The sequence below is a fragment of the Pelophylax lessonae genome (assembly GCF_965119305.1).
Source record: "Pelophylax lessonae genome assembly, chromosome: 9".
NCBI lineage: Eukaryota > Metazoa > Chordata > Amphibia > Anura > Ranidae > Pelophylax > Pelophylax lessonae.
In genome coordinates, this window is record NC_138776.1 from 135,437,039 (window position 1) to 135,509,127 (window position 72,089).

The 72,089-nt window shown below is 44.6% G+C and overlaps 2 protein-coding genes across 2 annotated transcripts in view; both read left to right on the plus strand.

The window, feature by feature from the left end:
• The first annotated feature begins 4,169 nt into the window (after positions 1–4,169).
• Positions 4,170–37,599, plus strand: BLOC1S2 (biogenesis of lysosomal organelles complex 1 subunit 2). Its single transcript, XM_082269277.1, has 5 exons — positions 4,170–4,329; positions 12,158–12,274; positions 27,002–27,121; positions 29,374–29,478; positions 37,419–37,599. The coding sequence occupies exons 1-5, from the start codon at positions 4,245–4,247 to the stop codon at positions 37,448–37,450; spliced, it is 459 nt and encodes a 152-aa protein (XP_082125403.1). The 5' UTR covers positions 4,170–4,244; the 3' UTR covers positions 37,451–37,599.
• A 27,034-nt stretch (positions 37,600–64,633) lies between these two features.
• The window catches only part of HNRNPH3 (heterogeneous nuclear ribonucleoprotein H3), an 18,265-nt gene continuing 10,809 nt past the window's right edge, over positions 64,634–72,089 (plus strand). The window contains exons 1-4 of the mRNA XM_082267459.1: positions 64,634–64,787; positions 69,456–69,539; positions 71,463–71,621; positions 71,747–71,890. Coding sequence (XP_082123585.1) covers positions 69,461–69,539; positions 71,463–71,621; positions 71,747–71,890 — 382 coding nt within the window. The 5' untranslated portion in view covers positions 64,634–64,787; positions 69,456–69,460. The remainder of the gene's footprint in view (positions 64,788–69,455; positions 69,540–71,462; positions 71,622–71,746; positions 71,891–72,089) is intronic.

Consider the following 72,089-nt stretch of genomic DNA (forward strand, 5'->3'; position numbering starts at 1 on the left):
TGCTATTGCGGTTTTGAACAAAGCCACTGCGATCCCGGCAGAGGGATCCCCTATTTTCCGTGATGCCACGGATAGGAGACTGGAGTCTCTTGCCCGTCATACTTATTCTGTTACGGGTTCTATGCTTAAGGCTCTGTTTGCTTCTCTCATGGCGGCCCAGGCGATCGCAAGTTGGACGCAGATGCTTAGGCGCGTCCTAGTGGCCGATTCGGCCTCAGCGGCGACCCTGGATATGGTGGATCAGATCCACCAGGGTGTCATGTATCTGTGTGATGCGGACCTGGACCTGATTCCGTTGGCCGCGCGTGTGCACAGCGTGGCGGTGTTGTCTCGCCGCCTGGTTTGGTTGAAATGTTGGTCGGTGGACCAATCTTCACGTAAAACCTTAGCCAATCTGCCTTATGATGGGTCTCGCCTTTTTGGGGAGTCCCTGGATGTGTTGATTAAGGGGATTACTGGGGGTAAGAGCACTCTCTTGCCCCATTTCCCCAAGGCTAAGGGGGCTTCTGGGAAGAAGCATGCTAATTTTCGGCCCCCTCAGGGGTCCTTTCGTGCCTTTCGGCCGCACTACAAGGGCAAACCGTTCAAGGGCCAGGGCTCTCAGAAGAAGCCCTGGTCTGGAAAACAGAAGTCCGGCCAATCCGGACCTGCGGCCCATAACAGTTCGGCCTGAAGGGGCGCCCTCACCCAGTTTTGGGGTGGGGGGACGCTTGCTCGGTTTTCTTCAGCCCTGGTTGGCCCGTGTGCGGGACAGATGGGTTCTGGAAATCGTTCGATCTGGTTACAAGATCGAGTTTCTCTCTCGGCCAGAGAGCAGATTTTTTCCCTCAAATCTACAACTGTCTCCAGAGCGCCTGCGGGATCTGCGCCTGGCGGTGCGGGACCTGAGGGCTCAGGGAGTGGTGGTTCCGGTGCCTCATCGGGACAGATTTCGGGGGTTTTATTCCAATCTGTTCACTGTGCCCAGAAAGGAGGGCAAGGTTCGTCCAATTCTGGACTTGAAAGCTCTGAACCGCTCTGTGCGGGTTCGCAAGTTCCGCATGGAATCCCTGCGCTCGGTGGTGGCTGCCCTGGTTCCGGGGGAATTCATGGCCTCCATCGATTTGAAGGATGCGTATCTTCACATCCCCATATTCGAGGGTCATCAGAGATACCTTCGATTTGCCATTGCGGAGGATCACTACCAGTTCGTGGCGTTGCCCTTTGGGCTCGCCTCGGCTCCGCGGGTCTTCACCAAGGTGCTTGCACCGGTTCTGGCATTATTGAGAGCCCAGGGCATTTCTGTCCTGGGGTATCTGGACGACATTCTGATTCGGTCTGCGACCAGTCAGGGTCTGGAGAAGGACCTGTCTGTCACGATGCAAACTCTGCAGGAGTTCGGTTGGACGATAAATGTTCCAAAGTCGACTCTGAGTCCGTCGGTTCGTCTTCCCTATCTGGGAATGATACTGGCCTCGGTGCAGGCGAAGGTCTTCCTGCCGGAAGACAAACTCAGGACTCTTCAGGAGGGAGTCAGGTCCCTCAGGGACGTTCCGAACTCGTCTCTGCGGACGTGTATGAGATGTCTGGGATTGATGGTCTCGGCTTTCGAGGCGATTCCTTTCGCGCAGTTTCACACGCGGGGTCTCCAAGCGGAGATCTTGTCCAAGTGGGACGGGCGACCTCAATCTCTGGATCTTCAGATCTCGTTGAGTCATCGCACCAGGGAAAACCTCCTGTGGTGGCTCCAGTCCCCGTTGGTGTCCGGGGGCAAGTCGTTTCGTCCGATCTCGTGGACGATAATCACCACGGATGCCAGCCTGTCGGGCTGGGGTGGTGTTCTGGGCGTTCTGTCCGCCCAGGGGACCTGGTCGGAGGGGGAGTCTTCCCTCCCGATCAACATTCTGGAATTGCGTGCGATAAGGCTCTGTCTTCATCGCTGGACGGACCGGCTGCAGGGCTGCCCGGTTCGGGTGCAGACGGACAATGCCACGGCGGTGGCCTACATCAACCACCAAGGGGGCACCAGGAGTGCCCGAGCGGCTCGAGAAGTGGCCGACATTCTGTCTTGGGCCGAGACTCATGTCCCGGCGATAACGGCGGTTCACATTCCGGGAGTGGAGAACTGGCAGGCGGACTATCTGAGTCGCCAGACCCTGGATCAGGGGGAATGGTCTCTCCACCCGGCTGTCTTCCAGATGTTGTGCGCGAAGTGGGGTCTTCCAGATGTGGACCTGTTCGCGTCTCGCCTCAACTACAAGGTGAAGAGGTTCGTGGCAAGGACGCGCGACCCTCGGGCGGACGCGTCGGACGCGTTAGTGGCCCCGTGGCATCAGTACAGGCTGATGTACGCGTTTCCACCGATTCAGTTGCTGTCCCGGTTCCTTCGCAGGTTACACTCGGAACGCAGCACGGTGATTCTTGTGGCACCGGACTGGCCTCGCCGGTCCTGGTACGCAGACCTCGTGAATCTGGCGGTCGACGCCCCCTGGCGTCTGCCTCTTCGGGACGATCTACTGTCTCAAGGACCGATTTACCATCCTGCTTTACAGTCGCTGGCTTTGACGGCCTGGCTGTTGAGACCGAGGTCCTGAAGGAGAAGGGTCTCTCTCCAGAGGTTGTTCATACCTTGATCAACGCGAGGAAGTCTTCCTCGGGAAAGGTTTATTACCGTACTTGGAAGGCCTATTTTGCCTGGTGTGAGTCCAGGGGGTTTTCACCCCGCACGTACTCGGTTTCCCGTGTGCTGTCTTTCCTTCAGACGGGTGTCGATCAGCGTTTGGCGCTGGCTACGATAAAGGGTCAGGTGTCTGCGCTGGCCGTTCTGTTTCAACGTCCCGTAGCTTCCAACTCCTTGGTTGGCACTTTTATTCAGGGTGTGCGGCATCTGGTTCCTCCTAGGAGGGATCCCTTGCCCCCTTGGGACTTGAATCTAGTCCTGTCTGTGTTACAACGTGCTCCTTTTGAACAGATCAGGGAGATCTCGTTGTCTATGTTGTCCAAAAAGGTCGCCTTTTTGGTGGCGATCACTTCGGCTCGCAGAGTGTCGGAACTGGCGGCTTTGTCCTGCAAGTCTCCGTACCTGGTTGTTCATTTGGATAAGGTGGTTTTGCGACCTAATCCTTCTTTTCTGCCGAAACGAGTTTCGGAATTCCATCTTAACGAGGATATTGTTTTGCCTTCGTTATGCACGAAGCCTAAACATCCTAAGGAGGTGAGATTGCATTCTCTGGATGTTGTTCGAGCGATTAGGGTTTACCTTAAATCGACTGAGTCTTTTCGAAAGACGGACTCCTTGTTTGTTCTTCCAGAGGGTCCTCGGAAGGGCATGGCGGCTTCCGCCTCTACCATTGCCAAATGGATCAGGCAGACCATTGAACAGGCTTATGCCTTGCAGGGGAAGGTTCCCCCTGTGCCTGTGAAGGCGCACTCTACTAGATCTCTGAGTACGTCTTGGGCCTGTCGTCATGGGGCTTCTGTAGCCCAGGTGTGTAAGGCGGCGACTTGGTCGACCGTGCACACTTTCACAAAATTCTACAAAGTAGATGTTCAGGCATCGGCGGATGCTTCCTTTGGCCGCAAGGTTCTTAGTGCGGCTGTTCCCTAGGGTCCCTTGTTGGGGACTCCTGGCTGTTGGGATAAGTTTTGTATCCCCTGGTTTTTTGTCTTTTCCTGGGTTGTTGCTCCTGTTGAGCACTTATTTTTGCTGTTGCCCAGCTAGTTCCTTCCTTTGGTAAGGTTCTTTTCTTTGATGTGGAGACTGCGTTGCCTTTCGGCGCGGATGCGTTTCCCACCCCTCATGTTTGCACTGCTTTGGGACGTCCCCATATGTGACGAATATGAAGAGGCGGCGACTGTCGGAGGACGTAAGAGAAAACGGAATTTTTGTAAAATCTTACCTGTAAAATTCCTTTCTCTGAGTCCTCCGACAGTCGCCGCCCCCGCCCCTCTTTTGGGGTTTGTATGTATACTCTACTGCTATTCCACTAAAACTGAGATATGGTTGCAGGAAGTAGGAGGGTATTGACTGAGGGGACCACCCCTTGAGGGTGGGATATGTTAAAGCTTTATTGTTAACATATTCTGTTGCCTAGCTACTCCTTCGGAGCAAAGTCTAATACCCCATATGTGACGAATATGAAGAGGCGGCGACTGTCGGAGGACTCAGAGAAAGGAATTTTACAGGTAAGATTTTACAAAAATTCCGTTTTTTCATCCAGCATTATTCTACAACAACTTGAAGGCCGTGACAAGTTCTTTTTGGTATGGCAGAACTGGAAGGTGCACAGAAACTACCTTCTGATGAGCCAACAGTAGCTCCTACAGCATCACAGGCACCTACATCTCATGGTAAATATTTTATTAGTACTCCTTGTGTTTTGTTACACTATGGTATTTACAGTGAGAATCTGTCACTTTACCAATTCAGAGCCTAGTGAAAGATTCTCCTGCTCGCCCACCCACTGATTTCTCCCTCTGCTTTGCAGCACTCGATTGCTATTTTGCAGCCCTTGGTAATCACCCAGTGCTTCTGGGTGACTAAGGGCTAAACCCAATTGCTGTCCCCATGGGAGGAAGAAGACATCATCAATCCTGTGTAAACAAAGCCTACACAGGGCTGGATCTTATCTCCAATGGAGAACCAGGGAGCATGTAGAAGCTGCATATTAGTGGGTTGAAGAATTAGCCTTTCAAAAGACTGTTACTTTTCCTTGAATGGGCAAAGTTGCAAACTCTCTTCATTCTTGATTCAGCATAATAATATCAAGTAACATTAGCATTTTAAAATTATCTCATATTTTTTAAGTTATCACAATACTTTCCCATTTGTTACTTTTGAAGACACACAGTGAGGGGATATTATCAAAACTGGAGCAACCAGAATATGGAGAAGTTATGCACGGCAACTGCCTTTATCTTTCACTTTCAGTGTTAAAATAAAGAAACTGAACATATGTTATACATATGGTAACTGAAACTGACCATGGATAGATTGACATTTTGTTGCTTTCAGGATGGAACACCTAAGCATGGACAATTGGATAGTGTACTGTATATGGTAAAGGGCTCCACTAAACATTTTCTAAGAGGCTTCATTGAGGGTAGATAAAGGGTTTGGTTAGGATTACCCCCCCCCCCCCCCATCAAACATTCTTAGGGCTTCTTCGAGCAAAATTCAGTCTTAAATTGAAGAAAGTGGGAAACACCACTAGACATTTCAGATATGATCTAAATCGGATCCCTTGTGAATACTCAGTGGAGTTGACAAACAGATTTAAGGGATTAGATCTGATAGATTGCCTTAGGAACTATGGAGGGATCTGATAGACAGAGTGCTTGAGGAACTATGGAAGGAAGGGTGTAAAATCATACAAGACACAGCAATGAAAACCATCCCAAAGAAGAAGGAATGCAAGAAAGCAAAGTGGCTATCTGATGAGGCCATACAAATAGCTGATCAAAGAAGGAAGGCAAAAGACAATGAAGAAAGGGGAAAATATACCCAACTGAATGCAGACTTCCAGAGGATAGCAAGAAGAGACAAAGAACCTCTTAAACAATCAATGTAAAGACTTAGAGGAAAACAACAGTATGGGAAAGACTAGAGAGCTTTTCAAGAAAATTGGAGATATCATAGGAAGGTTTTGTGCAAAGGTGGGCACGATGATAGATAAAAATGGCAAGGACCTGACAGAAGCAGAAGAGATAAAGAAGAGATGGCAAGAATACACAAGAACTATACAAAAAATATCTGAATGCTCCATATAACCATGATGATTCAGTCACTGACCTTGAACCGGATATCCTGGAGAGTGAAGTTAAGCGGGCCTTAGAAAGCATTGCTAATAACAAAACTAGTGGAAGTGATGGTATCCCAGCTGAGTTTTTTTTTTTTTTTTTTTTATCCTAAAAGACGATGCTGTAGAGGTGCTGCACTCAATATGCCAACAAATTTTGAAAACTCAACAATGGCCACAGGACTGGAAGAGGTAAGTTTATATTCCGATACCAAATAAGGGCAGACGATACTAAGGGACGATACTACACTAATGGTAGCAAGTGAAGTACTAAAGAGTCTCTTAATGAAGGTGAAAGAATAGAGCGCAAAAGCTAGCCTTAAATTGAACATTAAGAAAACTAAAATCTTGGCAACTAGTGGTGCACCGAAATTTCGGCAACCAAAATTTTCGGCCGAAAGTAGGCCTATCCCATTTCAGCCGAAAATGGGTCATAAATTCCGAAAATGAATGGCCGCCGCAGCAGCAGCTTTCACTTGCCCCCCAGGTCTAAGACTGCCAGCCCTCCCCTGGCGGTACCACAGGCCCCTGAAGCCTTGCATATTTACACTTGCAGCCAAAAGAGGGAACCTACCTCCAGTCCTAGGACATTTTTGCAGCATTGCTCCAGCCATACACAACTCCTGCAGGCTGCACAGGATGCCGTCATCTGAACCAGCTTGCCCACTGTGTATGTGGAGCTGCTAGCTGAATGACAGGCAACTCATCACTGCTGACTCCCCCTGCTGGCCAGAGGACTGTATTGCAGAAAGCTGTGCTGGGCTTAAAGATAGTGTCTGACTCCTGCTGCTGCAATTACGTAAGTCATGTGATCAAATTTTTATAAGTAAATAAAAATAATAAAGTTAATTATTCACTAACTTTTTTTTTTTTCTATTTCATCTATAGCTGAGCTATAGCTATAAATTCAAGTCTAATATTAATAAAATGATAGAAAAAAACAATTTTAAAATCCTTTGGGGGGAAAAAAGGCATTTTCGATTTCGGTTCTTGGACAAGGGCATCCTGAATTTTCGGTTTCTGTTTCGGCCCAGAATTTTCATTTTTGTGCATCCCTAGTTTTGATGATGCAATCTATCCATCTTGTTTTCTGTCGTCCTCTTCTCCTTTTTCCTTCCATGTTTCCCAACATCAGGGTCTTTTCCAATGAGGCCTCTCTTCACATTAGGCTGTCAAAACTTCAGGATCTGTCCTTCCAATGAAAATTCAGGGTTGGATTTCCTTCAGGATTGACTGATTTGATCTTCTTGCCGTCCAAGGGACTTTCAAGAGAGTCTACTCCAATACTATATTTCAAAAGCATCAATTCTGCGTTCAGCCTTCTTTATGGTCCAACTTTCACAGCCATAGGTTACTGCTGGGAATACCATAGCTTTGACTTAGACATATGCCGGTTTTCGGTAATTCGATATATCGCGGTATTGCATAGCCACGGTATTGTTATTGTGGCATTTTTAAAATACCGAGTTTCTCTGTCAAGTCTGTCTGACTTGTGAATTGATACATTTCAGTGAGCTGGATGACTCATTCACTCACACAGCTAAAGCCTATCAGCAAAGTCTCCGAGTAACTATAAACAAAAATGATTACATTGTATTTTTTCCTTCCCTCTGCCAGGGAGAAAGGAAGTTTAACCTCTTAAAGACTGGATCTTTTTCTGACACTTGTTGCTTGCAAGTTAAAATCAGTTTTTTTTTTGCTAGAAAAGTACTTAGAACCCCCAAACATTTTATATATTTTTTTAGCAGAGACCCTACAGAAAAAAATGGCGATTGTTGTAATATTTTATGGCACACTGTATTTGCGCAGCAGTCTTTCAAACGCAATTAATAGACTTTAATGAATAAAAAAAAAAAAAAAAAAACGTAACAGTAAAGTTATCCCAATTTTTTTTTTGTTACACAGAGAATCGTGAGAGAATCGTGATCTTTATTCCAAGTTAAAAAATCGTGATTCTCATTTTGGCCAGAATCGTGCAGCTCTAATATATATATATATATATATATATATATATATATACACATACACACACACACACGCATAGCAGCCCACATTACATTATTATATAGCCATCAAGCAGTGTCTGGCCTACCTGGTGATGACTGGTCCTGGCGCTCTGATCCGATGGCCTGGTCTTTAAAGGGGCAAATCCTTGCGATCCAGAAGTGGTTAAACCTGCAGGAGGACCGGTGTTTTTATCTATTAATGACTTTACTATTGCTTTAGGCCTGGTTCACATGTATGCGGGTTGGTGGTTCACATGTATGCGGGTTGGCGGTTCACATGTATGCGGGTTGGCGGCCCACATTTGCACAGGCATAGCAGCCCATTGATGTGAATGGGCTTGAGCTGCTATGCCTGCGTTTTCAGCTGAAAAAAGGTGCATGCAGAATTTAAAAAAATGCAGTGGCCATGAAATCCATCCTTCTTTTGCACCATGCGACTTACCTGCCGTTGCTGCACACGCAAACTGTTTTTAAATGCTGTGCCCACGTATACAAAAAATGCAGAAAGCTTGCCAGAGCAGGAACTGCAGGTTAGTCGCATGGTGCAAAAGCAGGATGGATTTCAAGGCCACTGAATTTTAAAAAAAATGCTGCATGCGCCTTTTTTCTGCGGAAAATGAGGGCATAGCAGCCCGTTCAAATCAATGGGCTGCTATGCCTGTGCAAATGTGGGCCGCCAACCCGCATACATGTGAACCGCCAACCCGCATACATGTGAACCACCAACCCGCATACATGCGAACCACCAACCCGCATACATGCAAACCAGGCCTAAAGCAATAGTAAAGTAATTTATAAACAACACCTCCTTCAGGTTTAACCACATCTTGACCACAAGGATTTGCCCTCTTAATGACCAGGCCATCGGATCGGAGCCGAGCGCCAGGACCAGTTATCACCAGTTAGGCCAGACACTGCTTGATGACCTATTTTAGGCCTGGTTCATAGAGTCTGTACTGACTGACTATATAATAATGTGCATAAGTGAACCAAAGCCCCTAAATTCAGCAATGAAATTGAAGTGAGGTGGAAATTTAATAATTTAAATTTAATAATAGAATACCGTGATAATACCGTATACCGTGGCAAAACCTTAATCAATTAATCGCAGCATGAAAATCTGATACCGTCACAAGCCTACTTTGACTATACAGCACTTTGTCAGTAGGGTGATGTCTCTGCTTTTTATAATGTTGTCTAGGTTTGCCATCGCTTTCCTCACAAGGAGGAGTCTCTTAATACCATGGCTACAGTCACCGTCTGCCGTGATCTTGGAGCCTAGGGAGATAAAATCTGTCACTGTTTCCATTTCTTTACCTTCTATTTACCAAGGAGTGATGGGAATGGTTGCCATAAACATGAAGTTAAGTTTTCTCCAGAAGGCAGTGGTGGACAGAAAAGCCTGGCGTGCTATGGTCCATGAGGTCACAAAGAGTCAGACATTCCCCTATCGTTAACCCCAGAGGGACAATACATTAAAAGAGTGTATTTTTGACATGCATTTGCTCTCAAGCTGCACTATATAAGAGAGTGGAAAGTGCATTATTCTCTATTATGCCCATTCACATCACTTCAGTGCATTGAAAAGGTGCAAGTGTTTCTTTGGTGCCAACACATGTGATACGCATGCATTAGAGATTATTGTTTATATTGCAGTCCCATTCTTCTCTACTAAGAAGGACATGATGACAGAAACACACTTGCAGTATTTAGCATTGCAACATTCTAAATGCAAAGGCGCAATTATAATCTTGCTGCAGATATAAAGGCTAACCTATACAACACTTCCCACATTTCACCTGCTTTTTATGATTCATGGCTGATCAATTCACCACTTCCAAGACTTCTTAACAGGGTTGCCACTCTTTCACTATATTTATGGCATAATGTGACCCACAAGCCTGACCTGACGTACCTGGTTTATCAGGACCTTGTGGGACATGTCTCTTGCAATGCTAGCCATGTGGAAAATATGGGATGTAACTTCCTACTTCTTTCCTTCGACCTCCACCTGGATCATAGGTAGATATTATTTTTTGTTTTTCTGAATTTTAAAAAATTATACAATTTTTTCGGGAAATCATTTTTATCTTAATGGAATGGATGCAGACGGATGTCGTCTGTTTACATCAGTTCTTTTTCAGCGGATCTGGACAGAGCCTTGTTCGTTTAAAAAAACAAACCGGAATGGACACGGATGTTAACTGATGATCACCCATTTACATCCATTGGTCCATAAAAAAACATTGCTGTCCTTCATCCGTCAATGGATGGATGAAAAACATATAGACAATGTATTCCTTCAGGATGTGTGTTTACTAATGAGTTGCATCTCTTAGTCAGCTCTCATTGCTGTTTTTCCCACATTTGTCTGTGTGCAATTAAAACAGTAGAACCATGTGAAAGGGACCTAACTGAACAAGTTGGTGATGCTCCTGATCAAAGTTATATTTCCTGAGCTTTTAAGGCACCCAAGGTAATTATACTGTGATAAAAACTGAAATCTCTATGACTTGGCAGTGCTCACTGCTCTAGATTGGGTAAGTGTAACATACCTAACTACCTGCTTAACCACTTGCCGACTGCCTAACGCCGATCTACGTCGGCAGTCAGCCCCTCACAGGCAAAGTGATGTAGGGCTACGTCACTAGCTTGTGAGGGTCTAGGGAGCGAGCGCGCGCCCCCGCGTGGTCACGGACCCCCCCCGCGCGTGTGACCGGTGGACCCGATGTCCGCCGGTCACTCTGCGATCGGCGGGGGAGAGGGAGAAAGTCAGGCGGCTTGTGTAAACAAGCTGCCTGTCATTCTCCCCTGTGTATGAAGGATGATCATATGGTTCTACTATGTAGAACCATTGATCACTCTTCATACATCTGAAGCCACAGCCAATCACAGTAGAAAGCACGCCCCTAGGGACACACATAGCCCCTCCCTTTCAAAAAATGTTAACCCCTTCACTGCCAGTGTATTTTTACAGTAACAGTGCATATGTATAGCACTGATTACTGTAGAAATGTCACTGGTAACCCCAAAAGTGTCAGAAATGTCAGTCAAGGGTCCGATCTGTCCGCCGCAATGTCGCAGTACCGCAAAAGAAATCGCAGATCGCCGCCATTACGCGTTAAAAAAAAAAACAACAAAAATGACAAAAATCTTTCCCTTAGTAAACGCGATAACTTTTGCGCAAACCAATCAAAATACGCTTTTTGCAATTTTTTTTTTTTTACCAAACATAGGTAGCATAAAACAAATTGGCCGAAAATGTTAAAAAATTTTGATTTTTAAATTTTTTTGGGGGGGAATTTAATATAAAAAAAATGTGAAAAATGTTGCTATTTTTGCAAAATTTACGCACTTGTTTTTTTGTTTATAGCGCGTGATCAAAAAATCGCACAGGTGATCAAATACCACCAAAAGAAAGCTCTGTTTGTGGGGAAAAAAAGGACGCCAAATTCGTTTAGATACAGCGTCGCACGACCGCACAATTGTCCGTTAAAATCATGCAGTGCCGAATCGCAAAATACCCCCTGGTCAGGAAGGGGGTAAAATCTTCCGGGGCTTAAGTGGTTAAAGCAGAACTATACTCTCCTTGAATCCAGCGATGAGACGTCCCCGGAACTCCTTGCTGACATCTTCGGGTGGGCCAACTTCCAGTCAGGAAGTTCCGTCAGATTTGTGCGGGGAGCTGCGCTTGTGCAGCTTACTCTACAGAGGCAGACAGGCAGGTAAGTAGCTGTAATGCAGCAGTGACAGAGAATGTCTCTTATGCATTAAAAATCTTGCATGTCCGCCCATTTTAATTCCTAGCCTAAAGTTTCAATTTAACTAACTGTATATCTACAAGCAAGCCAATAATTCACAGTTAAAATTCTTACAGTATGTTTACCTGCCAAAGGATTTGTAACTATGTTGGGCAGTCTTGTTAACCAGATCCCTCTTCCAGATATTATTGCCAGGTCTTGGACCTTCCTGATGATTGCATCCCAGTTAAGCAATGGCGCCTGGTCCAGGACCTATCCCAGAATATAAATAGACATTGAAGGTGCTGTAGCATACATAGGAGGTCATCACCTCCTTGCTCAGGGTATTGGACTGACTATACAAAGCCACAAAGCTCTGATTGGTCTTGATTGTTGTTGTGCAGGGGATTGCAGGAGATCACGAAAAATTAGGATGATCAGGTACTGTTTTAATGGTGTTTTTAATATTGGCATTGAATTTCTTTTCTTTAATCCTCAGCAGAGGTGAAATATAATTGTGCAGACTTTTACAAAGTCAATTTATTTATTCTGATGAAGATGAAACGCATCACAGAATCTTATAGAAGTTAAATTCATATTTTAATAAATCTCGTTTATGTATTACTCACTGCAGATGATGCTACTGTTGAGACTGCAGAAGAGGCAGTTGAGCCCCCAGAAGCTGATATCAATGAGCTCTGCAAGGATATGTTCAGTAAAATGTCATGTTATCTCACCGGTGAATTGGTAGGTAAGTGCAAAATAAAAAAATTACCTAAATGAAGAGCTGAATGGGCTACAGATAGGGGAATGTTTTCAGTTCCATAGTATTTTGCTACCAACACTAATTCATACACATAGGGATGTTTATGTGTATATAATATAATAAATATATATATTTCTACAGTGAGTAAAATAAGTATTGAACATGTCACCATTTTGTCTAGGTAAATCTATTTCTAATGGTGCTACTGACATGACATTTCACCACGTCAGTAACAACCCATGCAATCAGTACATACAAAGAAACCAAAACAAACCTCTAATACTTACCTGAGGTCCATCGAGATCCAGTGATGTTGTAGGAGTGTCTTGGCTGCCCGGGACTCCCCCCCCCCCCCCATTGGCTCCCACTACTGTCAATCAAAGTCAGTCAGCCAATGAGGAGAAAGAGGAGGCGGGCCCCGACTCCGTGTCTGAATGGACACAGGAATCTGTGGGTCGGCTCTGGTGCCCCCATAGCAAGCTACTTGCTGTGGGGGCACTCAACAGGAGGGAGGGGCCAGGAGCAAAAGGGACTGGAGTAGAGGAGGATCTGGACTTCTCTGTGCAAATCTCCTGCAGGTAAGTATATCATGTTTGTTATTTTTAACTTTAAAAAAAAAAAAAAGAGAGAGACATTATTTAGGATCACTTTAACCTCCCTGGCGGTCTGATTATGTCAGGATTTCTGTGCTATTAGCGGTACATTCTTTTGCATGGAAACCTGTTTTATATTTAAAAACTCCCCTTACCCTGCGATTTCCCCCCCTGTCCTCCCAGCTGATGCCGGCACCTGTCTTCCGGTTCCCTTCCCTGCGAGCAATTTCAAAAATGTAAATACACTAAATGACATGATACAAAGTTGTGATCCTAACGGATTACACTGTCTCATGCCATTTCACCACAGGATTTCATCTGGTGACTTTCCCCGTGCCCTGCCTGTGCAGTTCTTTGTGCTTGGAAAATTGGGAACGACCATGGCATCCAAAAAGTGTTCTTTTTGCGCAAAAGTGCTTTTAGCTGTCGCTGTTTTCCAACTCATCTAAAAGCGCTTTTGCGCAAAAAGAACGCTTTTTGGACGCCATGGTCATTCAAAATTTTCCAGGCACAAAGCTCTGGAAAAGCACAGGCAGGGCACTGGAAAAGTCACCAGGTGCAATCCTGTGGTGAAATGGCATGATACAGTGTAATCCGTTAGGATCACAGCTTTGTATCATGTCATTTGTGTATTTAAACTTTTGAATTTGCCACCAGTTCCAACCCCCCCCTGCGTCGCAACGCTCGCAGGGAGGGAACTGGAAGGCAAATGCCGGCAATCGGCCGTGCATAGAGCGGGTAGAGAGTGTAAGGAGGCCGGGGAGGACAGCGGGGGAGCGCAGGGAAGGTGAGTAACATTGCGGGGTAATTCCGAGTGTGGCTCGGGGTTACCGCTTTTGGTACTGAAAGTTAACCCGAGCCACACTTGAGAATACTGCTAAGGAGGTTAAAGGGATTTTAAAGTCTCGTGTTTGTTATTTAACCACTTGCCTACAGTGCACTTTCACCCCCTTCCTGCCCAGACCGATTTTCAGCTTTCAGCACTCTCACACTTTGACTGAGAATTACTCAGTCATGCAACACTTTACCCATACAAAAATTGTGTCCTTTTTTTCACACAAATAGAGCTTTCTTTTGATGGTATTTGATCAATACTGGGTTTTTTATTTTTTGTGCTATAAATAAAAAAAGACTTAAAATATCGTGAAAAAACGCATTTTTCTTTGTTTCTGTCATAAAATTTTGCAAATTAGTCATTTTTCTTCACAAATTTTGGCCAAAATTTATACTGCTACTTATCTTTGGTAAAAAAAACCCAAATAAGTGTATATTATTTGGTCTTTGTGAAAGTTATAGAGTCCACAAGTTATGGTGCTATTCATTGAAAATTGATCACACTTGATCACACCTGATGTACTGAAGGCCTATCTCATTTCTTGAGACACTAAAAGGTCAGGAAAGTACAAATACCCCCCAAATGACCCCTTTTTGGAAAGTAGACATTCCAAGGTATTTAATAAGGGGCATGGTGAGTTTTTTGAAGTTGTAATTTTTTCCCACAATGCTTTGCAAAATGAAGATTTTTTTTTTTATTATTTTTTATTTTTTACAAATTGCCGTATTAACAGGTTATTTCTCTCACACAGCATATGTATACTTGCAACTACACCCCAAAACACATTCTACTACTCCTCCTGAGTATGGCGATACCACATGTGTGAGACTTTTTCACAGCCTGGCCACATACAGAGGCCTAACATCCGAGTAGCAGCGTCCGGCATTCTAGGAGCACAAATTACACATATCATTTCCTGACAACCTATCGCACTTTTGAAGGCCCTGGAGCACCAGGACAATGGAAACCCCCATAAAATGACCCCATTTTGGAAAGCAAACAGCCCAACGTATAATTTTTGAGGCATAATGAGTCTTTTGAATATGTCATTTTTTTCCACAAGTTTTTGGAAAATGTGGAAAGAAAATGAAAACACATTTTTTTTTACACAAAGCTGTCCATTTATGCAATATTTCTAACACATCGCATGTACATAGCAAAACTTGCACCCCAAAATACATTCTGCTATTCCTCCTGAGTATGGCGATACCACATGTGTAACACTTTTTCACAGCCTGGCCACATACATAGGCCTCACATCCAAGTAGCGCTTTACACAAAGTTGTCCATTTATCCACTTTAAGACTGGGCCTATTTTTGACACTTGGTGTTTACAAGCTAAAATCATTTTTTTTGCTAGAAAACTACTTGGAACCCTCAAACATTATATATATTTTTTTTAGCAGAGACCCTAGAGAATAAAATGGAGATCGTTGCAATATTTTTTATCACACCATATTTGCGCAGCAGTCTTCCAAATGCGATTTTTTTGAAAAAAATTCACTTTTTTGAACTAAAAAATAAGAAAACAGTAAATTTAGCCCAATTTTTTTCCATAATGTGAAAGATAATGTTACGCTGAGTAATTAGATACCCAACATGTCATGCTTCAAAATTGCGCATGCTCACAGAATGGCGCCAAACATTGGTACTTAAAAATATCCATAGGCAACATTTTAAAAATTTCTGCAGGTTACTAGCTTAGAGTTACAGAGGAGGTCTAGGGCTCAAATTATTGCACTCGCTCTAACGATCGCGGCGATACCTCACATGTATGGTTTGAACACCGTTTACATATGTGGGCGGGACTTGCGTATGCGTTTGCTTCTGCGCGCGAGCTAACGGGGACAGGGCGCTTTAATTTTTTTTTTTTTTCCTATTTATTTTATTTATTATTTTTTTATTTTTACACAGTTTAAAAAAAAAAAATGTTTTGATCATTTTTATTCCTATTACAAGGAATGTAAACATCCCTTGTAATAGAAATAGGCATGACAGGTCCTCTTTATTGTGAGATCTGGGGTCAAAAAGACCTCACACCTCACAACTACACTAAAAAAGCAAAAAAAAAAAAAAATTGTTGAAAGAGGAAAAAAAAAAAAGCAAAAAAAAAAAAGCGGCCCTTTAAACCTGTTGCTAGGCAACGTCTTTTGACGTAGCTCCGGTCCTCCAAGACCATAGAGTTGAGTGAGGGCCATCTTGCCCTCACTCGACTTCCTGTCTCTGAGGATCCGGGACCGGATAGTTTTCCCCGCTGCCGGCGGGTCCGGTAAGCTGGGAAAACGTCTGGGACGCGGCAGGAGGGGGGGGGGCACCTCTTCCCCTGCACCGTAAGGGTAATTCCGCGGCGAATCCGCCACTGGGACCACCCTTATCTGAAAGCCGACCGCCCGCCGTTTCAAAAAATACCGGGGTTATGGGGGCTATCTGCTGCCATAACCCCAGTATTTAGCTTTTAATGGCCGACGCATATAGTCGTTAGGCGGTCAGTAAGTGATTGCATGTATATGGCAAACAGGTGACGATGACTGACGGGGTGACAGGTGACGATGACTGACGGGGTGACAGGTGACGATGACTGATGGGGTGACAGGTGACGATGACTGATGGGGTGACAGGTGACGATGACTTATGGGGTGACAGGTGACGATGACTTATGGGGTGACAGGTGACGATGACTGATGGGGTGACAGGTGACGATGATTGATGAGGTGACAGGTGATGATGATTGATGAGGTGACAGGTGACGATGATTGATGGGGTGACAGGTGACGATGATTGATGGGGTGACAGGTGACAGTCACTGACGGGGTGACATATGACGATGATTGATGGGGTGACAAGTGACGATCACTGATGGGGTGTCAAGTGACGATGACTGATGGGGTGACAGGTGACGGTGATTGATGGGGTGACAGGTGACGGGCGATGGTCACTGATGGGTGACAGGTGACGGGCGATGGTCACTGATGGGTGACAGGTGACGGTGCACGGCGGTACTGATGGCAGTCTCTGGTGACCGGTGAACTTTAGGCTACATTCACATGTGAGCGTAGCGATCACGGGCAGAATCGCTGCGATTCTTCCCGTGATCCAGAAATCATTGCAAATTGCGGGGCGCCTGTGCGTTGCCCGTGATTTGCAATAGCACCCCAAATGCTGTGCGATGTTGCTGCGATTTCCGCCTGCCGAATCGCAGTAACATCGCGCAAACAACGCATTACGCTCCAAAGAAGCTCTTGTACCTTTTTTGGGCGTCATGCGATGTTTGCGCGATGTTACCGCGATTCGGCAGGCGGAAATGGCGGCAACATCGCACAGCATTTGGGGTGCTATTGCAAATCAGGGGCAACGCACAGGCGTCCCGCGATTTGCAATGATTTCCGGATCGCGGGCAGAATCGCAGTGATTCTGCCTGCGATCGCTGCGCTCACATGTGAACGTTATGGGTGTCAATTTCTGGGCACTGATGAGGTGACTGTTGGGTGACAGGTGACATTGGGGGGGGGCTGAGGACTGTGTGGGGACCTTTATTAGTGTGATTTTTACTTTGTGACATGTGTACAGAGCAGTAACTCACTATTTCTAGCTCTGCTCCCCTCATACTGGAAACTGTGTGAGGGGAGAAGAGCTAGTAACACTGAGTTACTGCTCTGTGTTTACATTTTGTGATCGGCTGTGAATGGATTCACAGCCGATCACATAGTAAACAGTCACTGTCAGTGACTGTTTACTACCGACTGTTTACTACGGAACACAGTGCCACCGACATGACCGCGCTGCGCGCTCCCGATCGCGCATGCGCGGTCATCTGGTGGGCGCCTTCATTGTGATCGGCTGTGTCATTGGAACACAGCCGATCACGTGGGAAACAGCCACGCCCATTGGCTGTTTCCCCCCTGCCGGTGACGGGGGGTGTCTCGGGGACACCCCGACACCGGCAGTGCAGGGCGGCGCGCACGCGATCGCGCGCCTGCCCTGCTTAAAGTGCCGCCGTCATATGACGGCGGCCCAGGATAATGGTCGCACCGCTCCGCCGTCATATGACGGCGGGCGGGCGACAAGCGGTTAAAAAACAAAAAAAAAAATGTTATAATTACCAGCTCTGTGCAGTTAGTTTTGCACAGATGAAAAGTAGATGTTTATGGGCGCTTCTGTGAATTTAAGCAGGCAGCGTGTAGTTTCCTGCACCTGGGCAGCGCTTGAGAAGAAGCTGCTCTAGGAACAATGGAAAAAGAAGCAAGGCACCTCTAAGTGCAGTAGCTCAGATATTTATTGCCAAATAAAAGGTTAAAAATGCTCACAAATTAGCAAGCCATGACAGGTAAAAGCGAGCTGAAGTGCACAGAGTTGGCTGGAGCCTTCTCTTCTCCGGTTCCTCTTCTGTGCTCCTGGCCCCTCTCTCCTGTTGAATGCCCCCGCAGCAAGCAGCTTGCTGTGAGGGCATCTGAGCTGAGTCACAGCTCCCTGTGTCCATTCAGACAGGGAGCCGCGATCCAGCCCCACCCCCCCTCTCTCCTGATTGGCTGGCTGACTTTAATTTAAAGCAGCGTGAGCCAATCGCGCCTGGCTGCTGTCTAAGCCAATGAGGACGGGAGTCCCGGGCAGCTGAGAAACTCCTGCAACATTGCTGGATAAAGATGGGCTCAGGTATTAGGGGGCTGCTGCACACAGAATGTTTTTTTATCTTAATGCAAAGAATATATTAAGATATAAAAAAAACCTTCTGGCATCTTACATTTCCTTTAAGTTATGTGTAATAAAATGGAATGAGACAGGGAAAAAGTATTGAACACATGAAGAAAGGGAAGTGCAAAAAGGCATGGAAAGCCAAGACATCAGCTGAAATCAGTAATTAGAAAGCAGTCCTGCCCCTTGTCAGTGCAAATTAATATCAGCTGGTTCAGTCTCAACTATTGGCCTATATAAAGGTGTCTCATTACCAAGGTGTCACAATAGAAAAATGATGGGTAAAAGCAAAGGGCTCTCTCAAAACCTTCACAACGTTATTGTTGCAAAACATACTGATGGCATTGGCTACAAAAGGATTTCTAAACTTCTGAATGTTCCAGTGAGCACTGTTGGGCCATAATCTGGAAATGGAAAGAACATAATTTCACTATAAACTGGCCAAGACTGGGTGCTCCTCGCAAGATTTCTGACACAGGAGTGAAAAGAATTATCAGAGGAGTTTTCTACTTGTGGAGAGCTTCAGAAAGACCTGGAATTAGCAGGTACAATTGTTTCAAAGAAAACAATACGTAATGCACTCTACAAACATGTATGCACACTCACCACGCAAGACTTCATTGCTGAAGAAAAAGAATGTTGAAGCTCCTTTAAAGTTTGCTGCAAAACATTTAGCCTGTGAAATACTGGGAGAATATAGTCTGGCAAGATGAAATCAAAATGAAACTCTTTGGATGTCATAATACACGCCATGTTTGGAGGTCAAATGCACATCAACCCAAAAACACCACACCAGCAGTGAAGTTTAGATGTTGGAACATCATGGTGTGGGGCTGTTTTTCGACATAAGGTACTGACAAACTTAATTTCTTTGAAGGAAGAATCAGTGGAAAAATGTACCAAGACACTCCTGATAAAAATCTGCTGCAATCTTAGCAGGATGATGAAGATGAAACATTTCAGCAAGACCATGATCCCAAACACAAAGCCAAGGAAACTCTCAATTGTTAAAAAAAAAAAAAAAAAAGAAAGAAATTAAAGCTGCTAGAATAGCCCAGCCGATCACCTGACTTGAATCCAATAGAAAATCTTTGCAAAGAACTAAAGATCAGTGTTCATAGAAGAGGCCCACGGAACCTTTAAGGTTTGAAGACTGTGTGGAAGAATGGGCCAACATCACACCTGAGCAATGCATGCGACTAGTTTCTTCATCCAGGAGGCGTCTTGAAGCTGTCCATACCAACAAAGGATTTTGTACGAAGTATTAAATACATTTCAGTTAGCATGTTCAATAGTGGAATAGAAACTAGTGCCAATTCTGCAACTACTTAACAGAGGAATAGGGATTGTTTTCAATATAGAAAACTGCCTCAAATCCCTGCCAGGTCGAACCTGTCTTATGGGATGTCAGAAGACCGCTCCCATCCGTCTCTCTTCCCATGCACTGATTATACTGTACAAACAAAACATGTAGGGTTAACACCCCCCTTCTTACCTCCCAAACTCAGCTGATTAGGGAAGGGAAAAGAGGCAGGCAGGAATCCAAAGCATTCAGCATCAGGTGTACTGTTCAGCCAGTCTGTCACAGACACCGCAAAGAACCCCAGGGAGCAGATCAATGACACCCTCTTTTTGTTAATTAGGAGCATTGTCTCAGCTTAGAAGAGTGATGTAGGCATACAGCATGCACAACTCCTTGTCATTTGTCCACAATGTTTTTTCTTTTTTTCTTGGCTGCTATATAATGACTATTTTCAAGGAGTGAAATTTTTAAGCCTGTTACACACTATTAGTTTTCTGGGTTAAACGAAAAAGAACTGTCCACTCCGGTCAGAGCCACTGAACGAACGATCTGTCGTAAGTACAGTGATCCCCCCCCAGCTGTAGTGTTCTGATAGGGGGGCGGGCAATGGCTAAGAGCGCGGATCGGGAGCGGGTCGGCTGCTGGTTTTCCAGCATGCACTTCCGACAGAAACCGGCCAAACAGCCAGCTTCTGTCAAACTGTCTGGCGTACAGACGGGTCGAATGTCGGCTGTTTTTTTTAACTGGCTGATATCGGCCAGCATTTGGCCTGTGTGTACTGGGCTTAGTCTTACACCAAGTTCAAACACCAACTCACATACAGTACATTGCAAAATACTATTAAGCATTATCAGGTCATGTAAGGTGCCTCTCAGACAGGCAAAGTCTCTGATGTATAAAAAGGACGCTATACCTTTTATCACGTAGTAATTTTGCATGTTAGTTGAATTTTCTTTTTGCATGGTTCACTCATTTTGTTTGTTTATTTTTGTGCATAATGTTTCTGACTGCAAGTTCCTCACACGGTATTTTAGGGAAACTTTTGTCTTGCAAAAGATTCTTTTGAATTCTTATTTGTTTTCAGTCTAAGGGGAGGCTATTTTTATGCAAATATGGGTTTTCACCAGGGTGAGGGAGGTGAGAAGTTTATTTTGTTTGCAAAATTGGAGCTTTAAGAAATATTGCAAGTAAATTACCACTTGAAAGTCCCACGAAGATGGAACTGCTAAGGGTTAAGGAAGTGTAAATCTGCAGATCATGATTTGATTATTGTATTTGCTGTCTTGGCAATACTTCCACCACAGACAGTTTAAAATGTGGTGTAATGGGGTTTTAAAAAAGAACATTCACATTTTTCAAATAAACAGTATAAAAAAGAAAAACCTTTTCTGTCACCAGGTGTTAAACATCTGCCCCTTGGAGGCTTAGCAGGCCATACATGGTTAAAATCTCGGCCAGATAAGCAGGACCTGGCCGAAATTCGAACTGTATATGGGCAGGCTGAATGTACCAAGCTGATCAATTAACTTGGGTGTAACCAGCCTGCTGGATTTTACCTGTTATAGCCGCTAGCAATAATCACTGTCTTCCCCTGGCAGGGACAGCTTTCCCTGCCCACCCCCGCTGGGAGAAGACAATGGAGTGGCAGGAGGGGTTCCTGCGTCAACACTGGAATTCCTCAATGGGGGAATTGAGCAAATTTATTTTCTTCAAACCATGGTCACCACTAGGTTTTTTCCCTTATTGCCGGTTCACACTAGTACGACTTGTCAGGCGACTTGGTCAGCCTGACAAGTCGTGCACCGTCGCGGTCCATTGTGTAGTACAGGAACGGTTCTAACGGGAGCGACACAAGTCGCTTCGACTTAGAAAAAGGGTCCTGTACTACTTCGGGGCGACCTGGAGCGACTTGCATAGACATTCATTTTATGAAGTCCGTGCAAGTCGCGCCAAAGTCGCAGTGCATGCGACTTCACAGGTCGCCCCCCGAAGTCGTGCCGCTTCAGTGTGAACCGGCACTTAGTTGTTTTTTTTTGCGCTATAAACAAAAAGACTATTTTGAAAAAAGCTAAATTTTTTACTTTCTGCAATGAAACCTATCCAATAAATACATTTATAAAATCGAATTTCTTCATAAATTTAGGCAAATATGTATTCTGCTACATATTTTTGGTTAAAAAAATCCCATTAAGCGTATATTGATTGGTTTGCGCAAAAGTTATAGCGTCCACAAACTAGTGTATATATAGCGGGACTGTGATATTGCGGCAAACAATCTGGCACTAACTGACACTCTGTGGGAACCAGTGACACGAATACAGTGATCAGTGCTAAAAAATATGCTCTGTCACTGTACTAATGACACTGGCTGTAAAAGGGTTAAACAGCTAGGGCGATCAAAGGGTTAAATGTGTGCCTAACCAGTGTTTTTGTGAACTATGCGTGCTGCTTTCACTAAGGGATGTGATCGATTTTATTTCCTGCTTTGCAGGGAAACAAAATTTAGCACATCCCTGCTGTCAGGACAGGACAGATTTCTGCATTTTTGATATCACTTCTGACAGCAGAAGCGGCTCATGCGTGCATCCCCTGCTAGTAGGTGGGGAATCACGTGTGTGTGTGTCTATGTCTGTGCATGTGTGTATGTATATGTATATATGTGTGATATTGCACAGAACGGCCACCCTGTAGCAGTAAATCCGCTATTGGGGGGGTGTTAAATGCTGTCCCCTAGAAGTTTGGCACATATTTCATACAGAATATGCAAAAAAAAAAATGCAAAAATGCTGTCCCCTTTAATGCATGGGGTAATGATTTTTAGTGCGTCAAGCCCATGGCGCTGCTTATATCTGCCATGAGTGAGCTAATGGGTTTTGGAAGAAAATGTAACCCAGCACTTTCACCCCCACATTGTTGGCTAGGGCCAATTTAGTCAGGAGCCAATTAATTTACCAGCATATCTTATAAGAGGACACTGGATTTCCAAAAGAAAACACAGGGAGAGCATGCAGACTCAGTGCAGATAGTGTCCTGGTTGTGCTGCAAGGCAGTAGTGCTAATCACTAAGCCACTGTTCTGCAGAATAATGATTCCATGAGCATTTACTTCTCAATGATAACATTTCAGATAACATAGATAACATAGACTCACAAGCACATACTGACACTACACAAAAAAGTGGTTGTTTAGTCTGCAAGAGTGTGTACTTTGATTATTTGCTTCTGCTGAATGGAGAAAAAAAGTGCCTACTAATAGTCCTTTTATGTTTTTATATACATTTTCTCTTTTTTTAAAGTGATCCTGTGCTGGGCAAGGCAACAGATTCAGGCACCCTTCCTTTTGGCCCCCTGATGTTTCATTTAGGTATTGGGAGTGAAAACAAGTCATGTGTAAGCTTCAAGTTAGAACCCACACAGGACTAAGGACTCTTCCTGTCCACATGACTTGGCTGGGAGCCTTAGGGACCAGCACTGTACCAGCACGGTCACATGGCAGGAAAATAAATCGGGTACAAGCTACCTACCCATACCCAGAATTACCAAGTTTACTCCTTTTGGCTATGTGCAGTTGGGAAGGGCAGGGCAACAGTAATGCAAACCATTGATGTTGGCCTGCATGGGCAAAGCACTGGTTTGCTATAATCTAAAGTGACTCTGTTATGAAATGCAAAAAAATCATGTAATAAGAAGGCCTCTTGTTAAGAAAAGAATATTTGCTAAACTGCTGCCCATGCTGCTAATCTTTGCTTCCTTGAAGAACTACAGCGGCTGAAATATACTTGGTCCTCTTCCACACACTGCAATTATATCCACCAGCTGCTATGTCACTACAGGATACAGCCAATGTAGTTCTTCATCTTTGGGAGAGTTAAGGTTGGCATCAGGATAGGTAAGTTTTAAAGGTTAAGTCTGAATGCTCTACCACCTACCATAACATTAATGCTAGGATCATTGAGTTTTTTCTCGGTGACGGCCCATTTATCAATGTCCTAGATTCACAGAGATCCTTGAGTGACTAAACAACAAGTCCCCTCTGCCATCCCAGCAGAGGGTCTTGAAGTTTTCAATGAAATACATAAAATACAAATGCATGATTACCATAGTGATAATCATTGACACTTCCTCCAGCTCCTTAACCAAAAGTCAATACCTCAGTACAGACAAAACTAGAGGAAGGGGTTTGCAAGCTGCTATAATAAAAAATTGTCCATTTCTTTCGTTCATTAACGGACACAGCTCCTGATCTTCTTAACCATTGGGTTATACTGCCCCCTACAGGAGTAGGACACTAGGCAGAAAAAAGTCTGGCTACGCCTATGGGCAGTTTCTGGTATGGTGGGTAGCTGTCCCCCCCTTCCCCTCAGGAGAGTTTTGGGGTGGACGTGGGCCTGTCCTTGGGACGGTCGGACCCCCGGATTCCCCCCCTTCCCGTCAGGCACCCCCCTTCATCTGTCCCCCCATCCTACCCCCTCTCCACTCATGCTGGGGCTGTGTGGGTGGTCTGGTCCACCTCCTGGGGGCAGGGTGCTATGCTGGTGATGGGGGGGGGGGTGAGTCACCGGTGAGCGGACGATCGGCTGTGCGAGGGGAGTTGTACCTGGTGAGGGCTCCTGCCAGGGCCCCCCCGTCCAGCCTAGGCATGACTTCGAGGCCTAGGGATCCCTCCTGGGTCCCTGGGAGCCTTTTGGTGGCATGCGGGGCTGCCATTTTCTTGTAGCCTTTGTGCTCAATGCACGGCGGCCATATTTGTGTAGTCCGGCAGGCCATTTTGCGGTGGTTTGCTATAAAAAAAAAAAAGCGGCAGCCATGACAGTTGAGCCCTGTGGGTGGCGATTTTGGCGGTGGGAGCCCCTTCTCATCCTTTGGTGCTGACTCCTTTTTGTTTCCTGGTCACCGCTCGTGCAGTGCAGATTCTCCTGGTGACTGTAGTGCCTGGTTTCTGGAGGGTGGTGAGTCTGGTGGAGTCCTCTCCCTCTCTGCTGAGGATCGATTTTGGTGCTCTGTGACTGGCAACCGGGTGGTGCTGCCAGAGTGGTAGGGGTTGTCCCTTAGCTGTTATTTACACTTTTTTTTGTGGGGTCCCCCTGGTGACTCGTGGAGTCTTGGAGCACATCTCCCCATCTGATCCTCTATCTGGGGCTGTAGGGCCCTCCGGGTCCCATCCATCCATCGATGCACTGACAGCGGTCCTGAAGTCCCTTGTGTCCTGGGTGGAGGTGGCTTTTGGGCAACGGGCTGGCATAAAGCACCCTCCGCCTTCCCCTGCCTTATCTGTCTCCTCATATTCTGAATTTGATTCAGCCGCCGCGGACGTGGGTCACCCTGCTGGGTCTGCAACGACTCTGATTATAGTGAGGATGATTCCTCTACTTCTGCAACCATGCACAAAAAGGCGCTGGTGGATGCACTGACTATCTGTTCTTGGGCCTTAAAGTTGGAGGATGCAGCTGCGGCTGCGACTGAGGCGCAGGCTCCCTTTGGCACTCGCAAGTCATCCAGAGTCCCTCTCCCCTCCTATTTTGACAGTATTGTCACTGAAGAGTGGGGACGACCAAAAACGTCCCCTTGGGGTCTCTAAGCAAGTTGCTGGGTGATACCCCTATGAGGAGTCCCTCCTTAAGAAGTGGACTGTTCCACGGGTGGTGGACCCTCCCAGTGTCCAGATTTATACAAGGCAACCATGATTCTGGTTGAAGAGTCCACGGCCTTTAAGGACCCGGGTGATAGGAAGGCAGAGGCTGTTGCCTGCAATTTGTACACCCTGGCTGGTTCGGCACTGAGGCCAATTTTCACCATTGCCCTGGTGTCGCAGACTCTGAAAGAGGGGGCATTAACTTTAATGCAGTGACCTGGAGTGGGAGTAGCTCCCTCCTGCCTTTCCTGAGCTGGCGGACCAGCTGGTCCAGGGGCTGCAGTTTATCTGTGATGCCTCTTTGGATGCGGCTCCCCTAGTGGCTCGGTTCTCTGTTTCAGCAGTGGTCCTTCGGCGTGTCTTTTTTGGCTCAAATGCGGACCAAACTTCTAAAAAGGCCTTGACTGATCTTTCCTTTCAAGGAGATTGCCTGTTTTGGTGCTACCCTGGATGACATCATTAAAGGTCTCCCAGGAGGGAAGAGTACCTTTCTTCAGCAGGCTACTAAGGACAAAGACCCTCGTCGTAGGCATGGGCCCTCCTTCTTGGCTCATAAGAAGTTGTTTCGTCCCTCGGGGTCAACCGACAAGTAATCGGAGCCCTTCGCGGCCTCCACTGAAGAATCCAAGTGAACTTGGTCTGTCAAGTAAAGTGCAGGCTTTGCACAGTTCAATACAAGGTCCCAGCAAGGAAGATTCTGGTCAAAAGTGACAAGAATCTGCAGTCTCTGGACAATCAGACCCGGCTGAGCCGGGGAGCGACAGTCCCTGATATGGTGGCTTCATTCTTCGAAGCTTCGGCTGGGCAAATCCTTCCTCCCCTTGTATTGGACAGTGGTCACCACAGATGCCATCCTGTCCGGTTAGGGAGGCGTCCTTGCAAATATTCTGCTCAGGGGCTCTTGACACTGGAAGAGACCAGACTACTGATCAATGTTTTGGAACTCCGAGCAATCAGACTGTGCTCATGTAGATAGAAATCTTTAACCTCACTGCAACTGCGTTTATTGCACATCAACTTGCCATGGACATTCGTTTCCACATTCTGTGAGGAATCTACTTAATTAATCTCTAAACATCTTGCTATATCATGGGAATCATTGGAAATGCATATCCATTTTTCATGGAATGCAACAATTTTTGGAAGGAGTTTTTTGCTTTCCCAACCATACTTTGACCAACATATCTCCTCCATAGGGGCATTTAGTTGCCTTGACTGCAAATAGATCTTATATATTATCAATGATATTTGTATACTCAATAACCTTTAGCTGTTTTTTCTCTCCGAAATTTACACCGGTGCATTTATTTACCCTATTAGTGTTCCAAAGAACACAATTCAAGTTCCCTGTATTCTATAATATGCTTCATGTGTGGGGGAATTATCACTATTAAGGGCTGATTGTTGTGTCACACATATATCATATCCCCCCTTTTTCACACTCGATATTGCACTTTTGGATAGCCAGACACACATATATAGGGGGGGGGGGTTCTAGCAACATGGGGGGTTTCATGTTTTTATTGTGTTGTATGTCGTATGTCATATGTCCAAAAATAAAGGTACTTTTACCTTTCAAGTAATTTCCTCCATGATTCCGCACATCTAATTCAGTGTTTAAGATGCCATGACTTATTTATTACATACAAATCATCTTTCAGCCACCAGTGAAGACTACAAACTTCTTGAGAATATGAATAAGCTCACATGTCTAAAGTATATGGAGATGAAAGACATTGCTTCAAATATCAGCAGGAATCTAAAGGATTTGAACAAAAAGTGTAAGTATACTTCCAAATACTACAAACCAAACTCTTCCCTAACTGATTAAAGTAAATTGTGCTGAATAGAATGGTAATTACACAGGTCCTGGAACCCACCCATATGTAAAAACTGGTGGACATTTGCCTGCAGTGGTATTAGCTTTCAGGAAGCATTCTTCAGTTTCATTGAGATATAGGTAGCTGCTTTGCTCTATAAATAGAGCACTTAGTTGAAAAGTAATGCAAGCATAAGATGGTTCACCCAAGGAACATCTTCAAAAAGTGTGCTGGGATGCTGATTTAGTTTCTATAACGTAGAGGACTACAAATACACAATGTAAAATATTAACACATTGTTTTAACATATTTAAAGGAAAAGTTTAGGATTTTTAAAATAACGCACACATACGCCCTTCAATGCTTCAGCATCGGTGTGATGCTGCAGCTGTCCCATGTTGGCTTTAAGCCTGAAAACTGAGCAATTTATATGACTGCTGATCATTCAGTTTTCGGTCCACCCAGAGTGGAGAGCAGTGACTCTCAGTCACCGCCCTCTGTTTGCCCCTCCAGCACTCACTAGAGTGCTGGGCTGGCGAGGGATATGGGCACAGCTGGTCAATCAGAGGGCTATGTGGATCCTGGCATAATTGTCGTGATCCTTTCAGTGCCTGGAGCAGCTTGGCAACATCAGCTGATAGTGGGCAGTAGCCCACTGTCAGTCGACTCTGGGTCACAGGAGTGCAAAAGTATGTGCATGCTTGTTACCCACTAGAGAAGTATGGCCAAAAAACTTTAAAATGTGACTTTTCTCTCATGGTACCATATGTGTATTTGCTGTTCTTTCTCAATTATTTTTTAATAATCCTTTCCATTTTTTTTTTTTTACACAATAATAGAAAAAAAATCAGAAAAAAATGTTTTATATACCTCGCATGTCACAACCCATCAAAACTTTTTCAACCTGCCTTGGTTCTTTGTTTTAATTTCTACCTTAAGAAAATCAATTAAAAGGCATTACCGAACATATAGATTTGATCTGAATATCAAATCCATTAATAATCCTTCTTCTAAAAAGCATCAGTGTGTCACCATGGTTATGGTTTTTTTTTTTTTTTTTTTTTGAAAAATATACTTTTCTATATAAAATATATAAAAACAAATACTTTATCAGGATGCATTCTATGCTGTACTTGAAAGCAACTCATGAATACACCCTAATGCAATACAGTCCAATCTCTCAAATAAATTACATTCACTCAGCGGTATGATGAATAAAGTGCAACGCAGAGCAAGATGTTCTGTGTGCTATCACATTATGCATGATGCTTTTTTGCCCCGTAAGCATTGTGGCCCCTAAGGCACCACCAAAATACCTAGCAGCGCACTGTTATACATGCAGTGCCTGAGTTAGACCCCAGCTCCACATATCCTACATGGCACTACAACAAAACCACACAATAATTTAATAGGCCGCGGGTGTGACAGGGATGGGGTGGTGGGATAAGGAAGGGGGAAAGTTCACAGAACCAAAGCTTTATTGAAGGAAAAATACTCCTAAGGGAGAGAGGGGAAAGAGGAAAATCTCAGACATCCTTTTCCACCTCAAGCTTAGTACACCCTATCCAATGTTAGTACAGTGATCTCCCCCGCTGTGCTATTGTGTTCTGACAAGGGGATGGCCCCCCCCTGCCAGAACACTTCGGTCCGCGCTCTCAGCCATTGGCTCAGAGTGGTGATCGAAAGCTGATTGACAGACCTTTTTCGGTCATGCTCCATGGACAGATGCCGGCCGAACTGGCTCCAGTACACACAGACCGAATGTCTGCCAGTTTCTATTGAACCAGCCGATGCCACCCAACATTCGGCCCATGTGTACTAAGCTTTAAAGTCCATATGGTTTTATTCATTGAGTAGACTGTGGACTAGTCTGAAACAGTTCTCAATGGACATCCCCTCCATTTGGTAAATGAGGTGCATCCTTGAATGCGGCAATCCTAAAGCAACACCTCATCCACCAGGCATTTCAATGTCCTATTGTGCAAAAGCACCACAAAATAGTCCATCTGTTCTTCTTGACATGGTGAAATCTGTATGTGTAAATCCTCCCATTTATGTTACTACAAAGTATTATGAAGCAGGATTGCCTTTCATGTTATAGTGACAAATCATGTTCAGTTGACATTTCTTTGTTGTCTTGTCCCAACATTTTAGCTTTTAAATAAAGGATCATATTTTGGTTATTCATTTACAGTTTTAACCTTGTTTTACAGATGCAAGCCTCCAGCCATACCTTGAACAGATAAATCAGATAGAAGAACAAGTAGCATCTTTGGAAAATGCAGCTTATAAACTCGATGCGTATTCAAAACGATTAGGTATGATGTAAAAGACCACTAACCCACATAGAAGTGGGCATTTTTGGGAATTGTAATGAGTCCAGTTGTGGAAGATTATTTACACCATTTGGCTCCCTTAAAAATAAGTTGTTGATACCACTGTCTGGAAAAAGGAGTTATATTGAGAGCTAGATAAGAAAAGTAAAGTTTATGCTGGGAATAAAGTATAGTACAATGTGCAAAGTACATTGGATTACTTATTTGATTCAGGAAAAAAAGTGGCTATTCTGTCAACACACATATTAAAAAAGCAGATCCTATCACATACAAATACACAAGTAATGCTAGAAGAAAAGCATATCCCCTCCTGTGTGCTCTTTTTAAAGTGTACTTATAGCCAAACCCCCTGTTGGTTAACTTTTTGCTGCCTCTGTTCCATTATGGAGATTTACCTTTTTCTTTTTGTCCTTGATACTTAACAGGAAGCGTGAGGAAATCTCTTTAAAGTGAAGATAATTCATTGGAAGATTAGCCTCATCTAATGTTCTGCTGACAACTCTAAAGCCCCGTACACACGGGCAGAATGTCGGGAAGCAGCGGCCAGTTAAAAAAAAAAAAAAAAAAAAAAGCATTGACATTCGGCCCATGTGCATGTCGATCAGTCGAACGTGCATGCTGTAAAACCAGCAGCTGACCCACTCCCGATCAGCACTCTCAGCCAATGGCAGAGAGCGCAGATCGGAGTGTTCTGGCAGGGGCCATCCCCCTGACAGAACACAACAGCACAGCGGGGGAGATCACTGGACTAACCTCGCATGGTTAGTACAGCGGTTCCGACCGGAGCTGTCAGTTTTTTTTTTTTTTTTTTTTTTTTTCATGCAACCCGCTGGATTGCACAAAAATAAACTGTAGTGTGTATCTGGCTTAAGAACTGAGCCCCCCTTACTTTTTCTCTCACGGACAATGGTCATTAGGTTATAGTCAGAAGGTGTTACATACACTTTAAGTCAGGCCATGGATGATGCGATTTGCACGGGTTGCAGGAAAGAAAATTGCTTGATTCCCCCATCAACCTATTTTAGTGTTGATGGGAGAATCCCCCCTGCAGAGCTATTGTATCCTCCCAGCGGGGGAACGTGGGGAGCTGTCTCTGGGAGAAAACAGTGATTATTGCTAGCATCTTTAGCCACTGTCAATCTCATGCTAGAAATCTGATTTGCTGGTTGTATCCCAGTCGATTGATGCTTGCCCATACATGGATCGAAATTTGGCAGGCTCCTGCTGAACCGACTGCATTGAGATTCGAACAGTGTGTAACTCCTCTCCCCATATTGTTCTCAATCATGGTGTATCCAGTTGTGGCTTCTTGTTTGAAATTGCTGGCTTATAGGGCTGTCATTATGATTCTGATTTCACTGTGTAGTGAATTGCTGACCTGGAAAAAGCATGCAGGTAGAAAAGTGTGCATTCTCTTCCTGTAAGTATTTTCCAGGTAATGACTAAAAGGTAAAAACAAGCCAGTAAGGGCAGCATATTTTTTACTTCACAGGTCTAACTCCCGGGGTGGGGACAGGGCCCTATGCTGGCGAAGAGGGGCCGGGGGGTGCGCCACCGGCGACCGGACAATTGGCTATGCGGGGGGGGGTTGCACCAGGTGGGGGCTTCTGCCAGGGCCCCCTGTCCTGCCTGGGCCTGTCCTTGAGGCCTAGGGATCCCTCCAGGGTCCCTGGAAGCCTTGTGGTGCCACCCTTTTGCTGTAGCCTGTGTTTCTCTACATGGCAGCCATGTTTGTGTAGTCCAGTGGCCATTTTGCGGTGGTTTGCCATTGAAAATAGCGGCGGCCATGACAGTGGAGCCCTGTGGGTGGCTATTTCGGTGGTGGGAGCCCCTCCTCATCTCCTGGTGCTGACTCCTGGATCTTTTCACTTCCTGTTTGCCACGCGTGGAGTGCAGATTATCCTGGTGGCTGCAGGTGGCTGTTTCTGCTGGGTGGTGAGTCTGGTGGGGTTCTCTCCCTCTCTGCTGGGGGATCGCTTAGTGTCTTGTGCCTGGCGACCAGGTGATGCTACCAACGCAGTGGGGGTTGTCCCTTTGCAGTGTTTTACACTTTTTGTGGGGTCCCCCTGGTGACTTATGGAGTCTTTGGAGCACATCTCCCCACCTGACCCCTGTCTGAGGCTGCTGGGCCCTCCGGGTCCCAACCATCCATCGATGCACAGACGGGGGTCCTGGAGTCTTTTGTGTCCCGGTTGGAGGGGGTTTTTGGGCGACGTGCTAGTAAAAAGCAAACCCTGCCTTATCTGCCTCATGAGATCCTGAATCTGATTTGGCTGCCAAAGACGTGGGTCACCCTGCTGGGTCTGCGACCATGCGCCCAGAATCCTTAGATAGTGAGGATGATTCCTCCACATCTGCAACCGCGCACGAAAAGGCGCTGGTTGAAGCACTGATCGTATCTGTGTTTAAGAACTTGCAGCTGCGACAGAGGCGCAGGTTCCCTTCAGCACTCACAAACCATCCAGAGCGGCAAAGGTGTTTCCTTTCACCGCCTATTTTGACAACATTTTTGCTAAAGAGTGGGGGCGACCAAAAGGTCCCCTTGGGGTCCCTAGGCGATTTACTAGGCGTTACTCCTGGGAGGAGTCCCTTATTAATAGGTGGACTGTTCCACCGGTGCTGGACCCTCCAGTTTGCAGATTGAACAAGGCAACCCTGATTCCAGTTGAAAAATCCCCAGCCTTTAATGATCCAGCTGACAGGAAGGCGGAGGCTGTGGACCGCAATATGTACACTCTGACGAGTTAGGCACTGAGGCAGGTATTCACCATTGCCCTGGTGTTGCAAACTCTGACCGAGTGGGCTAAGCTTTTACACCATGACCTAGAGGGAGAACAGCCCCCCCCCTGCCTTTGTTGAATTAGCAGACCAGCTGGGCCAGGCCAGGGGCTGCAGTTTCTGTGATGCCTCTTTGGATGTGGCTTCCCTAATGGCTCAACTCTCTGTTTCGGCAGTGGTTCTTTGGTGTGTCTTTTGGCTTAAATGCTGGTCTGCGGACCAGCCTTCTAAGACGGCCTTGACTGATCTCCCCTTTCAAGGGGATCGCTTGTTTGGGGCTACCCTGGATACATCATTAAAGGTCTCACAGGGGGAAAGAGTACTTTTCTTCTGCAGGCTAGTAAGGCAAGGAACCTCGTCATAGACATGGGCCCTCCTTCTCGGCTCCTAAGAAGTGTTTTCATCCCTTTGTCGACTGACAAGGGCTCAAAGCCTTTCAGGGCCTCCTCCTGGAGGATCCAAACGCACCTGGTCTGGAAAGCCAAGAGCGGGCTTCTCCAGACCCGTAGACAAGGCTCCTTCAGCACGAAGGTGCACCCTCACCAGTATCAGGGGTGGGGGGGCGTCTTCGCTGTTTTTCGGACTTGGGGACTCCCCTGGTACAAGACAAGTGGATCCGCTAAGTCATTGGGTCTGGCTACAAGATCAAGTTTCGCTCCTGTCCCCCGGCAAGGTTCTTTCTTTCCAACTTGCGCCTGTCCCGGACTGCTTACAGGGTCTGTTTAGGACTGTGCAAGACCTGTTACTTTAAGGGGGGATTGTCCCAGTTCCGACTTCAGAATGTTTTCAGGGTTTTAACTCAACTCAAACCTGTTTACAGTTCCCAGGAAGAAAGGCAAGGTGCGTCCAATCCTGGACCTCAAGGCGCTGAACTGCTTTGTGTGGGTGCAGAAGTTCAGGATGGAGTCCATTTGCACCGTGGTATGGCATCCCTGCATCAGGGGGATTTTCTTGCGTATATCAACATCAAGGATGCTTACCTTCACATTCTAATATGTGCTGCTCACCAGCGCTTCCTTTGCTTTGCCGTGGGAGAGGAGCGTTATCAGTTTTATGGCATTACCCTTTGGTTTTGCCTCTGCTCCTCGGGTCTTAACAAAAGAGTCTCCTACTGCTCTGGTGGAAAACCTGGAAATCACCATACGAACCCTGCAGGATTCTGAATTTTCAGAAGTCTGCTCTGGTTCCGTCCACAAAGCTGGACTATCTGGGTCTGACTCGGGACTTGGCCTAAGCCAGAGGGCTCCTTCCTCTGGACAAACTCCAGAAAGTGCAGGCTGCACTTAGTCTCTTGCTGCCCAGCAGATGGTCTTCCCCCTGTACTTTACATGCGGGTGCTGGGCCTGATGGTGTCTACCGGTTTCATACGAGAGGTCCCTGCAAAGAGATTCTGGCCAAATGGGACAAGACTCCACAGTCTCTGGACAATCTGATCTGCCTCAGCCGGGGAACAAAGGAGTCCCTGATATGGTGGCTTCGTTCACCGGTGCTTCGGCTGGGAAAATCCTTCCTACCCTTTGATTGGACAGTGGTCACTACAGATGCCAGCCTGTCCGGCTAGGGAGGCGTCCTCGGAAAAAATTCTTCTCAGGGGATCTGGGCACTGGAAGAGTCCAGACTGCCTATCAATGTCTTGGAACTCCGAGCGATCAGACTGTGCCTGGACCATTAGATGGATCCACTTCAGGGATGTCCAGTGCGCATTCAATCGCACAATGCCACGGCCCTGGCTTATGTCAATCACCAAGGGGGCACAAAGAGTACTAGCGGCTCGGGAGGTAGCCGGCATTCCAAGGTGGGCAGAATGGTTTATTCTAGCCCTCTCCGTCACATACATTCCCGGGCTGGAAAACTGTCAGGCAGATTACCTCAGACGGCAGGCGTTGGACCAAGGGGAGTGGTCCCTTTATCCGGAGGTGTTTCATCAGTGGTGTCTCCGGTTGGGCACCCCCAAGGTGGATCTGTTGGCATCTCTGCTTAACAGGTGCAGAGATTGGTGGGTTGGTCACGGGATCCTCTGGCGGACGCCACAGACACTGGCGGCCCGTGGGGTCAGTATCGTCTGATTTACGCCTTCTCTCGGGCTTGGTACGCCGATCTGGTGCGGCTGGTCATCGACGTTCCCTAGAAACTTCCTCTCAGGGAGGATCTGATGTCCCAAGGACCAATCTTCCATCCTGTATTACAGTCGCCTCCTTTGACGGCTTGGCTGTTGAACGCCAGGTGCTGATGGATAGAGGTTTATCTGAGTTGGTGATTTCCAGCACTGTTAAAAGCTAGGAAATCTACTTCTAGGAAGACGTATATTGTGTGGTGTGAGTCTCTTGGGGTTCATCCGCGCTCCTTCTCGGTGGCTTGTATCTTGACCTTCCTTCAATCGGGAAGGGGGGGGTTAACGGAAATTGGCCTTGACTATCATCAAGAGCCAGGTGTCTGCTTTGATGGTCTTCTTCCAATGACCCTTGACCACACACTCCCTGATGCGTACCTTTCTTCAGGTTGTCCGTCATTTTGTTCCTCTAGTGCGGTCACCGTTGCCGCCTTGGGATCTTCGGGGGATTCCCTTGCTTACGCTGTCTCAGAAAGTGTCCTTTTTGGGGGCTATCCCCTCTGCGTGCAGGGTGTCTAGAACTGGTGGCGTTATCCTGTCGTTCACCTTACTTGGTGATTCACAGCAATAAGGTGGATTTTTGCCCCGTGTCCATCGTTCCTTCCAAAGGTTGTCTCCGATTTTCATTTGAATGAAGACATTGTTTTGCCTTCCCTGTGTCCCAGGCTGAAACATCTGAAGGAATTTGCCATGCATGCCTTGGATGTGATTTATTTTTCGCTGTTCCCACCCCTCATGTTTTGGGACATCCCAATGGTTAAGAAGATCAGGAGCTGTGTCCGTCCCTGAACGAAAGAGAAAATGGGATTTTTGACTTACCGTAAAATCCATTTCTCTGGTGTTCATTGACGGACACAGCACCTACCCCTCTGTGGAGTTGCAATTCTTCTGACACTGCTTGTAACAAAACTGTTATAGCAGGGAAAGGGAGTATACCCTCTGGGACTGCCTATAGGCGTGGCCAGATTCTTTTTCTGCCTAGTGTCCTACTCCTGTAGGGGGCAGTATAACCCAATTATGAAGATCCGTTAATGAACATCAGAGAAATAGATTTTACGGTAAGTCAAAAATAAATTTTTACAATCCCTTTAAGCGAAGGCAGATAATTCCCTTAGGTTTAGGTGACAAAGTTAGATCAGGCTGAAGCAAAGGGTACTCTTATTAGTGTTATTTATTGGAGTGAGGATTAGGCTAGAACAAATGTATCATATTTCAATTTACTGCTGTAGTAGCTGTATTCGTTTTCCCCCTTTTTTTTTTTTTTTTTTTAACCTTCATTTTCACCTGGTGATCCAGATCGTAACACGCTTCCTGTACAAGGGTGGCTATGCTCACTCATCGTATCATATCTCTGAAGAGCAGCATTGTTACCCTAGGGCAGGAGGTATGTTACGATTATAGAAAACCTCACCATTTAATCCTATCTATAACATTGGAGGATGTCTGTAGCCCATAGAGGTAAACTTGGCATGCTTGATAACATTTTCTAATAAAACTGCAGCATGCCTATGCAGACCAAAGAGAGCAGCTAAAGAGAAGTGTGGGGGATATTTACTAAAAACTGGTGCACGCCTAATCTGGTGCAGCTGTGCATAGTAACCAATCAATTTCTAACTTCAGCTTGTTCAATTAGGCTTTGACAATAAGGTCTGGTTCACACTGGTGCGACATACGCTCCAATTTTGAGAGCACATGTCGCACAACGTGTACAAATCAATGCTTTCCTATGAGAGCCGTCCTAACTGGTCCAACACAAGTCGGTCCAGCTTTGAAAAAGGTTCCTGCACTACTTTGGTCCAACTTAGCCTGTTCGATATAATTGAAGTCGGATCAAAGTCGGATCCTCATCCTAACCACCTGACTTGTGACATCTGACATGGTGATTACAGCAGCAAGAAAAGGAATTTGTCACGCTGGGATTGTTTTGATTTGTCAAAAGACAAGTCGGACTATCTCAAAGTTGGCACAAAATCGTATCCTGTTCATTCAGATCGGATGGAAGTAGGATCGATGTAGGGCCGATGTCGCAGAGCAAAGTCAGATCGACAGTCAATCAACAGACATGTCATACCAGTGTAAACCCAGGCCTAAAACCTGGAAGCTTACCAGTTTACTATGAACAGCTGCACCGGATTCTGTTTGCATCAGTTTTAGCAAATCCCCCTCTGTATCGTAAGGTACACTAATGTAGAAGCACCCACGTTTTTTAATGTCTCATGAGCCTTGAAAAAAAACAGAGAATGTTGTTCTAGCAGATACTAATCTGGTAAGTATTATAAAGAGCATAGCACATTTTGTAAATCTAGCACGTAGCTTTGTCACGGTTTACATGTTTGGCTAGTATATTACTGCTAGATACCTATGGTGGCCATACACTATACGAAAAATCGGCCGAAATTTGGACAGTTCGTTCGTTGTTTAGCCAGTTAATGGGCCCAAATTAGTAATCGGTTGTGAGGTTTTTGAGCCAAAATAATGAAGGACAAAGAAGTTTGGAAATTTTTTGACAAACGAATGATAAGATGAAAGGTTAATGTCTTTCTCCTATCCTTTCTCCTCCAAACTGTTTGCACTAGATATATGTGAAAAACTATCAAAAACTGATTCATTTATGTTTATTGAATGATTTATCGGTCGTTGTATGAAGGCAGGATCGTCTGCTCTCACGAGTGTTCGTGAGTTCGAACAATTTTTCATATAGTGTATTTCCAGCATATCTATCAGGCACATAATATGAGTGGTTTCAGGACCGCATCATCTGATAAGTGCTTATATATCACACACGGAGATTTAGAATTTAGATAAAAACTCAAGCAGAAATTGCCGTGAAAATGCGTGCAGTATCTCTATTCAGCTGAAAAATGTATATTTTACTGCACAATTTTTGTAAATGCAAAATTGTGATTGTTCATCTATTGCAGTTGCAAATGGAAGCATTGGAATTGTGAGAAAATAAGATTTGTGCGCACCTTTTGTAAATCTACCCCAGAGCATTTATCACTTGATCATCTTTGTATCTTTCTTTTTCCTGCAGAAGCAAAGTTCAAAAAACTGGAAAAGCGGTGAAGATGTATTCAGAAGGCAGTGCTTGTCACTTCAAAAATCCTAAGGCCAAAGGATAATATCATATTGTAACATTTTTTTCATTATCTATCATGTTCTTCTTTAAAATGCTTTTTGCTAGAAAACTAATAAATTTAAACATATTAACAAAATATCAGAGTGTATGTCTTATAGTTCTGAGTAAATTAGCTTTTGCCTGTTTTCTATTACGAAACTGGTAAATTTTAGGTAAACCTTTGTCAGACTAAACCCTCTAAATTGCACATATAACTAAAGGCGGGTACACGGTAAAAAAATCAGGCGAACTATCGGCCGGTTTTCTTTGATCTTTCACAGCAAGTCGGAACCGAGGATAGAAATATTGTACGAGATTTGTCGTACGACATTGGCTTTTTTTTTTTTCCTCTGATCATGTGCAGTCTTTCGTATCTGATATTTCTTGTACGGAAATTAAATGAAAATTGTTTGTTTGTTTCTTTCACGTACGAGAAAACTTTTGGAGTTTATCCCTTCGGAAATTTTCGATTGCAAAGTCAGAATCGCATGTAGAAAGTTGTGTACATACTATACCAAATTGAACGATCGTGCCTCGTATGGAATTTTTCTTATGATTTTCTCAAAGTGTGTACCTGCCTTTAAGTGTACCTACATATATTGGAAAATACTTTGCAGAGTGCAGATTGTAAGCTGAGCAATAGTTGTGGTTATAATGTCCTGGAATCGCCTCTGTTACAAAAAGATATACTGTGTGGTATCTGTGTTTTTTTTTTAATTTTGCAGGGAAATGCCTTATTTAGGAGTGCCGCTGTGTGCTCACGTGACCTCCTGGCGCTCAGCTTTCCCAATCTAAGGACTAGTGTGGGAGGAGCCGAGATATCCTGTTGACATCAGCTGGAAGGAGAGAGGCGGGAGGTCACGTGAGGGCATAGCGGTTCTCTCAAATAAGGTATTTCGCTGCATAATTTTTAAAACTCAGATACTGCACAGTATACCTTTCTGTAACAGAGGGGCTTTCAGGATTTGGGATTAGTGATTTTACAGCCATAGCGGCAAGAGGGTTGGGGAGGAGATGGCTGACACACAGACACCCCAGCTAACAGGCAGGGAGGGAGGGGGAGAGGGAAAGACTGCGGGCTGATGGAGGCACATAGACTTACCACAGTATAATGGATCAGCAGCCATGATTACCAAGGTCAGCACACACAGGGGGACACAGGAACAGGCAGGATCAACCAGGTATTTTACAACATAGAGAGGGACAAATGACAAAGCACAAGCACTATGATATATATCCTGCTTTAAAGGAACAGAATCATTTTTTTTTTTTTCGGTTACAACAACTTTAAGCTCTCTCATTTCCAAAACGCACATCCAATTGATGCCGTTCACTGTAGTGAGCAAAGTAAGATGCAGGAAGGAGGCACCCTGTGCCTAATGTAAAGTACTAGAACTTCCATTTTCATAACAGATTGCCACTATTTCAAGTATCCCTGTGAACATTGAAAGATCTGAAAATAAATACAGATCTTTACCAGTGTTAATTTTGGCAGCAAATTTCAATTTAGTTTTGGTCTTAGTCTAAGGACTAAAATGGCATTTTAGTTTTAGTCCCATTTTAGTCTTCTGCAAGTGTTTTAGTTTTAGTCGTATTTAGTCTACTAAAACTCCAGTACATTTTAGTCGACTAAAACGTCCTACATTTTAGTCGACTAAAACTCATTTTAGTCATCTATAATTGAATGGGTGTAGTTCAATTGTAATTTGTAATGCATTATTTAAGCATTTCTCTACAATTTCCAAACTCATTATATACTACTGCTGGTCCTGGAGTGAAAAATCTAATATGTTATTATTTATGGTATTAAGCTTTGAGCATGCACCAGTGTTAATTTTGGTAGCAAATTTCGATTTAGTTTTAGTTATAGTCTTTTGACTAAAATGCCATTTTAGTTTTAGTCATATTTTAGTCTTAAGACTAAAATGGCATTTTAGTTTTAGTCATATTTTAGTCATCTGAATTGTTTTAGTCGTATTTTAGTCGACTAAAATTGTGTTAATTTAGTCGACGAAAACGTTTTAGTCGACAAAATTAACACTGATCTTTACACAGGATATAAACATTATGGCCAAACATATACAGTAGTTGCATTGTTTTAATTTACATATGAGAGTTAAGCTAGGAGCATGTGGGCATCTTTTAACCTGCCTCTTTGCAGTCTTGTTTTTAACAACAAATTGTTCAAGTACACAGTGAAAATTTATATATGTAAACACAGACCCCTGTTATAATTGATCTGGGGCTTATTGAGATTAAAGAATTGTGAGAGGGATCTCCTGTGGCAGTTATTTCTCTCCAGGACCCAACACTTTGCAGCCACTAAAGATGTTTTCAATTGCATTTCCCCTCTTTCTTTTTTTTGCAAACATAAAGTTTTATTGAGAACAACTGGTAGCAGGTACAGCAAAATATAGACATGGGAAACACGACCTAGGTAAGCAAAATACAACAACAATCTATACAGTTCAATGTATTTGTTTCCCTGATATTCAAGAAGTCATAGCAAGAAACACGAATCCCAGACTGGGGTAAAGAGGTAAGCTAAGACTTATTTTGAGTATGACGCCGGGTACCCGTTCCGGAGTGTTACTTTGCATATCTGCCTTATCCCCCCTCCATCCCAATTAGCGATTTCTGATCCCCGAAAGCTAGATTCCAGTTGCAAAGTGTAGCGAGTTTCAGAGTGGCACACAGGGTTTTCTGAATAATAAATGTATGGACAGATAACTTGTGGTGTCTGCTTTAAAACAGGAATTGTACAAATATACATTATACTGTACATATGAAATAACGACATATGAGTACAGAAATCTGTTGACTCATTCTAAAACTGCAAATCTTACCTTTCACATCTGCCATCAAACTATGCAGAGGAACATAAAAGCTAAAATTTCCAACAGATTTTGAATGCAAATATGTAGTTTGACGTATTTTATTGTAGTTAAACCTGTACTTCAATTAAAAGCAGCCTTTTAAGAACAAAAAAGAAAATATGTGTGCCGTAGGCATGACTTACACAGGTCAAATTTCGTTTGACTGGTTTTTATGGAAATTTTTCTTATTGGTTATTATCTACTTCTTTGATCACATGATCATGCAAGATATGTGAATCTTCTTCATGTGAGACTAGTCCATTTTATCTGTGACATTGTCCCATATGCATCTACAAATTTGGGTTCATCTAGGGTACTTTCAAAAACATACTTAATATTTAAAATTCAGTTTACACTTTTGATTTTGGCACCTTTTGGGGTTCCTGGTGTTTTTCTGGAAGTAAGCTCCTCGGTTCCAAGCTCTACAGTAATGGGGAAGAATATTAAATGCCAACCAGGTCTACTGCTAAAGAAGAAGGACTTTTATGTGTTCAAGCACAAGGCGAGTATGATGTGTTGTAATAATGCGAATTGCTGTACAACATACTGTATCAGACTTTCTAATATAGCACTAGAAAGGAACATCAATATTTAAAAAAAAAACACAATTATTCATACATTTTTCGGTTTATATTTTCTAATTTATTACAGGTACTTGTATAGCACTGTCAATTTACACAGTGCTCTACATATATATTGTACATTCACATCAGTCGTTGCAGTTATGACAAATTTCCATTATTTAGTCATGTTCTGCTCATGTTTATTATTGTGAAAAAATGTTACTTGTATCTATGGGCTATATAATTGCATTTATTTTACACTATTTCCCACTGCTTGCATTGTTTTCCTCCGGGTAATGCGGTTTGCTCCAAAACTCCAAAGACGTGCTGGTAAGTTTATTGACTCCTTTCTATATATGCCCTAGTATGTGTGTACAAATTGACTATGCATTACAAAACCCAAAACCAAACCCTGAGGTCCTGTTGGATTATTGTAATGAGCGCATAATAATAAACAAAAAGTAAAAAACGTGATTGGGACTCAGCTACCCTCTATAATTATAATTTGTCAAAAATGCAGCGAAAAGGAACATTGCTTGTTACATCTTTATACAGTTAATTGCACATACAAGGGTATAAACATAAAAACTTAGCCAATATGCACATGTGCTATCGCAATCTGCAAGCTGGTCCCAAACCCAAGCAATTAGGGTAATTCAGGAAAGACCTGGCAAGCTACCTCCAAAACTATTTCAGGAAAAATTTGGAGAGCGACTCAATTATACTGGAGAGCTGACCAGGAAAGCTTGAACAACCTGTATGACGGACTTATCTATCAACAGTTTTGTGCTAAAGACAAATGCATACCTTGCTCTAATATGCCCATGCCGCATTCCCACGTGAAAGTCTAACCAGCCCAGTGTTGGGGTAGTTACTCAAAAAATGTAACTAGTTACTTCTGTAAATTGTAATGAGATTACTTTACTAGTTACTGCATTTGAAAAGTAACTTCACTACTTATTACTTTACTTTCCTCTTTCTTAATTGACCGTGTAGAAGAAGATACATGACACTCTTTCTGCATAGAGTTTATTGTATAAACACAGGCTTTGGGAAACATGAGAACAAAACCTGAAAAAACAGAATAAAACATAAAGTGCAACAAAAAGTCATAAACTTCATCCCTCTCTATTCTTCGAAATAACGATTGTATCGCACGGCTTGGGTAACGAAGTAAAGCGTGCCGCGTTCCTATAGCCTAGTAAAGTAGTGTAGTTACCAATATCAGTATTGTAACTAGTTACGTTACTTCGTTACCAAAAAAAGTAATGTAGTTACTGTAATCCGTTACTTTGTAACTAGTTACCCCCAACACTGAACCAGCCTATAGTACCCAAATTTGGAAGGAAACGTTTGAGAAACCCTAAAGCTGGCTACCGATTTATACCGTTTTTTTTTTTTCAATTACCTTTAAACTTACCTTCAACTATGTAGTGCAAGGGCCTATCTGATTGCATACAATTTGAAAGTGTTTAGGTTTGACCTCATATTATATGGTTTTTGGTAAATCTAAAGACAAGTTGTACAGGAAAATTGTATAATGTGTAGCCAACTTAAGTTTCCTTTATCCCTTCTCTCCTCCTCCCACCCTTACTTCATACAATTTTCCTCTTTTCCCTTCTCATCTGCAATTTCACCTCTCTCTCTTCTAACTACTTACTACTAACATATCTGACCCTAAACTTTAGTCCACACACTTGTACACATAAAAGTATTTATGACTTGAAATATCTGCTAGAGCCTAGACTGCCAATCTAGTCTGTAGGTTAGCACTCCCTTACATTTGTTTCTATTTTATAGGAAGTACAACCTTACCCTTTCAGACTCTAGAACAACTAACAAGATTTCAATCCCTTTTTCCTTTTTATATTCGTTGCCATTCACAGTTAAAATGTATACTTGATATGTTTTTTTAAACCTATTCTTAAAGCAGTAGTAAAGCCCGCTTTGTGATTTTTACCTACCGGTAAGCCTATACATAAGGCTTACCTGTAGGTAAAATAAATATCTCCTAAACGTGCACTGTTTAGGAGATATTTACCCTGGATGCAGCCTGTGACATCACCGTCGCATGCGCTCTGTAGGTCCAGCATACGTTGCTGGAACTTCAGAAGTTCGTGCCGGAACCAAGGGCTCCTGCGGGCATGTGCGAGAGTGACGTCGTTGAGGCTCCAGCCAATCACACAGTCGGAGTGCGCGAACCCGGAAAAAATTCTGGGGGAAGATGTCAGCCCTCTCAGCGGTGACAGCCCTTCGTTAGTATTTGTTTCTAGGCCATTACCCATAAGTAAGGGGCTGTAGTTTTGAAATCTTGCCAATGTCCACATGTTGTTCTGAATTACTCTTCTGTGTTATGTAGGGTAGAAGTAAGATCTTAAATGAGAAGAATGTCATTTATTTTGGAGTATGAAAGGATCTAGTAGGTGGTTGTGTCTGTTTCCACAGACAGGGTATACAGGCCTTTGCCACGTTTAGTAAAGGAGGCTTTATATTTCCAGGTCTACCACAGTTAGTTGTATCGTATTAGTTTTGTCACTCCAAAATGATTGACATTTTGGACAATGCCTAAAGATACACTATTAACCACATTATTGGGGCGCCTGCCTTTTCACGCACATGAACTTTAATTGCAACCCAGTCTTAGTCTGTAGCATTCAATATTGAGTTGGCCCACCATTTGCAGCTATAACAGTTTAAACTGTTCTGGGAAGGCTGTCCACAAGGTTTAGGAGTATGTTTATTGGAATGTTTGACCAGGCCAGTCAAGTTCCTCCACCCCAAATGCGCTCATCCATGTCTTTATGGACCTTGCTTTGCGCACTGGTGTGCAGCCATGTTGTTTGAGCTATCCCCAAACTGTTCCCACGAAGTTGGGAGCATGAAATTGTCCAAACTGTCTTGGTATGCTGATGCCTTCAAGAGTTCCCTTTCACTGGAACTAGGAGGCCAAGTCCAACCCCTGAAAAACAACCCCACCACGTAATCCCCCCCCCCCCCCTTCACCAAATGTTTTGGACGAGTGCACAAAGCAAGGTCTTTAAAGACATGGATGAGCAAGTTTGTGATGAAGGAACTTGACTGGCCTGCACAGAGTCCTGACCTCAACCCAATAGAACACCTTTGGGATGAATTAGTGCGAAGACTGCGAGGCAGGCATTCTCGTCCACATCAGTGCCTGACCTCACAAATGTGTTTCTGGCGCTTATGGTCAAACATTCCCATAGACACTCTCCTAAACTTTGTGGACAGGCCTCCCAGAAGAGTTGAAGCTGTTCTAGCTGAAAAGGGTGGGCCAACTCAATATTGAACCCTACAGACTGAAGCCCCGTACACACGCAACGATTATCAGCCAACCGATCGTCCGTCTTTTGTCCAGAGTTGTGTTTTGTTGGTTGGAATGTGCCTAGACTGCACACTAATTTTCTCGCTCAACAAAATTCTACTTCAGAAGTGATGTCATGTGTTGGTTTGCTTTCTTTGTGTTCTTTCTTCACTGAGCATGCCCAGACTTGCTCATCAGATTTTTCCCTGTCAAAATCTGTACTGACTGCACGGAAATCGACTGTTGTGTTGACGGCCAACAAAAATTTTATAGTCTGCACACCAGATTTTTTTCGGCCGAAAAGTCGGAGTTGGTTGTCGGAAGCATCATACTAACAAGCCGAAAATCGGCAGATAGGTCGTTGGATGAAAATTCCCTGCCAATTTTCGACGCGTGTGTACGGGGCTTAAAGCTGGATACACACTATCCAACTTTTGTGGTTAGATTTCCTTCAGATTTACCTTTTCTATGTAGTGCAAGGGCCTGCCAGATTGCATACAAATTGAAAGTGTTTAGGTTTGACCTCCTATTATATGGTTTTGGTAAGTCTAAAGGAAAAAGTCTTCAGAAAATCTTATAGTGTGTATGGCCCATAAGATTGAGATGCCATTAAAGTTCATGAGCATGTAAAGTCAGGCGTCCTAATACTTTTGGTAATATAGTGTATGTGACATTGTGCCTCCTGCAGTGCCACATCACCTGGTACTTTTATACCACCTTAGTCAAATCTTGTACCCAGAGTCTTGGAACCTGTTCGCTATTGATGATTTATGTGCAAGATGTAGTATCTTCTCCTTTTGCTTGGGTGTCAATTGGAGCCCCAAAGCCACATTTGTCAGGCTTCCAATGCTGCTTGAAGGGGAAGGGCGAGGGGCTTCAGCCTCTTGTCACTCCTGTGTTGTGTATTCTCCTTGTACTTGTGAATGAGGCAACAATGGGCTCAGACAGGGTGGTGCTCAACTACTGAACACTCGGGCGTACATTTTTGCAGGCTCAGTCATTGAAAAGGTAATTGCAGCAACAATAAGGATTTATGCAACAGAGTAGCTAGACATGGATGAATGGTGTGATGTAAATTTGATCAACCCAGCAGGCATGCTACGTCCTCTGAGTTTCTGGCATTCAGCTAGTACTCAGGTTGCAATACAAACAAATGTAAAACAGATATACTGTATACAAAGGCAAAACGTCCATACAGTTTATGTAAAGGCGCATTCTTTTAAACTTTAGATAGAGTAGGGAAGGGCTGTACTTCCGATCACATTTTTATTGCTGTTTGTGTATCTGCTGGGGATAGTCATCCCTCTGTTTGTTTTGGTAACCACTGCCACAGAGACAGAAAGTGAGGTAAAAACCTATATTTTATAGTTGTCACCAGAGCAGAAGGTGAGTGTAAGGCCTCATTCACACGGGTATACCGACCTGACCCGTACATCTGTGTTTTTATCACCCACACAGGCGTTCCATACAGCTGCGTGCAAGCAGCCTATTCAAATCTATGACAGTCGCCCAGCCCCACTGATCTTCAAGCACATACTGAAGTGTACAAATCTATGGGTGCAGTGTACAGATCAGGACAGTCTATCTGCTTTCTGATTAGTGCATCAAACCCACACGGATGTACACTCTACAATGCGCTTGGAGATCTATGCTGCTGGCCACCTGTAATTGATCTGAACGGCCTGCAGGCGGCAGCATGGAACATGTGTTCATCCTGCGCAGGTGAAGACAGCGCATTATACAGGTGTACAGATTGGTACACCTGTGTGAATGAGGCTTAGCCAGTTGTCTACAAAGGTATGTTTATAAACATCCTAGTAGACAAGCGGTAAATAAAGCTCACACACACTCTGATAAAAGTGATCACTTTTATGGGGCGCTTAAAGAGGGGGGCCTACCCTGCCGGTGGCACCCGCGGTGGTTCCTGGGCTCTCTCTTTCCACCAGGGAGCCCAGGACTGCGAGAAACTGCTTTCCTGGTGAGTGCAGGAGGAACGCTGGAAAAATCTGCTCCCCAATCTCTTCTGCGATTAATGAACTAGTGCCATAATACATGTCGCTTTTTCATGGTCACAGCTGTCATTCATTGTCTAGTGTAGCCAAGGATGCAGCTATTAGCCCTCGTTCACATTGTAGTGACTTGTCATGCTATTTGACAGGGAAAAAATCACATGACAAGTCGCACCCTATTGTTGGCAATGGCCATGTTCAAATCAATGCTACCCTGACTTTTTTGGTGCTGCATGGATTCAAAAAAGTAGTTCCTGCACTGCTTTTGGCAATTGCGGGTGCGACTTGAAAAGACATCTGTGCATGAAGACGCACAGATGTCTTCAAAGTTGCACTTGAAGTCACACTGACATGCGGCTTTAAAATTGTGCGTTTTCAGAGGAAGTCGCATGATTTCAAAGTACATTCAATGTGAAAGAGGGCTTCTAGAACAATCTATACTGCAAAAGTTGCATTGGGAAGCAGGAGAGACACGGGGGTCTAATAGACCTGCCACATCTCCATAAAGAGTACTTAACACCTGCCTAAGCTATCGCATATGGAGGTTGTTGGTCCCCTTGTAATGGCAATAAAGTAAAAAAGGAAAAAATATGAAAAAGCGTAAAAAAAAAAAAAAAAAAAAGATTTGTATAAATAAAAATAATATAGATTTATTTTAAAACACCACCGTCACCTTTACACACACACCCCATGTTGTTATGGGCGAGCACATGAACAGTATGTAAACCTCAATTGATCACATGATGACCTGTAAAGGCTTTAACCACTATAGCCCCGGAAGGTTTTACCCTCTTCCTGACTAGGCCATATTTTGCGATACGGCACTGCATCAGTTTACCTGACAATTGCGCGGTCATGCAACATTGTACCCAAATAAAATTGATGTCTTTTTTTTTTTTTTCCACAAATAGAGCTTTCTTTTGGTGGTTTATGATCACCTGTGTGGATTTTATTTTTTGCGCTATTAACAAAAAAAGACCAACAATTTAAAAAAAAAAAAAAAAAAAAAAAACAATATTTCTCTTTCGTTCATCGACGGACACAGCGCTCCATAAATCATAACTAGTGGGTTATATTGCCTCCTCCAGGATTAGGGCTAGACAGAACAAAAAACACCTGGCTACGCCCATGGGCTGTCCTCAGCTGGTATATGACCCCCCCCCCCCCCTCTGCTCTAGGTAATCCGTTTTAATCTGTCTAGCCAGAAGTAAGGACCTAGGCTCCCGGCTTGGATCTCCTTCCTTACATCTTTTTTTGTTTTTTCTCTTGGGAGATCTAAAATCAACTGCCGGGCTGGGCGACGGGCTGGATAATCTAGAGCCAGTGGTCCCCCCCAGCCCAGCCAGCGAGTGCGTACAGACCGCAGCTATGCGCTAGGTTGGCCGCGACATAGCCTCATTAACAGAGGCTGTCCTGTGAGTTAATTGTTTCGCAGGGGTCCCTTGGCCGACAGTTCCCTTAGCCGACAGCTCCCAGGTGGCGAGGAGTTCTGTCTGGAGCGTTACTCGTACCATGGAAGGGAGAGTTACGGTCCCCCCCTTTCCCCTTTTTGTGGTTTTCTTTGGGGTAGACGTGGATAACTTCCAGGGACGATCGGACCTGCCTGCTGGTTCCCTCCTCCCATCCTTAAATCCCTCATTGAGCTGGGCTTTCCCCACTCCTATTCCCCCTGTCTGCACCAGGGGTGGACTGACAACTCATGGGGCCCCTGGCCACTAGGGGATCATGGGGCCCTCAGTTTTAAAGATGGCCACCACACAGAAGCCATTTTTCTAAAGCAACATTAATGTGGCAGGGCCTCGTGGAGGTGCACCTAGCTTAAAGAACATGCAGAGTGGCAGGAGACTTAAAGCTGGCGACCCAATAAAGGTACCAGGAGCCTCTCATGGGCAGTGCCATCTAACGGCATCATGGGCCCCTGGGGAAAGTAATGCACTGGGGCCCCTACCAGAGCCAAGGTGACCTGTGACACTTTTATAGCCAAGGTACACAGTGGGTGTGGCTAAATAATGCCAGATATTGGGTGCGGCTTTTTAGTCTGATTTAGATACTTAAAGCGGAGTTCCGGGCACAAAATCAATATTTTTTTTTGTGCCCGTCCGCTTGTTCCCCTTCACCTGAAAAGGAATTGGATAGTTAGGTTTTTTTTTTTTTTTTAAAAAACTCACCTTGCAATTGAAGATCGAATATACTCACCTAGTCTTCACTTCCTCCCTCAGCGCCGCGGCTCCGCCGTCACTTCCTGGCTTGAACTGATTCCTGGGAGCTGAACGTCATCGCTCCCAGGAATCAATGCAACGGCACCGGCCCCGCTCGTCACTTCCGGGCGACGCCGCATTCCCCTGCTAAACAGCTTCTGGGCATGCCCAGAAGCTGTGGAGGAATGCGCGCCGCGCCGGAAGTAACAAGAGGGGCCGGTGCAGGCGCATTCTGGGAGAAGAAGACGCCGAAGAGGACCGCGCCGGCTTCAGCTGCCCACAAGAGAGATGGAAACGCTGTGGAAGAAATTTTATAAGTAAGTATTTCTTCTAAAAGGTAAGTGCGAACCAGGACAGATCAGAGGCTAGCCATTGTGGAATGTACTAGTCCTGACTGTCCCGGGGGTATGTTTATTGAAAAATCATTTCTGTGCCCGGAACTCCGCTTTAAGTCTGTTTTTTTTTTTTTTTTTTTTAGAAGTCTGGGGGGGCTTTGGTGAGATATCAGAGGTCTAAATAGAATAGGAGTCTTACTTTTTAGACAGGGACTGAGGACAGAGATTCCCCAATCCCTTTCTCTACAGCCTCAGTTGCACTGAAGGTGTATGAACAGGAGACAGAGGCTCCTGCCCATTCATAAACTGAAGCATAGTAAACAGTTTACTATGCTCAGTTATGAATGAATACAGTGTAATATGCAAACCCCAAACTCTCTCTGTATGTCCAGATAATGTGACGGTATTTTATGACCATTCTATTTAACATTTGTGTTATCTAAACTTTGTACAATCCAAAAGTGTAAACTCAACACATAAACTAAACACTCTATGGCTAAGTTCACCTCTATGCATATGGGGAATGCATGCAAAAGTGTATGCTTTCCCAACATGCACAGAGAAATGAGCTGCCCGTTAGCAGATGCACAGCCGTTCTATTTATTGTTAATGGAACCCACCTGCAAATGTGCGCATGAAAATTGACTTTTTCATGACTTTTCCATGTTGCTTGCATGTAGCACAGCCCATTAAAATGAACCGTCTGTCCTACACGTGATATGTGAATATAGAATATTTGACACAGTCCTGACCTCAGTATCTGAGGAAAGGGATTTAGGAGTAAATATTTCAGAAGACTTAAAGGTGGGAAGACAATGTAATAGAGCAGCACGAAATGCCAGCAGAATGCTTGGATGTATAGGGAGAGGTATAAGCAGTAGAAAGAGAGAAGTGCTTATGCCGCTGTACAGAACACTGGTGAGACCTCACTTGGAGTATTGTGCGCAGTACTGGAGGCCATATCTCCAGAAGGATATAGATACTCTAGAGAGAGTTCAGAGAAGAGCTACTAAACTAGTACATGGATTGCAGGAAAAAAACTTACCAGGAAAGGTTAAAGGACCTTAACATGTATAGCTTGGAAGAAAGAAGAGACAGAGGGGATATGATAGAAACTTTTAAATACATAAAGGGAATCAACTCGGTAAAGGAGGAGAGCATATTTAAAAGAAGAAAAACTACCACAAGAGGACACAGTTTTAAATTAGAGGGGCAAAGGTTTAAAAGTAATATGAGGAAGTATTACTTTACTGAGAGAGTAGTGGATGCATGGAATAACCTTCCTGCAGAAGTGGTAGCTGCAAATACAGTGAAGGAGTTTAAGCCAGCAGTACCTACAGCAGTACCAGCCAGCAGTACTAGCCAGTAGTACCAGCCTGATCCAGCAGTACCAGCCAGCAGTACCCACAGCACAATACCAGCCAGCAGTACCTACAGCACAGTACCAGCCTTAGCCAGCAGTACCCACAGCAGTACCAGCCAGCAGTACCTACAGCACAGTACAAGCCAGCAGTACCAGCCTGAGCCAGCAATACCCACAGCAGTACCAGCCAGCTGTATCCACCAGCAGTACCAGCCAGCTATACTCACCAGCAGTACCCGCCAGCAGTTCTTTTCAAAACTTTCCACCACAAAAAATCGACTGCGCTCCAGACTGACCGACGCAAACCTGGAAAACCAGTTGCGAATAGCAACATCATCAATACCAGCTAACATCACACACCTCACCAAAGAGAAGCAGTTGCAGCCATCACATTAGAGGTGAGTTAATTAAATGTTTGACCAAATATAACGGGTACATTTTTAAGTTGATAATTTTGTACCGCCCCCGAATGATTTTATAAATACCCAAAGGGCCCATGGCAGAAAAAAGGTTCCCCACCCCTGCTCTAAATGATCAGTGTTCATATAGTTGTGCTATCATACATATAGCCATGAACATTGTGCTATGATATGTTTATTGAGGAATTTTACTTTGTATATACAGTGAATCCAGGAAAGTATTTACAGCGAATCACTTTTTCCACATTTTGTTATGTTACAGCCTTAGTCCAAAATGAATAAAGTCATTATTTTCCTCAAAATTCCACAAACAATACCCCATAATGACAACATGAAAGAAGTTTGTTTGAAATCTTTGAAAATTTATTAAAAATAAAAAACAAAAAAAAATTCCTTGTACATAAGTATCACAGCCTTTGCTCAATACTTTGTTGAAGCACATTTTGGCACCAATTACAGCCTCAAGTCTTTTTGAGTACAATGCTACAACCTTGGCACACCTATTTTCGGCAGTTTTTACCCATTCTTTGCAGGACCGCTCATGCTCCATCAGGTTGGATGGGGAGCATCGGGGCACAGCCATTTTCAGATCACTCCTGAGATGTTCAATCAGGTTCAAGCCTGGACTCATGGACATTCACAGAGTTGTCCCGTAGCCACTCCTTTGTTATCTTGGCTGTGTGCTTAGGGTCATTGTCCTGTTGGAAGATGAACCTTCACCCCAGTCTGAGGTCTATAGCGCTCTGGAGCAGGTTTTAATCACAGATGTCACTGTACATTAATCTTTCTCTCGATCTTGACTAGTCTCCCAGTTCCTGCTGCTGAAAAACATCCTCACCGCATAATGCTGCCACCACCATGCTTCACTGTAGGGATGTATTGGCCAGGTAATGAGCAGTGCCTGGTTTCCTCCAGACATTACACTTGCCATTCAGGCCAAAGAGTTCATCAGACCAGAGAATTTTGTTTCTCATGGTCTTAGAGTCCTTCGGGTGCCCTTTGGCACACTCCTTTTACAGAGGAGTGGCTTACATCTGACCACTCTACCATACAGGCCTGATTGGTGAAGTGCTACAGAGATGGTTGTTCTTCTGGAAGGTTTTTTTTTTTCTCCACAGAGAAACACTGATGCTCTGTCAGAATGACTATCGGTTCTTGGTAATCTCCCTGACTAAGGCCCTTCTCTCCCAATTGTTTGGTTTGACCAAAGGCCTGCTCTAGGAACAGTCCTGGTGGTTCCAAACGTTTTCCATTTATGGATGATGGAGGCCGATCTGCATACATTTTTCTGTGCCTCGATACAATCCTGTCCCGGAGGTCTACAGACAATTCCTTGGACTTCAGGACTTGGTTTGTGCTCTGACATGCACTGTAATCTTATATAGACAGGTGTGTGCCTTTTCAAATCATGTCCAATCAAGTGATTTTACCACAGGTGGACTCCAATCAAGTTGTAAAATCATCTCAAGGATGATCAGTGGAAACAGGATGCACCCAGGGCCGGTGCTACCACTAGGCAAGTTAGGCAGCCTCCTAGGACGCACTGCCGCCTAGGGCGCCTGGCCGCTGGTTTCCCCACTCAGTCTCCCTCTCCCGAGTTCCACCTGCCACTTGTGCTGTGCAGCTGCTCCAGACCATCACTGAGTGTATAAGCGCCGCACCAGCACTGAAGAACCGACCTGACGTCACGGTCTCCGAGTCCTGACACGGACAGTGACAGAACAGAGGCGGCCTGCGCCTCTATGATCAGTGACAGACAGTCTGTGAACTGTCTCTCTGAGACTCTCTGGTGCCAGTCCAGAGCTTTAGAAGCGGTGATCGTCCGTCCCTGGTCCCTCCCATGATCCATGCCGAGACCAGTTACCACAGCCAGCCAGCTCTGCTCGGCCCTTCTCCCCTCCCCTTTGTCCGGCAGCAAAGCAGAGCACAGTCACATAACGATACTATCAGTGGCGCTCCGCTGGTCGGTACCTGGAGGTGTGTGTGACACTGCTAGAGGAGCCTGGACCGGAGACACCGCCGAGGCAGGGCTTGTGCCTGGAGACTGATAGAGAGAACCGTTGGCAGCAGAGCCCTAGTGGGGAGTGAACTGTGAACAATGAAGAACACATTGAGATTTTATAACTGATTGTATAGTGTATATATAAGACTTGGATGTCCTTACTCCTCAAATGTTTGATGTTATCCCCTCCGCCACCCTCTCCTCTCCTCCCCGTCCTCCTCGCCCTCTCCTCATCTCCCTCTCCTCATCCTCCCTCTCCCCCCTCTTCCTCCTTCTCTCCCCTCTTTCTTCTAGGGGGGGGGGGGGGATCTGACTGAGGGGAACACAGAGTAAGTGTGCAGGAGATTGTTGGCTGGAGAGACAAAACAAAATATAGAATGTCTATAATGGCGGTGTATGTATTTAGAAGCAATGACACTGCTGCTGACAAACCCTGGGACTGAGCTGTAGGGGGACACCTTCCTAGAGAGTGTGACTGTCCTGGCTCATGAGGCCCCCTACTAGCCCCAGGCCCTCAGGCAGTGCCCGAGTGCCCTAATGGTCAGTCCGCCCCAGGTCTGGACCTAGAGTCTGGTGGGGGTCCGAGGGTATAGAATGCAATAGAGACCCCTGGGTCTCCCCCGCTATCCCCACTCAGTAAGGGTACTGGGATAGTGTGTGTCTGGCTATGGTAGTCTGGAGGGTTCCCAATGTAGGAGACCCCTAGGTGCATGTCCTGGTGTTTGCAGTGTGAGTATAGTGCAGGGGGGTCCCAGTGCAGAGACCAGTGCAGAGTGCACAGCATTTTCACTTAGTCCGGGAGATGCTGGAAACGACTAAAGCCTCGTGGGGATGCCAAAGCTCTTCCTCTTCCTCCTTAGTTTCCTCTTCCTGTGCCAGGGACATATGAACAGGGAAAGCGTCCATGATGATGCTGGGTTTGAATTCTCCGCGCTCCTTTAGTGATGCCAAAAGATCATTTTTGTACTGCAAGGTCTTCCTTTCCTTATGGAGCCTCAGGGTCACATCTCCCCCACTGACCCCCCCCCCCCCCTCATGATGGAGGTGGCAGGTCCCTAGGAACCTCAGCTTCCCATGGTTGCACTGACAGCGGTCCTGCAGTCCTTAATGTCCCGGGAGGAAGTGGCGTGTGGAAGGCCCAGGAGGAAGCGTCTCCCGTCTTCACCTGCTCAGGCTGTCTCATCTGATTCTGAGCCTGATGCCGCCATGGCCCATCCAGGGGGGCTTAATATCACACCCCTTGATGCATCCCATAGTGAGGATAATTCCTCCATGGTCGCAGCAGTGAATGAAAAAGTGCTGGTAGACGTACTTGTCACTGCAATGCGTGAGACTTTAAAAATGGAGGATGCGGGTTATGTAGTCATGGACGTGGCTGTGTCGCTTGGTACGCAGAAGTCGCAGTGTACTCCAAAGGTTGTTCCTTATGTGCCTTATTTTGACAGATTTTCCTGTATGGAATGGAAACAACCAAAATTACCCTTTGTGGTCCCCAAATGTTTTGCTGTACATTACCCTTTTGAGTAGTCCCTTTTTAAAAAAAAATGTGGGTTAGTCCACCAGTGGTGGAGCCTACTGTTTCCAGGTTGAATAAAGCAACCATGATCCCAGTACCAAGGACCCGGCTGACAAGAAAGCGGAGGCTGTGGCACGCAGCATGTTTACTATGGCTGGCTCGGCATTGCGGCCAGTTTTGCGTCAGTCCTGGTGTCTCAGACCCTAACTGAATAGGCCAAGCTTTTGCGCCAGGGCCTGGGGGGGTGTGCAGGTCCCTGCTGCTTATGGTGATTTAGCGGACCAGTTGGTCCTTAAGCTTCAGTTTATTTGTGATGCGGCTTTGGATACAGCTCCTGTGCTGTCCAAACTTTCTGTTTCGGCGTGGGTGATTAGGCGCTTGCTGTGGCTTAAGAATTGGTCTGCAGACCAAGCCTCTAAGAAAGCGCTCATTGATCTGCCCTTTCAGGGTGATCACTTGTTTTGGGGCTACTCTGGATGACCTCATTAAGGGTATCACGGGGGGAAGAGTACCTTCCTGCCACAGTCAAGGAAAGGGAATGGGCCTCGCCGCAGACGGTGGCCCTCCTCAGCCCATAGAAAAATGTTTTGTGCTTCTAGGATGGAGACTAAGGTAAACAGATCTTTTAAATCTTCCCGGGAGGTTCCAAGCAGCCTTGGTCGGATAAGCCTAGAGCTAGCTTCCCCGGACAAGCAGACAAGACTCCTTCAGAATGAAGGTCTGCCCTTATCCATTATTGGGGTGGGGGGGCGTCTTCACTGGTTTCCGGCCTGTGGACTTCTATGGGGGGCGTCAAGGAGATCTGCAAAATGTTTCTTTTGGGGTACCAAAAAAGGGGGACAAAGCTTGTACTTTTCAGATTTTTATATCCTGAGTCTCCTTGTGCGGATTTAATCCCTGCAAAGGTTCAGGTGATGTCTGAACTACCTAAGGCCCCCCCCCCCCTATCCCTGTCCAGGGAATTGATTTACTTACAGTAGGTCTGATTCTTTTTCTGACCATGGTGGTCCTTCCTCTGCACAAACTGCTCTACGGCCGTTTCGCGTGAAGACGCTTCCTCGGGAGCGTCTTCACGCGAAAATTTTGTACCATCATTCAGGGGGTTCGACATGTGGCTCCAATTGTATGGTCTCTTTTGCCGCCATGGGATTTAAATGTAGTACTTTTGGTTCTCCAGAAACCTCAATTTGAGAATATTTGGGAGATTCCCTTGTTTACATTATCCCAGAAGGTGACATTCTTGGTGGCTATTACCTCAGCCTTCAGGGTATAGTAATTGGCAGCATTATCCTGTCGCAGTCCCTTTTTTGTGGTCCATAGCGACCATCCCTGCCCAAAGTTGTCTCTGACTTCCTTTTGAATGAGGACATTGTGTTGCCTTCCTTGTGTCCCAGCCAGCTCATCCCAAGGAATTTGGTTTGCATACCTTGGATGTGGTTCGTGCGATTTGGGTGTATCTGGCCGTTACTGAGTCTTTTTTCGGGGGTCAGACTCGCTTTTTGTGGTTACGGACGGACTAAGAAAAGAGCTGGCCACTACTTCGGCTACCATCTCCAGATGTATCAGACAGACGGTGACTCAGGGCTATTCCATTAAAGGTCAGGTTCCACCTTTCCCTGTCATAGTGCATTCTACTCAGGCGCTGAGAGCTTCTTGGGCCTTCCGTCATCAGACTTCAATATCGCAAGTTTGCAAGGCGCCCACTTGGTCGTCCGTGCATACCTTCACGAAAGTCTATAAGGTAGATACTTTGGCATCTGCGGATGCTCCTTTTGGCTGCAAAGTTTTGCAGGCTCCTGTTTAAGTGGGGCTATTTCCTCCTGAGGGGTGTTTTTTTTTCTTGAAACCTTTATTTTTCAGACGGGGCTCCTGTGTCCTGGTTAAGGGCTCTTATGTTTAGCCTTGGGTTATTTTCCCCACCACTCATTTTCCTTTTGGCACTGCTTTTGGACGTCCCACTAGTTATGATTTATAGAGTGCTGTGTCTGTCGATAAATAAAAGACAAAATGGGATTTTTGTACTTACCGTAAAATCCATTTCTCTGAGTTCATCAACAGACACAGCACCTACCCCTCTATGGAGTTCTGATACTTCTAATACTGCTTGCTACTAAACTGATTACCTAAAGCAGAGAGGGGGGTTATATACCAGCTGGGGATGGCATATGGGCGTAGACAGGTGTTTTTTTGTTCTGCCTAGTCCTACTCCTGGAGGAGGCAATATAACCCACTAGTTATGATTTATGGAGCACTGTGCCTCTCAATGAACTCAGAGAAATGGATTTTACGATAAGTACAAAAATCCAATTTTTTTACTTTCTGCTAAAAAACCTATTCAATAAAAATGTAAAAAATCTAATTTCTTCATCAGTTTAGGCCAATTTGTATATTGCTGCATATTTTTGGTAAAAAAAAATCCCAAAAGGGTATATTGATTGGTTTGCACAAAAGTTATAGTGTCTACAAACTATGGGATAGATTTATGGACTTTTTTTATTTGTTTTTATTAGTAATGGAAGCGATCAGGGATTTTTAGCGGGACTGTGACATTGCGACGGACAAATGATTTTGTGCTTAAGCGCTGCCCTGCCACAGTAAATGTACATGGGGCGGTCTTTAAAGCCCCGTACACACGTACCGATGGTCGGCTTACAAATGTTCCTCTTTTCTCCCCGGGATGTCGGTGTCTGCTGAAAAGTGCAAAGACAGCACAAGAATTTTGTCCGCCGACTGCAGAAGTGATGTCATGCCCAGTCTTGCAAATCTGCGGTCTGTCGGCCGAATTGTGTACTGACAGGCGAACAATCGTCCGTTCTGGTGTCGGCATACAAATATTTTCATGTTTGCAAGAAAGACTTTTGTCCGCGGATTGTGCGCAGACATCTGTTGGAGGCACCATACTAACACGCGTACAATCGGCAGATCCTTCGTCCACCGACGTTTGTATGCCGACGATCGGTACGTGTGTACGGGCCTTTAGTGGTTAAAGTGTCTCCTATAGGGGAATTTTGAGTACCATTGTATTTTGGAGAGATCAATTTTAAGACTTGACATGTTTCACATCCAGTTACTTGATGTAACTCCATCTTTTATATTTTAACAAAAAACTGGGCATTATATTGTGCATTTTTTTCCTGAAAATATTTATTTGATAAATGTGCAAATATTGTGCAACATAAAAAGTATCAACTACCACCATTTTATTCTCCGGGGTCTCTGCTTTAAGAAAATATATATTTTTGGGGAAGTTTACTGTAATTTCTAGCAAAAAAATGCATATTTTAACTTGTGCAAAAACTGAAATAATTGCCCCGGTAAACCAATGGTTAAATCTTCCAACTGGGACACATTTTGCAGTGACAATTGCCAAAGATGTTCCTCGGCTGAAAATAAAACGGGACATGCGTGGAACTTTGAGAATAAAATCTTATATCTCATTGCTATAGGTAACTTAGACCTGTGTTTTCTTAAACCTTTTTCATTTAAGGCACCCTTTAAAATTCTGCACAAGTCTCGAGGCATCCCATTCTAAAATGTAATAGCTAAACTAATAGTTTTACATAACTGAGGAGCATCTATGCACGTAAGGCAGGTCCTAGATCAGTAATTCTCAACCAGGGTTCCGTGTAACCCTAGGGTTCCTCCAGAGGCTGCTAGGGGTTCCTTGAGCAATCTGCAGATTCTGCTTCTCAGATAAGTTCCCCCTGACACCATTGATCTTTTTAGCTATCTGAAGGAAGGTAATTCTTCCCAATGTCCACAAGTGTAAGGAGAATTCATCCCATTGACCATCACACTAATGTATCATGAGTTGTAAATGTAAATATAGTCATTTTTTAGCAGGGGTTCCATGAGACCTGAAAATTATTTCAAGGGTTCCCCTGTATAAGAAAAAGAAAGAGTGGAGGCGTGATGGACTTTGATGGTACCATAAATACTGGATGTAAACAGGGAAGTACCAGATTTAAAAAAAAATATATATTTATTGTAGAGATCACCATAAAAACATATAAAATCTGGTACTTTCCCGTTTTAAGTCCAGTATTTATGGTACCATCGAAGTCCATCATGCCTCCACTCTTTCTTTTTCTTATACATGTAGATTAGGACGTAGGTAGGTACCTCCCTCTTTTTTAACATATAATCTGACACCTTGGAATTTAATAAGGATTCCTCTGTGTGGAAAAGGTTGAGAAAGGCTGTCCTAGATGATGCCATTTTCTTTCCTGAAACCACAAGTTGCATCAAAGAAAATAGCTTGATTCCCCCATCCGCACAGTCAGTGTTGATGAGGGAATCTCTCCCGCAGAGCTATTGTGTTGCTACGCGCAGGGAGCCATCCTGTCGCTGGCAGGAATCGCATGTAAAAATCCTGCATGGTACCCAAAATTGTAATGCTGCGCAGTAAAAACCTGTGGCTTTGTGTAACTAAGAAAGGCAGGCTTCATCCACCCACCAGCTTGTTGACAGATTTTGGGCAATTTTTACGCATTTTGCAAAGGCATCCCTGAAGATCTCAGAAGGCACCTCAGGGTGCCACAGCACCCTGATTGGAAAATGCTGACTTATGCCTCGTACACACGCATCGATAGTTGGCCGTGAATTTTCGGCCAACGTCCGATCGGCCGATTTTCGGCTTGTTAGTATGATGCTTTCGACAACCGACTCTGACTTTTCGGGCAAACAAAATCTGGTGAGCAGGCTATAAAATTTTTGTTGGCTGTCAACAGAACGGCCGATTTTCCGTCAGTCAGTACAGATTTCGGCAGACAAAAATCTGATGAGCAAGACTGGGCATTCTCAGAGAAGAAAAAACACACGGAAAGCAAAACACCACATTACATCACTTCTGAAGTTGGTTTTTGTTGGCCAAGAAAATTCGTGTGCAGTCTAGAGCACATTTCAACCAACACAACAACACTGGACAAAAGACGGCCGATCGTTTGGCCGATAATCGTTGCGTGTGTACGAGGCATTAGACTTTCACGTTGCAATCAGACTGTACAATATTCTGTATATTTAACAAAGCTTTTGTAGCACCCTCTAGTGCGTGCTACTAGTATTTGTAGAGGAGGTAAAAATGATTCTGGCCAAAAGTAACTTGAGTCACTAAATTGGGTCAGGGTTATTAGAAGCTAGGGCTGGGTAACTCTTCTTGGCAGCTCTCTGGTGCCCCCCCCCCCCCTGGTGTCTGGAAGGTTGGAGAACCTTCTAGAACTAGAGCGTGGGGCTAGGAGGGACTGCCATGAATATTAGTGGGGCCCCAGCCAATCCCCAGAAGGGGGCTGGGACTACCCCATAAATAGACATGGGCTATGCCAGTACGGCAGTCAGGTGGAAGATGGAGATACAGTGTTAAGGAAGCTGTCGGTGGCCCTAAGGGGTACCCCCTTAGTCTGCGGGGGGGGGGGGAGACGATGCTCAGGTGCTGGAAAAGTCCTGCCAAAAGTAAAAGGGAGAAAGCTATCCTGGCTCAGGAGCAAAGAGATGACAGAGGAGTAGTAGCCAGTCTCCATTGAAGACCGCAGTGGGCTTCTTCATTTTTCCTGAGAGATCTCCAAAGAGACAGCAGGGAAGGCTGGTGAAGAATCAGTGAGGTGGAGTTGTGTAGAGAGGCAGCCAGGAGTGCTGGTGAATGAGGCAGCTGCAGCTAGGAGGGCTAGCATTGCCTGAAGAAGTGGTGCTGGGATTAGCGGCCACAGAGGAGGCAGAAGGAAAGGGTACACGCTGTTTCACTTCTCCATATATGTATTGCTCTTAACCACTTCTGGACTGGAAGGTTTTACTCTCTTAATGACCAGGCCATTTTTTGTGATTCGGTAGTGCGTTACTTTAATGGACAATTGCATGGTCACAAATAGAGCTTTCTTTTGGCGGTATTTGATCACCTGTGCGATTTTTTATTTTTTGCCCTATAAACAAAAAAAGAGTGACAATTCTGATAAAAAAATATATATTTTCACATTCTGCTATATAAATATCCCAATAAAAAAAAAATTTAAAAATCTAATTTTTTTTTTATCATTTTAGGCCAATTTGTATTCTTCTACATATTTTTGGTAAAAAAAAAAAATCTCAAAAAATGTTGATTGGTTTGTGCAAATGTTATCGCGTCTACAAACTAGGCGAAAGATTTGTCCTTTTTATTATTATTTTTTTTTAAATTAGTGATGGCCGCGATCAGCGATTTTTACCGGGACTGCGACATTGCGGTGGACAGATCGGACCCCTAACTGACGTTTTTGGGGGGACCAGTGACATTACTACAGTAATCAGTGCTAAAAATATGCACTGTTACTGTAATAATGACACTGGCAGGGAAGGGGTTATCTCAGGAGTGAGCAAAGGGTTAGGTGTATGCCTATGGGGTATTTTCTAACTGTATGGGGGGTAGGCTTGTGGAATCAACACAGAGACCTGTGTTCCTAAATAGGAGGATCACAGGCGCTCTGTGCTGATTCCTGAGAGAACAACGGTCTGCTGTGTTTACAACAGCAGACCGTCGTTCTCTCTCCATGGGGAGTGATTGCGGGTGCCCAATGACAATCGCGGCAGCCTCCCCTGGAATTGGCTTCCCCGCTGGTTGATGGGGGCGCGCGTGCCCTCCCACGAACTAACGTACAGGTACGGCGGTTCGAACAGCCGAGCCAGCCTGCTGCAGTATATCGGTGGCGGGCGGTTGGCAAGTGGTTAAGGAACTGTGAGTTTCTGCCTGTAATGGGCTGCTACTGAACGGACAAGGAGCCTGTCATGTTCCCACAACAATGAAAACCAGAAGAAATGGTGCAAAGTAGAGCAAGTGTGTGCAGGCTGAAGAAGTTGTACATAGAAAGTTTGTCTGTGAAGTCCATGTTACAGTCAAGCAGAGTTGTATAAAGTACTCGAAACCCATACTTGAGTAAAAGTACAAGTGCTCGATCAAAAAGTGACTTGAGTAGAAGTGGAAGTGCTCGATCAAAAAGTGACTTGAGTAGAAGTACTAAAGTATTCAACATTTTAATTTTTAATTTTGCTACTCAAGTACTGAAAGTAAAAGTACCAGTAGTTTTGAAAAAAAATTGCTACTCAAGTACTGAAAGTAAAAGTACAAGTACTGTGTTATGTAGTTATTAAAGAAAGAAGTCAAACGTTTGAACATCATATTGTTTTTTATTATTTCAAATGCAGCTTTTATTTATACATACAGTAGCTTTTATATTCGTATGCGCTGATAATACACATGTTTTGAGCTTCATGAAACCTGCCATCTACTGTTCTGGCAGTGGTAATTTTTATAATTGTAACGAGTAACTATGCAGCACAAAAAAAAAAAAAAAATCGGAGTAGAAGTATTGAAATCATTGAAAAAATGTAGTGAAGTAAAAGTGGAAGTAGGAGAAAAAAAAATTCTACTCTAGGAAAGTACAGATACCGCCTTTCCGTACTTAAGTACAGTAGTGAAGTAGTTCTACTTAGTTACTATACATCTCTGCAGTCAAGCGAGCATCTTATACAGGGCCATCTTACCAAATGGGCACGCTGGGCAGTTGCCTGGGGGCCCCACCTGCCCACCAACCCAGCCCCAACCAAGCATTAGTCCCCATTCCTGTGTGCATCCCGTCGCCGAAGTTAGCAGGTGGCAAGCGCCTGTCGGCCCCGTGCTGCTGTCAGGCCACTTGGGCCGTGGAGGGGGACCCCACAACTGCAGGAATGTCTGTCCGCCTCCACCAGTACAGGCACACACAGGACAGTTGAGTCTGACTCCCGTCTATGTGTGTGTTACCCAGACCCAGCCGCAGAACTTGGAAGCTGTCATTAGCCTGGCACTGCTGTACCAATAAATATCACCTTATCGATAATTTGCATTTTTATTCTCGTGGTTGATTGTGTAGGCAGGGCCCCAGTGCACTGCATTGCCCGGGGCCCTTTAATACTCTTAAGATGGCACTGATCTTATAACCTCCCTATTCAAGTTGTTAACCCTCTAATAAACCACATAAACAAAGCTACAGACTGTTCTCTGTCTCTGTGTGCCTGTGATGATTCGGTGTCCCAGGCTGTGCAGGAGTTGGGGATTCCTGCTCATCTGCAGCTCATATGTGGGGTGTGCTCCACTATGTAATATGAGGATCTACACCAGGGGTCTCCAAACTTTTCCTTCAGACTGTAGGGGGCTGAACGTTTGGGTCAGTGGCAAAAATAGCACCCCATTGTTGATATCTGCAGGTAAGAGAAATGCCCCATCATTGGTGTCAGTGATTGGAATAGTGTCTTGTATCATTGAGAGGAGCACTGCCCCACTACCCAGATAAAGGCAGGCATAGGGCCACATCTGATGCCGGCTGCAGGTCGGAGACCATTGATCTACACTATCCAGTCAATTAGTATCTACAGTAATAAGGCAAGGCCATTCCACTACATCATCCCATCTCAGCCAGGATTTTGTGATACCTCAGGGTTCTCTCAGAGGTTGCTAGGGGTTCCTTAAAAAGTAAGACAAAAGGCAATTTTTTTTTTTTTTTTTTTTTGTATAGAGTAGAGAGGGATTAGAACCCCAGGCAGATTTTATTGCTGTCTGGGTCTACATTAACCACTTAAGCCCCGGAAGATTTTACCCCCTTCCTGACCAGGGGGTTTTTTGCGATTTTTTTACTGCGTGACTTTAACGGACAATTGCGCGGTCGTGCGACACTGTACCTAAACGAATTTCACGTCCTTTTTTTCCCACAAACAGAGCTTTCTTTTGGTGGTATTTGATCACCTGTGCGATTTTTTGATCATGCGCTATAAACAAAAAAAGAGCGTAATTTTTGCAAAAATAACAATATTTTTCACTTTTTTGTATATGAAATTCCCCCCCCAAAAAAATGTAAAAATCAAAATTTTTTAACATTTTCGGCCAAATTGTTTTATGCTACATATGTTTGGTAAAAAAAATCGCAAAAAGCGTATTTTGATTGGTTTGCGCAAAAGTTATCGCGTTTACTAACAAAGGGAAAGATTTTTGTCATTTTTGGTGTTTTTTTTTCTAACGAGTAATGGCGGCGATCTGCGATTTTTTTTTTTTTGCGGTACTGCGACATTGCGGCGGACAGATTGGACCCTTGACTGACATTTTTGACACTTTTGGGGGTACCAGTGACATTACTGCAGTAATCAGTGCTATACATATGCACTGTTACTGTAAAAATGACACTGGCAGGGAAGGGGTTAACTGTATTGGACAGGGAGGGGTTAAGTGTGTCCTAGGGGCGTGTTTCTAACTGTGATGGGACATGTCTCCTAGTGTAAAAACACAGATTAACGGTTCTACATAGTAGAACCATCTGATCTGCATTTTTACACAGGGGAGAATGACAGGCGGCTTGTTTACATAAGCCGCTCTGCCTTTCTCCCGCTGTACCGACGATCGTAGTGTGACCAGCGGACATTGGGTCCGCCGGTCACACGCCCGCACTCCTCCCTGAACGAGCCGAGGCGGGCGCGCGCCCGCCTGCTATTGGCTCAAATCCCAGTGACAGGCAAGTGACGTACATCTACGTCACTCTGCCTGGCTGGGGCTGACTGCCGCAGTAAATATACTGTGCGCAGTCGGCAACCGGTTAAGAAGTTTCACTCTCTCTCTTTGTCATATTTACCATTATCATCGAAAGTGAAAGTAAAAGAAAATGAATAGTGGAGATATCTTCAATGGGAACACTAGTTCTGGTAACAATAAGGAAGTCTGTCACTTGGGAGGGATTTCCTCTCACTTCCTGTATTGGCTATGGGACAGGAAGTGAAAAGAAATCTCCCCAAAGGAACAAAGATGGCAAAAACAGACTTTACATGGGTTATAACCCTGCCTTAAGAGGAAGTAAACCAATTGATTACTTGTACCTATAGGTAAGCCTATAATAAGGCTTACCTATAGGCACTGTAAATGTCTCCTAAATGTGCACCGTTTAGGAGATATTTACTGTAAATGCAGCCGATGACGCCATCGGCGCATGTGCTCTGAAGGAACAGCGGCCCGCGCCGTTCCTTCAGAGCCCTGCGCCGTGACCTGCGGCTCCTACGAGCATGCACGGGAGTGCTGTCACAGGGCTCCGGCCAGTCACACAGCCAGAGTCCGCGGACCTGGAAGCAAGATGAATGAGGATGGATGCAGTGGAAACAAAGAGGGATTAATTTGCAGTTTTCACATAATGTGCTAGTATGCAATGCAAACTAGCACATTACGCCTTTACTTTGAAGGTCATAAAAAAATTGGTTTACTTCCTCTTTATTCAAAATAAAAAATGTTGCCTGTTTTTCTATTTTCAGTCAGCAAAGGAAAATCTCCAGGTGGAATATGTAAGTGGACACTGAATTACAATAGAATTAAATAGAAACATGGCTTATGAATGTCGTTTTTCAGCATAGTTTTTATTTCAATGAACTCGTGTATTTCACTGAAGGTTAACTATTGTGAAAGCCGCCTGCACCTGCAGCAATGCACACTCCTCCAATAAGATGGCTTCTGACGTAAGTACAGGAAGCACACCCCACACAATGTGCCCTCCCAGGAGGCGTCACTTCCTTCCGCCCTTTCCCGCTCTCCGGCTTAACGGTGGTGACGCAATTACGCTGCACGTCCCGCTCCACGAGTGGTGTGTATGAAAGGAGTGTCCGGCCATCGCCAGTCTCTCATACCGCGCGCCCATTCTCCCTTCAGACATCAGGTAAGCGATCTTCCCCGATAGCCGGCCCTCTCCGGCGGTGTGTCCGCTTCTCCCGGTGTGTACCGGCTGGTGGCCCGGGACGCTTGGTGATAGCTCCAGCCCGTTTTTAGGTGGGTAGGACTCGGGCCTACTCCGCGCAGCGGAGAGGTTCTCAGGTGAATGTGGAAAGTTGCCTCGGTGTTCGGAACGGACAGGCTTCGGGCGCCATTTTGTGGTTGTGCACAATAGCATGTGAGTGCGGCGCGGCCTGTGTTCGGGGACCTCGTGGTGGTGATGGTGGTGCGTGCGCTCGGCGGATTCTGTGTCACGGGCTTTCTCCATCACATTTGTGTGTGTGTGTGTGTGTGTGTGTGTGTGTGTGTATATATATATATATATATATATATATGTGTATATATATATATATATATATATATATATATATATATATATAATCTCCTGGCACCACAACGCTGGAGGGAAGATCTCCTATTGTGAGATATGGGAGCCAGGGGCGCCGTGTCCAGATCTCCCCTCATGTGTGAGAGAAACTCCATATCATGTGAGGGAGAGAGGCCCATCGTTTGTACAGTGAGCGGTCATACTCCACTGTGTGCGCATACGGTGTATGGTCACTCTCCATAGAGTATATAGTGTGCTATCATAGTCCATATAGTGTGTATGTATGGAGATTTTTTTTATACACACACGACTATGATCTCATATATATAAAATGAGATCATAGTCCATTGTGTGTGTGTGTGTGTGTGTATGTGTGTATATATATATATATATATATATATATATATATATATAATGCGATCATAGTCGTGTGTGTGTGTGTGTGTGTGTGTATATATATATATATATATATATATATATATATATATATATATATATATATATATATATATATATATATATATATATATATTGTGATCATAGTCCTGTGTGTATGTGTGTGTGTGTGTGTGTGTGTATATATATATATATATATATATACACACACACACACTGTGGTTATACTCCACTGTGCGCGCATAAGGTGTGTGTGGTCACTCTCCATAGAGTATATACAGTGTGCGATCATAGTCCATAATAGTGTGGTCATACTCCATAGTGTGTGTGTGTGTGCGCGCTCGCTCATCCTCCATAGTGTGTGAAAGGAGGCCCCTGTGTAGATAGAATGTCCTCACAATGGTCTCCTCTATCTGGTTTAACCTGAACTTCCACCCGTATGTGCTGAGTGCAGGAAGCTCTCCCTATTCTCTTCTGTCTTGTCCTTGTCCTGATCATCCTCTCCAGACACTGGTTTCCATCTCCCATTGTTTGTGTTAAACTTTAATCTTGTACCCAAATAGGTAAGGCTTACATATAGGTACTTTAAATGTCTCCTAAACATGCACTGTTGGAGATATTTACTATATATGCAGCTGATGATGTAATTGGCACATGCGCTCTGAAGGAACGGCCACCAGCAGTTTTACAGTGCATACAAAGCTGGTCATTGTAAGCACCCCTGTCAGTGGTAAATGGTTTGTCTCATCCCTTTAACAGACATTTGCAGGAGAGCTTGTTCTGTTGAGAATCCTGGCCAGGTAACAAGATGCAAAAGCCTAAACGAAAACTACTACGGCCATCACATCGAAGAATTGAGAAGCTGCAATATGTTTGCTTTGAAGTTTAATACCACTTTGTGATTTGTCATTTTCAGTTATTGATTATAAGAAGCAACAGATGTAAGGTTATAAATGGAAGTGTGATGTCTTAACCACTTGCCAACCGCTAGCGCATATACTGCGGCATGTTTGCTGTATTACATTAAAAGGCGTACCTGTGCGTCGTTTCGTGCAGTAGCCAGTGGTGGTGCGCACTGATTGGCTAGAGGGGGAGCCAATCAGCAGGTCCGGCAGACGCAATGTCTACCGACCACCCACTATCGCTCCCTAGAGAGAGCTTATGTAAACAAGGCAGACCACCATTCTGTCAGAGATGAACACAGTGATCTTGTGTTCCTGCTAATGTAGGAACAAAGATCTGTTCTCATCTAGTGAATCCATCCCCTAACGACACACTTAACCCTTCAATCGCCCCTGGTGTTGACCCCTTTCCTGCCAATGTCATTACAGTAACTGTGCATATTTTTAGCACTGATTACTGTAGTAATGTCACCAGTCCCCTCAAGTTTCACGTGTCCAGTCTGTATGCTGCAATGTCGGAAGTCCTGCCTAAAAATTACTAGTAAAAATAAAAATGCCATAAATCTATCCCATAGTTTTAGAAGTGATAGCTTTTGCACAAACCAATCAATTAGGGATGCACCGAAATGAAATTCTTGGCCGAAGCCGAATAATAATGAAATGCTTGGCCGAATACCGAACGCGGTGTTTCGAATTTTTTCCATTTATTTTGCCAATTTTTAGGGGGCACTCTGATGGGCAAAACAAAACATTTAAATCAGCGTTGCTCTTAACCTAAAATATGCCCATTAGCGTGCCCCTTAACATAAAATATGCTCATCAGCATGTCCCTTAGCATAAAATAAGGGGCACGCTGATGGCCACATTTTATGTCAAGGGAGCAGCACTCTGTTGGGCACTTTTTTTTTTTTTTTTTTTTAAGGGGCACTTTATAGGGCACTCTAATGAGCATGGCAACATATGGCAAAATATGCCAGTCTGCACACTAATGCTTGTGCAGCTACCGTATTCTCCCCCAAATGTGCTCCACATAACTGAACTGCAGCCAGGTCGGAGCCAAAAGCCGCGAACAGGGGGGCGGGGCGTGGACATAGTGTCACGTCCCAGCTCGCTGGACCGAGTGTGAAGGAGCCGCAGTCAGGAGCAGGGGGCAGGACGCACGCGTGACGTCACACCCCCTACTCGCGGCCGGACAGGACACCGGCGGCGTGTGAGCAGGGAGCCGCCGTGAGGAAGGGGACTGAAGGACTCCTAGGTAGCAGGCTCGCGGTCCGGGCGGAAGCATCGCGCGGGCCACCACTTAGTGACCGCCGCTGTAGTGATGGCGGGTTGCCGGTCGGGACATTGTTTGGCACAAATTTATTCTGCCTTTTTACTTATTCGGCCGAACACCGATAGTGCTTTCTTTGCTATTTTCGGCCGAATAATGTTCGGTTGCCAAACATTCGGTGCATCCCTACAATCAATATACATTTATTGGGATTTTTTTTTTTTATTAAAAGGGAGCCCTGTTTGTCTGTCTTTTTTTTTTTTTTTTCCCCACTTCGCTGGTACCTCTTTAGGGAGGAAGCGGTTATCCATGAAAACCAGCCATGGCAAGCTGATCTGGGTATTCGGCCCTTTTCCTGCGCCTGTCCTATTCACAAAGTGGGAAAACGGCTGTCATGCTGCGGCTTCACTGCTGGTTTCCCTTAGTCAAGATGGCAGCGTCAGCACCCGATAGCCAATTGAGAAATCGGCTTGGGTGAGGTCACTGCTGGATTCCTGGACAGGCAAGTGACCTATTATGTCAGCAGCTACAGTGTGTGTGTGTGTGTGTGTGTGTGTGTGTGTGTGTGTGTGTGTGTATATATATATATAATGTATATGTGTGTGTGTGTGTGTGTGTGTGTGTGTGTGTGTGTATATATATATATATATATATATATATATATATATTTTTTTTTTGGAGGCAGCCTAAAGCTCATCTTTAAGGCTTTTTGCCTAATGATGCCATGTTTTAGACATTCCAGCTTTTTTAAAGATCTGAATGCAGACAGTTGTTGAATGAGGCTGTGCACACAGGTGTGTAAACTTGCACCTCGTGACGCATCCCAAAAAATGCTAAAATGATTTTTGTGAGTGTATGCGAAAACGTGTATTTACTTTACTGCCCTGTTTTTGAGGGAATGTTCTGCTAGAGATCTTCACACTTTATCAGTACCATGTGCAATGAAACTTATTTTCCACTGCTATTAACACTTTTCATATTTTTGCTTTTTATCCCTCTTTATTTTCACATACAACTCTGCAAAAAAAAAAAAAATGGGGACATATCTTCTCCTGCTGCTTATAAAAACACTTGAGTGGCTGCTTGGCAGCATAGGTTATTACAATAAAGCGGACCGTCGGCTCTATTAAAAAAAAAAAAAAAAAAAAAAACCTGGTACCGGAGTGATGCCTCTAGTTGCGGGTATCACACCAGCACAACCACTTAAAGCAATATCGGTCATACCAGTAAGTTTTTTGTGATCGATACTTCAAAAAAAGTGAATATCGGCCCCTGATCTGTCAATCCCTAGTACAGACAAATGGTTACAAAGAAAACGATCCGTTTCTTTGTAGTTTCTGTAACTAGATTTTAAGCTCTAACGAGCAGGGCCCTCTAGTTCCTCCTGTTTTGAACTGTATTGTTACTGTATTGTCTTCCTCGCATTGTAAAGCGCTGCGCAAACTGTTGGTGCTATATAAATCCTGTATAATAATAATAAATGGATGCCTATTGGTATGTGTTCGTTTGAACTGCATGTAACGTAAAAGTGGAGTAACTGATGGTTTTGTTGCTGTGGTGGTGTGTAGGGAAATTGGCATTTTCCTCACAGCAGGTCTGAAAAATACCTGCCTTCTAGGCAGCCTGTTCATAATAAAAATGCTTTCTTATATTCACGTTTCAGTATTTGGTATTAATCTTCTAAATGCACAAATTCTAAAATGTATTTTTTTTCTTCAGAAAAAATGGCAGATGAATGCATTGTAAGAGTCCGTGGTTTGCCATGGTCCTGCACCCGGGAAGAAGTACTGGAGTTTTTCTCAGGTATTAAAAAACTGTGTTTTGTCATTTCCTCTTAGGCCCCTTTCACACTAGCAGACCGTCCAGACCCGCCTGTCAGTTTATCAGGCGGGTCTGAACGGATGCCCAATGCATCTCTATGGGTTATCGGATGTCAGCGCAGACATGTCCGCTGACGTCTGGTCCGTCAAATCTGGACGGATGGAAACCCTATGAGAATAGACAGGCGGTCCGTTCTCACCCAATTCCCCCATAGACAACAGCGGGGACCTGACAGCTGTCTCTGCATGCAGTGCGGAGACAGAGCTGCCATCCGCCTGCCTGTTTGAGAAAAACGGGGTCCGCCGACGGACTGATTCCAGCATCCTTTAACTTTTTTCACTTGAATTTTATGCTGTTGTTTCCACTACAACTCTTGTATGCCCTGATGGAATCACTTGTTGGCACCTTTTTACTGTGTTGTTGCAGTGTGACTGCCCAGTAGGGATCGACCGATTATTGGCAAAGCCGATATATCGAGGGCCGATCTGCACTTTCCCCGATATATTGGAATCGGCCACCAAGGTGACTGAAATTGATGATCTTTCGGGAAAGTGCTTGTACTGGAGTGATGCCTGCAGCTAGAGGCATTACCACCGGTACTGGCGTCCATAGACGACGGTCGGCTGTCTTGTAATGACAACTGATGCAGCCGAGAAGCCGCTCTACTGTCATTACAAGGAGCCGGAGGGGACGCCCCTCCCGGTGCTTTTAGCGGCTCGCATGGGTCTCCCGTCCCACCGGGAGACCCGGGCAACCTGCCTGCACTTTCATTCCTTCCGGGTACTGGCGCCAAATTAAAAAAAGACCGCATTCAAAACGGCCAAATTTGGAGTTTTGAATGCTTTTAAGTGCAGAGGAGGGGTTTGGAGTCCTTTAGACCCCCCAGATCCCTCCATAAGAGTACCGGTCAAGGAAGAAGAGACAATTTTTTTAAATGTACGAAAATATCAGCCCATACCGATATGCATTGACCAAAATATCGGTATTGGCAACCAAAAACGATATCACTCGATCACTACTGCCCAGGTATCCTTCCTGCGACCTTTGTTCATGTAAAATACATTTTGTGGACTTTCAAGTGTCTTCTTAACCACATAAGGGTCAGCTCATAAATTTGCAGGAGTACATTTAAATGATGGAGGTTCCCATCTCTTCCTTTTGGATTGTAACAAACTGTAAAATGAGTGACTTCATGTCACCATTGTTTGCAATTCTGGCTTTGCACGCAGCAATTGGTAGAAAACTCAAATGTTCAAAACCGCAGCATTTTTGCAGATTTGCACTGTGCTGTACAAGATAAAATGAGGCTGAGTAATAAGCATACCCAATATAAAGACTAGCGTTTCTTGAGGAGTGTGCAATTACTGACTTAAAGTGACCACGGACACCTGTTCTTTTACTGGTTTGTAAGGGAGTGCACTTTGCCCACTGATCACTAATATAAAGTGGCTTTTCTCCCAGTGACAGACAATATAAGGGGATCCCTCCTCCTCTGGCTACTAATGTAAGGGAACGTCACTGACCAGTGTAAGGGGGTCCTACAATAACCACCAACGTTTGGTAGCAGTTTTGCTTGCTCAGTTCTCTCTACTCTGTAAAACCAGTCCCTGCTCCCTTTTCTCTATGCCTGACAATTGCAGGTCATCTGATGTCATTAGATCTAATGCAGAGCTCTTAGCCCTGCATTTGACATGGGGATGTTAAAAAAAGTCCACTATGGGAGAAGCGGCATCTTGTAAGTAAAACTGATTTTCCTTTCCCCTAGACCTAAATGGGCATTTAACCTTTTGTTTGTGGGTGCAGCCCAATGCAAGGGTGTTTGTGTTTTTTTTTTTTTTTTTTTTGTTTTCCATGGAATTGTGCTTAAACAATGCAATTAACATGCTACTTGCTTTTTTAAAGCAGCAGACTGTGCTATCGCAGATGGCGTTGGTGGCATTCATTTCACAATGTCCAAGGAAGGCCGTCCTAGTGGAGAAGCCTTTATTGTATTGGAAACAGAAGAAGATCTTAAAAAGGCACTAGAGAAGGACCGTAAATATATGGGTCACAGATATATTGAAGGTAAGGCTCAGTCAACACCTGTGTCTCATTTCCTGCTTTCAGCTATGCTTTAGAATAAACATGCTTTTTTTTTGTTATTGCTGCATGTGCGATGCATAAGTTTGACAAGTGTCACACTGTTTTAGTTTTCAAGTCGAACAACACGGAAATGGAATGGGTCTTAAAACACAGCAATGCTGGCGAATCAGAATCCTCCACAGATGGAACTGTGAGGCTTCGTGGGCTACCCTTTGGCTGCAGCAAAGAGGAGATTGTGCAGTTTTTCTCAGGTACTTGGAGTTTCATAAAATCTGTAATATGTTAGGTCTGGGAATTTGAGTAGAACTATAATAGCCTTAATAAATTCAGATCTCTGATTAAAAAGAATTATTTAACTTGCTGAAGGCCATTAAGCCTAAAACACAAGTTGCTACGCTTCGTACATCAGCTATGGATAACATTTACAAATGTTTACAGAACCAGACAGAA

Coding starts and splice junctions, on each gene's coding strand:
- BLOC1S2 (XM_082269277.1), top strand. CDS start 4,245: ATGGCAGAACTGGAAGGTGCACAGAAACTACCTTCTGATGAGCCAACA. Junction 12,275..27,001: donor TCTCACCGGTGAATTGGTAG/GTAAGTGCAAAA, acceptor ATCATCTTTCAG/CCACCAGTGAAGACTACAAA. Junction 27,122..29,373: donor AAAGGATTTGAACAAAAAGT/GTAAGTATACTT, acceptor CTTGTTTTACAG/ATGCAAGCCTCCAGCCATAC.